Consider the following 72,089-nt stretch of genomic DNA (forward strand, 5'->3'; position numbering starts at 1 on the left):
TTGTCCGATTGGTTCAAGTTGTTGTGAAAATATATGCGGCTACGGTTGGATGACTGTATCCTGCATATGTGTTCGCGGACTATTCTCCTTGTTCGTGGACAGATACGTGAAATTTGTTGGTTGCCGTCGGAGATGTCCTGACTGCCCTGTGCATTTGTTTGTCCAACAGTACATGTGATTGGTGTTCGACCGAGAGGCGAGCGACAACTACAGTACATGTGAGTGTAAGTTTCTTAGAGAAATTCTAGCAGACCCCGCATCCCGCCGGTCCGCAAAACGCGTTTGGAGTTCGCGCAAAACCGCTTTTGCGGGCCGGTGCGGACGGCCACAGATACAGACCTTTCAAACGGACCCGCATAAAAGTATATTCGCGGAATATGCTTTTTTACGGGTCGACTTCTGTGGGTTCTGCTCGGGCACCACCGCGACGACCCGCAAACAGAAAAACTTCAATTCTCGCATTTGATATAGGGTTTCACAAACAACTTCAAATTCAAACGACATAACACAGTTTTACGCGCAAATAAAAGCCAAGTTCAGTACGGCAAACGCAAAAGAGGGCCCTACAAAAGTTTGCGCCCATGTCCGGCACCATCTTGATTGATCTTTACTCAGCACCATCGAGTCCATTTTGAAGTCCATCGCCACAACTGAATCCACCTCCGGCGCTTGTTCCAACTCCCGCATCGGAATCATGAACATTGCCACCATATGGAGTAGAGAAAACATCTCCGAAATTGTAACACGCACCGGCCGACGCAACCATTCTCCTCTTCAAAATTTCTCTCCTTGCCATATCATGACATATTTAGGTGAGATCACCCATGTCATTGCGGTTCATTGTCACGATCTTGTTCTCTTCGGTGAGCAGCTTGGACATGGCTTTGTTTTCTGCAGCGCGTGCTCTTCTCTCCTCAATGGCAGCTTTGCGCAACCCCTCTTCTTTGAGCAATTGCCAGTTTTCTTGCTTCTCCTTTGCCTTCTACTTGGCCAACTCTTTCTTGATCTCCAACGACTTCAACAACATCGACTTGTTTGATTGCACCATGGCATCAATCTTCTCCCTCAAGCTCGATGCTCCTTGCTCTTTCTTCATCTTCTTCTTAGTCTTCTTGTCGTCATCGGGCTTGTGCAAATTTCTTGGGCCATCATCATCCTCATCATCCTCATATTCATCCATGTTTGTAAGTGAGCCTCTCTTTGGTGGGGATTCTTTGCCGATCAGCTTCCACTTCTCACACTTTTGAAGCAACTCCCAACAATGCTCTAGTTTGAAGAATTTGCCTTCCGAAGCTTCCATGTCCTTGTATCTATGTTGAGCAATCTTGTCCTACAAAATATGAACAAAGTGATGCAATCATTTCCCATGATGCAAATTTGATGATGCACAACTTGAACAAAGGCAAAACAAACTCACGTAGTCGGACTCCACGGTGCCACTTGGAGGTGCATTGCGTACTTGCTCCAAGCAAGCTGCCCAACGGCTGCATATTGGCTTGATATTCTACCAACGCCCCTGAAGCGACCAAAATGTGCGTGGAGTCCTATTGGGATGGTTTGCCATAATGCGGAAGTATTGATCTTTGATCCTTTGCCAATATCTCTTGGAGGTTTGAGAAGTACTCGTGCATGCATCAAGAGACACCGCACTCCATGCTTTGATCAAAACTTGATCTTCCAAAAGCGTTTAGTTCTTCGATCTTATGTTTTCCCCCGTTTTTGTTTGCGATTGCTCATACGCTTCTGCTTCGATCTCCTTCAATTCGTCCTCACAACCATGATCATCCACGCCGCCCTCCGTTTCATTGTAGTCGAATGCGGCGAACGGGGCTTGATCAATGTCAACCGCGTTCTTGTCCAACAAGTTCACGAACTCGGTAGTTGCACTGTTTGAACCACCGCTATAGTGAACGATAACAAGTCACGAGCTATCGAGGATAATGGCGAAAATGAAAGGAAATCGCCATGACTGAAGACGCATACCTTTCGGCCATTTTGTCGAACACCTCGCTTGCGTGGGGAGCGGAACCGTTGAACGGCATCGCCGGAGCACCTCTTTCAGGGATGGAATGAGAGGATGAAGAAGGTGGCTTCATTGTAGCCGGAATCTTCCTCCGCTTTACGCCCGTGACCTTGCCGACCTTCTCCGCCGCCGGCTGGGATCGCGCTGCCGCGTTGGCGCCCGGAGCGTGGGCCATCGCGGCGGGGGCAGCCGGACTCCCGCCCTGCACGACCACGTTGCCCTACCGCTTGCGGGCAGGCGCGGTGTTTGCTTGGGCGACGGCGGCGGGGCCAACATGGCTGGCGACGAGATCCGCCCGAGGGGAAGGACCGTGCGCGACCTCGACGGTGACGAGGGACAGCAGGGAGTCGTCCATGGCAGCGAGGAACGGCCGGGGAGGAAGCACCGGAGCGTGCGGAGGCGGGGCAATGATGGCGGAGGGTGGGAGGAGTGGGAAAGGGTGCGCGAAAATGTCCCTCCCGTTAAATCTCGTTGCGGATAGGGGTTGAGCTCGGATCAGCCTCCCAACCCATGAAACTAGAGGTTGGAGGAGAAGATTTGCCGCGCCCCGCAAAAATATTTGCGGGCCGGGGCGAGATGCAGGGTCTGATCGAGCAGGTTTTCCCACCCCGACCCGCACTTTGGCGATTATTTCGATTATTTTGCGGGCCGGGACGGGATGCGGGGTCTGCTAGAGTTGCTCTTAACCAGAAATTGTCGCTGAAGTGCATGTTCAAAACTACTGTCATAGGTTGCACCATACTTTTTTTATTGTACCATCCTCGGTAGACGCAGCTTAAGATGACGAAACTGAAGTTCAGTCCCGTTTTACAGCACTGGCAATGTTAGAATTAGTTTTTTTTATAAGATTGGAAGTGTTAGAATTAAATGGATCGGCCGTGAGAGGAGAGGCAGAGTTAAATGCAATTGGCGGCCTGACCCCAGCGCCCAGCCTATCTTTGACCGAATCCCGTGCTGTCTGCACCATGGGCAACATGTTGGTAGTGTCTAAACGCCTCGCTAGGCCTTAGACTAGTCACAGTGCGGAGTAACTTAGAGTAGTATCATGCATATGTTATTAGTCTATTTTACTACCTCCATAGTGGGTAGTAACATATGTGTTGTGTCATGCATCACTTCATTTATTAGGTTGTAGACCCATCTTTTTTTGATATGTGTGATGTTACAGTAACTAGCTATGGGATGTTTGTTTCTAGAGACTTTTTTGTGTAGGGACTAAAAAAAGTCCCTTTTAAAGATTTTTTTACCAAAGGGGGGGGGGGCTTTTTAGGGACTAAACTAGGTATTTGGGACTAAATGAAGAAGACTCTCAACAAGAGTCTTTTTTGGGACTTTCCCAATAATACTCCTCCATGCACCCATTGGCCCGCCACCCAATGGTGTTTTTTCAACATTTTTGTTTAGTCTTAATGGTGCGAGAGTATTACGGAACGAAATAGGTATCCGGGACGTCCAATATCACGATCTGTATTCTGTTTTTTAAAGAGAGAGAAAATCCGCAGCGGGAGGGGGCTCACGCACAGCCGTGCGATGGCTGCGTCGCACCGATGGTCGCACGCCAAGGCCGCAGGCAAGCCGCGTCGTGCAAAGTATTGGTATCGGCTCCTCCGTCCAGCATACGCATTAAATAATGAGGGTACTTATTAATGAAACAGGAGGAGTTCCGCATCCCGCAAAGAGTGGACGCCTCACGATAACGTGAGCAGGCGAGGACGAGCACGCCGATGAATTTTCGGGTGTTCCCCTCTTTTCTTTTGGCAAGATAAAGTGTCCCTCCATTTTGAACAAGTATGAATTCTGAAAAATTGTCTTTTATGCTGCTCCAGGAACCAGGAGTTTCTAAACTCTGGAACAATTTTGTACTACACTGCTACTATAAAAAGATCAATAGCCTGCAGATTTGCTTCAGTGTCAGGATGTTACACGTTTTAGCTCATTCCAGAATGGTCTTGACAGATGATTGTTTGCATGGTTCTCGAAGAAGAAAAATCCTAGAAATTGATAAGTTGTGTCAAATAGGGCAGTGTTTCAGCGAAGGTCATGTCTATTTTTTGGGTTTAGTTAGGACTCAGTCGACTGAGACTTCAGTCGACTGACGTCAGCATCGTACCTATAGGCTTGCCCCCGGTCGATTGATTTTCCAGCTTCGTTCATGTGGGCTGTGTGTACAACTCTTTTCTTAAGTGGGCTGCTCTTCCTTTGTTTTGTCCTCCCAAAAGCTCGTGTCGTGCTGGGCTGTCTTCTTTTCCTGTGCCTATTTTTCTGAAGTGTGCTGGGCTGTCTAGTCTCCTACTTGGTTGGTTACTTCTTTTTTGTATTTGGCCTGACAAATATATCGGTGTCTGTGTCAACGCTGCCAGACGTGGAGTGTCTCCATGAAGCATAACATAATGCATAAAAAATAGTGTGTTTGTATTACTTGAGCACATAATTTTGACACAAGAAATAGAAAAATAAATTAGAGAACATCTTTTTTTAGGATCACTAGTAAATGCGCACGTGCAACGCACGTTAATATTTAGGCAATATATTAATTGCATGCGGATATTAGATATGCTATTATTTGTGTGTTAATTCTATGATTAGTGCAATATTTAGTATGATATTAATTGCACGTTAAACACGTTTAGCGCTCACCATTTGAGAAGTCTAGGTCGTTGGATTGACTTAGTTCGATGGTCGAGATCGGTTGGATCTGCCCCTTTGGGTTTGTTTATATTGGTATAGATATAGATATAGATATAGATTAGAGAACATTGGTTGAACTAAAAATGAGCTTCCTGGTGCATGTCGTAAAAACTGCTAAAAAAGGGGAAGCGGATAGTAGAAAACTAATGGTCACTCTCTGATCAATAAAAATGTAATTTGGAACAAGACTAATGTTGCATATGCCTAGTCTGGGGCCATCTACTTCTTTCTTAGTGTATATCACTAGTTTTAGGTGATCCGTGGGAAAATAAAATATATTTTAAATAAAATAATAAGTTACACGTGGATGATGGACATGCAATTGCGTGTGATCAACGTGTGAGCGATCAGATGACAAATATTTTGAGAAAAAGGGTTGCATAGAAATGACGAGCATGCAATTGCGCGTGGACGATTGACATGCGGGTGGCACATGCATAACTAGTGGCACTATCTTACAAAAATAAAAATATATAAGTTGTACATGGATGGGCAAGGCCAGAGTACAGGTGACTGCTCGGCCCATGGGTGTGCAAGTCGAGTGGCGTTATTTAAAATAAAAATCCTAGACATCACTAATAAGAAAAGGAAAAAACACAAAATCCAAAACACAAAAACAAAAAAGGTAGAAAATGAAAAAGTTAAAAATAAACCCATCATATCAGTCTACCCAAGCAACCAACCACCCGCCCCGCACACACCCTAGTTTTGCTCTGGTGGTGTCACTTGCAATTGCATGCAGACTAGAACACATGTGGTTGCGCATGGGAGGACGTGCAACTAGTGTCAGACATGCAACTGGCGCCCCCTCTCCCGCCGCCCCCTCCGGCAAACCAAAGGTCTAGTTGCAACTATGTTGGGGGACATGCAGTTGCGGTCAGGTGCGGCCCTTGCAGTTGCATGCCTAGTGTCGGGCATACAACTGGCCCGCCCCCTCTCCCGCTGCCCCCTCTCCCGCCGTCCCTTCTGACAAAACAAAGGTCCAGTTGCAACTATGTTGGGGGACATGCAGTTGCGGTCAAGTGCGGCGCTTGCAGTTGCGGGGCTATTGTCCTGCTTGCAGCTGGCCCGCCCCCTCTAGCGGTGCCCCTCCGACAGAACAAAAAAGTCTAGTTGCGGTCGGGTTACAAGACATGCAGTTGCGGTTGGGTGCGACACTTGCAGTTGCATTCCTAGTGTCGGACATGCAACTGGCCCGCCCCCTCTCCCACCTCCCCCACCGACAAAACAAAGGTCTACTTGCGACCATGTTGGGGGACATGCAAATTTGGTCGGGTGCGGAGCTTGCAGTTGCGGGGATGTTGTCGGGCTTGCAATTGGTCCGCCCCCCTCTGCCGGCGCCCCCCCCCCCCCGACAGAACAAAAAAGTCTAGTTGCGGTCGGACTAGAAGACATGCAATTGCGGTCGGGTGCGACACTTGCGGTTGCATGCCTAGTGTCGGACATGCAACTGCCCCCCCGGTCAAAACAAAGGTCCAGTTGCAACTATGTTGGGGAACATGCAGTTGCGGTCGGGTGCGGCACTTGTAGTTGCGGGGCTGTTGTCGGGCTTGCAACTGGGCCGTCCCCTCTATCAGAACAAAAAAGTCCACTTGCAGTCGGGTTGCAAGACATGTAGTTGTAGATGGGGCATGACAATCAGAGTTGCGTGCCTAGTTGCATACATGCAACTCCACACTCACCCCTCACACACAAAACAACACATAGTTGCATTACGAGGCAATACTTACAGTTGCATGGTTAGTATCAGACATGCAATTTTCCCTCCCTGACAAAACAATGCAGAGTTGCAATTGCATTGAAAGACTTGCAGTTGCAGTCGGGAGGAGACACTTGCAATTGCATGCCTAGTGGTACACATGCAATTGTCCTCTCGACAAAACACCATAGAGTTGCATTCGTGTTTGAATCACTAGTAGAAAAAGGGGCTTTGGTACCGGTTCGTGCCACGAACCAGTACTAATGGTGCAATTTTCAAATCCTACCCCCCTGTATCGCCTTTTCAGTTTTGTAAAAAGCAAAAGAAAATGATAGAAACTTCAAAATTTAAAATCCTTTGAGATGTAGTTATGTTACTACATCTACTAGTTAGGAAAATTTAAAAACTTAAATTTGGACATGTTTTGCAAAAAGTGTAGGGAAAATGTAAAACGGCTATAACTTTTGCATACGATGTCAGAAAAAACGTATAATATATCAAAATGTTCAGCACGAAAATCCACATCCGATTTTGACACCCTACGGCCTGTTTGCAAATTTGTAGAATCCTCAAATTCCAAAAGGAAAAAAGTTATAGAGTATTAGTGTTACTAAATTTTCGTTAAATCTGGTCAAACTATGGTCAAACTACCTATTCAAGAAGTATTAGTGTTACTAAATAATTATTCAAGAATATTAGTGTTACTAAATAATTATTTCGGTTTTTTTAAATTTTGGTCAAATCTGGTCAAACTGTGGTCAAACTACTTATTCAAGAAATATTAGTGTTATTAAATAATTATTGTTTTTTAGAACAATAGTTTCAAACTCAAACAGTGAAATGTGTGACTTCATGCTCAAGCTAAACTCCTGAGGGTTAATAGGATTGATATCTTACTATTGTCAGGAAAACAACAAGTGCAGACTTGGAAATGAGGGAGAATATAACCCGGAAGTTAAGCGTGCTCAGGCTGGGGGAGTGGGAGGATGGATGACCGTCCGGGAAGTTAGATGATTTGGAATGATGAGGGGTGATTAGAGATTAAATTGAGCAGTGATGAGGGGTGATTAGAGATTAAATTGAGCAGTGATGAGGGGTGATTAGAGATTAGAGATTAAAATAATTCAGGAATTTGAAAATCGGGAAAATATTTCAAAAAAAATCAAAAAAATTCAAAAAATCCTTTAGTACCGGTTGGTGTTACCAACTGGGACTAAAGGTGGACCTCCAGGCAGCAGCCACGCGGAGGGCCTTTAGTCCCGGTTTGTATAAGAACCGAGACTAAAGGGGGGACCTTTAGTAACGACCCTTTAGTCCCGGTTCCAAAACTGGGACTAAAGGCCCTTATGAACCGGGACTAAAGGCCCTTATTCCACCAGTGAATACACGTAGTTGCAGCTGGGGCACGACCCCCCCTCCCCCGACAAAACAACACATAGTTGCATTACAGGGCGATACTTGCAGCTGCATGGCTAGTATCAGACATGCAATTGTTTCTTACCGACAAAACAATACAGAGTTGCAATTATATTGAAGACTTTCAGTTGCAGTCAGGACAAGACACTTGCAACTGCATGGTAGTTCCAAGCATGCAACTGTCCTCCCGATGGAAAATCATAGAGTTGTAGTTGGCAGGCACTTGGAGTTGTGTGCCTAGTGATAGACATGCAACTACCACATATTCCGATAAAACACCAAAGAGTTGCAATCACGTTGAAGATGTGCAACTGTACTTTAGGGGTGACCCTTGCTAGCTACTCCCTCCCCAACAAAAACACCACCGAGTTACGATCATGTTGAAGACATGTAGTTGCAGTCAGGGCCGATTGTGCAACCAGATGGCAACATTTCCAATTTTCAAAAGTGAAATGGTTATTTAATAAAAAATGAAAAATAAAAAAGGTAGCAAGAAAAGGTTTGAAAAGAGCAATAAAAAGAAAGAAAGAAACACCTCATCAACGGAGCAAATTGCATGAAAAACAAAAGAAAATTGAATATCCCACTGGATCTCGACTTCCATGTGGATGGGAAAAAGAAAGTACAAAAACTATAAAATAAAATAAAGTTAAATAATAAAATTCCCCATATTATGCGTGTTTCGACCTCATCGCCACACAAGTCTCGTCACAGTTGTGGATGCATTTTATCCATTGAGTTGCACCTAGTTTTGGATGCATGCAATTGCATACGTGTTGCACCCTCATAGTTGCATGGATTCCGATATTTCTAGTTGTACGTAAGGGGAACAAGAGTTTTTGTGACAAAAAAAAAGAAAAGGCAACCGTTTTTCTGTCAACCTGATGTAGGAAAAATAGGGCATATCAACATTACAAAAAATATATTCCTAGGTAATACATGAATGAAACAATTTTTTTTACAAAAAAGAACAGGCAACATACAAATAAACAAAAAATCCATGTACAAAAAAATAACAGGCAACATACAAATAAACAAAAATCCATGTACAAAAGACATCAACAAGCGAGCGTAAAATCCTCCATGCATGTAAAAAAGTATGTTCTACAAAATTTAGATGTTCCGTATTGCCTAAAGATAAAAAGAAATTACAAGTAAACCATTTTAATAAAAATAAATTGATGATTATATACACTAAAATAGAAAAGGGGAATAAAAACAAAAAAGAAAAAAGAAATTACAGGTATATACAAGAGTGGGCTGCGCTAGCAAGTTTCCTGCTTGTTGTAGACAAAAGCAAAACAACGGAAAAGGCCATCCAGCCGCTGGCCAGCCGCGCGTAGCCTTTCGTGGCAAAATAAAAATAAAAAGGAAGTGGGCTGGTCGCGTCTTAACAGGCTGAATTGATACAAGACATTATATTACGTGAATCTTGAAGGGACAATCATCGAACGGCCAGACTGTCGACTGAGACTTCAGTCGACTGATTTTTAGCACCTTCGCTATTTTTTAAGACATTTTATAAGTATACATGACTAACACATAAACTGAATTTTGCTACATTGGTAACATACATGTTGCATACATTATCATGATAGAACACAAGAATTTGCACAACCTGATCAAACATTTGCTCACAGAACACTGGAATAACTGGAATCATCAAAAACACGACTTAGGCAATAAACATAAATGTCATATTCAAATCCACTTTGCTTCATTTCTGCGGGAATGCTACCTCTAGACTTTTGTTGGTCTCGTGGCAACGCACGAGTACCTGACTAGTAACCCTCCTAAACATGTTCCATGCCGCCGACAGCCACCGGCGCCGCGCGGCGCATGCCAGTGTGCCCCCCCCCCCCCAACGACGCCACGTACACCATGAGCTGCACCCACAGATCAGCCAGCACCTTCCACACCCCCTCCGCGTCGGCGCCGCACTTGGCTTCCTTCTCCAGCGCGCGCTCCAGGATGGCCCCCCTTTCCAGCGCCGACATCTCCGCCATTTCTAGCGCCTGGGCCAGGTTCGGCTTCTCCTCCAGGCGCATGATCTGCTTGTACCCGGAGCCCATCAGCGGCGCCACCGCCGCCGGGAGGTGGTAGCTCCAGAACCGACGGTACGCTTCAGATCTTCCTCCATGATCTCGAAGACGCGCTCTGTGCTCTCCTCGTTTTCCGGCAGTAGCTCCGGGTGGAAGGCCAGTACTTGGACAGCGTCGTGGCCACAGCCATGTCACGTGAGGGCAAGGCGCATGGTGATGGAAATTTCTCCTCGAAGAGGCAGGTGGCGATGTGCCACGCGAGGATCACCTCGGCGATGCTCTCGGTCTTGCACGCACGCCGGAGCTCCACGTGCTCGGCGACCGCGAGCTGGCCGTTGCTGAGAAGACCACGACGACTGGCGGTGGGGTCGCAGTCGTCCTCCTCCTGCAGCGATGTTGCTGATAGTAATAGGTACTCCGCGATGAATGCTTCACCTCCTTCGGCACGGGGATGGTCGGCAGCGTAAGTGAGACGGCCGACACCATCCTGAGTTGGCGGCTGAGACGGCAGGACCTGAGCGTGGAGAACTGCCTCATGGTGATGTCCGGGTGGATCATCTTGCTCCTCACCCAGAGCATGCGGCGGACGGCCCAGCTGAAGGCGGCGCTCGGGCGCTAGCGGGGCTTGGCGGCGTAGCCGTGGAGCATGGACACGAGGAACCAGTTGGAGAAGAGGAAGACCACAAACTCCCACACCTGCTCGTACACCAGCACGAGGAAGAGGAGCAAGGTGATGGACAGGTTGCTGGTGGAGAAGAAGACCGAGGGCGAGCTGCGGACTCTGGTCAGGAGGCACCTCGCCATCCTGACCATCCCGAAGGAGACGCTGTAGTTGTCGCTCTTGAGGCTGTGGAGGACGATGACGAGGCAAAGGAGTGATACGTCTGCAACGTATCTATAATTTTTGATTGTTCCATGCTATTATATTATCAACCTTGGATGTTTTATATGCATTTATATGCTATTTTATATGATTTTTAGGACTAACCTATTAACCTAGACCCAGTGCCAGTTTTTGTTTTTCCCTTATTTCAGTGTTTCGCAAAAAAGGAATATCAAACGGAGTCCAAACGGAATGAAACCTTCGGAAAAGTTATTTTTGGAAAGAAAGCAATACAAGAGACTTGGAGTGCACGTCAGGGGATCAACGAGGAAGCCACGAGGCAGGGGGCACGCCCACCCCCTGGGCGCGCCCTCCACCCTCGTGGGCCCCTCGTGGCTCCCCTGATGTATTTCTTCCGCCTATATTCAACCTCTTATAAAGAGACCAGGGCCTTACTCCTTTCTTTCAATATCAAACGAGTTCGCCCTTCGCCTCGAGTTCCAACACCCAAGGCTCTAGATTTCAGGCGCTTCGGACCTTCGACAATATCCGGTTCCGACCTTCGAGGCCGATGGATGCCCTCCTCCGTCACGGAGGGGGACGTGCTGTAGTTGAGAGAGGCCAGGTTCTTAACCGGCGAAATATGGGATAGGCTGCCTGCTCAAGGGCAGGTCATTCCCACTCCCAAGCCTGGTGAGAGTGTGGTGTTCATGTCTCACTTCCTTCGGGGGCTAGGCTTCCCGACGGATCCCTTCGTGAGGGGGCTCATGTTTTATTATGGGCTGGAATTTCATGACTTAGCTCCGGAGTCCATCCTCCATATTTCCTCATTCATCGTCGTGTGTGAAGCCTTCCTCCGTATTACTCCTCACTTCAGACTATGGCTCAAGACCTTCAAAGTAGAGCCGAAGATGATCGAGGGACGGCACGCGAGTGCGGAGGTGCTTTTATAAGCAAGAATGCTGGTGCTCCATGGCCCGAGGGCTCTTTTCAATGGGAGTCCAGCTTATGGCAACGAGAGTGGTTTTATATCACAGCTCCCAGGAGCACCAAGTGGGTGGCGTTGCCTGCTTTCCGCTCGGGTCCCCCGCCACGTCTGGCGTCATGGGTCAATAAGGGGCTGGACTGGGGGTCGGCAAAGGACGTGCCCCTGTTGCAGGGCCGCATCCGAGATCTCCTAGAAAGAGACATCAGTCTGATCGTGGTGACGCAGGTTATGTTAATTCGCCGAGTTCTGCCCTGCAAACGTCGCCCCCTCCGCCTGTGGGAGTTCAACCCGGAGGGACCACGACTTCTCCAACATTTTCTTGGCATGACGCCCGTGGAGATGTACAAATTGTTCTTCGGACCACAAGTAGTGTGTCCGGATTCTACGGAGGACGCAGGTCTGAGCTGCAATCGTCCGGATACTCAAGTAAGTAGCCTTGTGCCCTGACTCGCTATCCGTATATTTATTATAAAATTGCCCCTAAAAGAGCTGTCCTTTAAACAGGAGTGGATAGCGAAAGCAAAGCTAATCAGGTGTCCGGCCCCCCTCCCCGAGACCACGCCGGATCCCGTGCTAGTCAGGATGTTGGAGGTTGTGCCTTCGGAGGAAAGCGAGGGAGGGGACAAGGAAGCTACAGCCTGTTGGAAATATGCCCTAGAGGCAATAATAAAAGGATTATTATTATATTTCCTTGTTCATGATAATTGTCTTTTATTCATGCTATAATTGTGTTATCCGGAAATCGTAATACATGTGTGAATACATATACACCAACATGTCCCTAGTAAGCCTCTAGTTGACTAGCTCGTTGATCAACAGATAGTCATGGTTTCCTGACTATGGACATTGGATGTCATTGATAACGAGATCACATCATTAGGAGAATGATGTGATGGACAAGACCCAATCCTAAACATAGCACAAGATCGTATAGTTCATTTGCTAGAGTTTTTCCAATGTCAAGTATCTTTTCCTTAGACCATGAGATCGTGTAACTCCCGGATACCGTAGGAGTGCTTTGGGTGTACCAAACGTCACAACGTAACTGGGTGACTATAAAGGTATACTACGGGTATCTCCGAAAGTGTCTGTTGGGTTGATACGGATCAAGACTGGGATTTGTCACTCCGTATGACGGAGAGGTATCTCTGGGCCCACTCGGTAATGCATCATCATAATGAGCTCAAAGTGACCAAGTGTCTGGTCACGGGATCATGCATTACGGTACGAGTAAAGTGACTTGCCGGTAACGAGATTGAACGAGGTATTGGGATACCGACGATCGAATCTCGGGCAAGTAACGTACCGATTGACAAAGGGAATTGTATACGGGGTTGCTTGAATCCTCGACATCGTGGTTCATCCGATGAGATCATCGAGGAGCATGTGGGAGCCAACATGGGTATCCAGATCCCGCTGTTGGTTATTGACCGGAGAGCCATCTCGGTCATGTCTGCATGTCTCCCGAACCCGTAGGGTCTACACACTTAAGGTTCGGTGACGCTTGGGTTGTAGGGATATGAATATGCAGTAACCCGAAAGTTGTTCGGAGTCCCGGATGAGATCCCGGACGTCACGAGGAGTTCCGGAATGGTCCGAAGGTGAAGAATTATATATAGGAAGTGCAGTTTCGGCCATCGGGAGAGTTTCGGGGGTCATCGGTATTGTACCGGGACCACCGGATGGGTCCGGGGGTCCACCGGGTGGGACCACCCATCCCGGACGGCCCCATGGGCTGAAGTGGGGAGGGGAACCAGCCCATAGTGGGCTGGTGCACCCCCTTGGCCCACCCCCTGCGCCTAGGGTTGGAAACCCTAGGGTGGGGGGGGGGGCGCCCCACTTGCCTTGGGGGCCACTCCACCCTTGGCCGCCGCCCCCCATAGGAGATCCCATCTCCTAGGGCCGTCGCCCCCCCCTTGGGGAGCCTATATAAAGGGGGGGAGGGAGGGGCAGCCGCACCCTTGACTCTTGGCGCCTCCCTCTCCCCTGCTACACCTCTCCCTCTCGCAGAAGAACGGCCAAGCCCTGCTGCGGTGACTGCATCATCCACCACCACGCCGTCGTGCTGCTGGATCTTCATCAACCTCTCCTCCCCCGTTGCTGGATCAAGAAGGTGGAGACGTCACGCTGACCGTACGTATGTTGAACACGGAGGTGCCATCCGTTCGGCGCTAGGATCTCCGGTGATTTGGATCACGTCGAGTACGACTTCCTCATCCCCGTTCTTTGAACGCTTCCGCGCGTGATCTACAAAGGTATGTAGATGCAATCCGATCACTCGTTGCTAGATGAACTCATAGATGGATCTTGGTGAAATCGTAGGAAAATTTTTGTTTTCTACAACGTTCCCCAACAGTGGCATCATGAGCTAGGTCTATGTGTAGTTCCTTTTGCACGAGTAGAACACAATTTGTTGTGGGCGTGGATGTTGTCAACTTTCTTGCCGCTACTAGTCTTATTTTGCTTCAGCAGTATTGTGGGATGAAGCGGCCCGGACCAACCTTACACGTACGCTTACGTGAGACCGGTTCCACCGACTGACATGCACTAGTTGCATAAGGTGGCTGGCGGGTGTCTGTCTCTCCCACTTTAGTTGGAGCGGATTCGATGAAAAGGGTCCTTATGAAGGGTAAATAGAAGTTGACAAATCACGTTGTGGCTTTCACGTAGGTAAGAAAACGTTCTTGTTAGAACCCTATTGCAGCCACGTAAAACTTACAACAACAATTAGAGGACGTCTAACTTGTTTTTGCAGCAAGTGTTTTGTGATGTGATATGGCCAAAGTTGTGATGAATGATGAATGATATATATGTGATGTATGAGATGTTCATGCTATTGTAATAGGAATCACGACTTGCATGTCGATGAGTATGACAACCGGCAGGAGCCATAGGAGTTGTCTTTATTTTTTGTATGACCTGCTTGTCATTGAGAAACGCCATGTAAATTACTTTACTTTATTGCTAAACGTGTTAGCCATAGTAGTAGAAGTAATAGTTGGCGAGCAACTTCATGGAGACACGATGATGGAGACACGATGATGGAGATCATGATGATGGAGATCATGGTGTCATGCCGGTGACAAGATGATCATGGAGCCCCAAGATGGAGATCAAAGGAGCTATGTGATATTGGCCATATCATGTCACTATTATTATTCGATTGCATGTGATGTTTATCATGTTTTTGCATCTTGTTTACTTAGAACGACGGTAGTAAATAATATGATCCCTCATAATAATTTCAAGAAAGTGTTCCCCCTAACTGTGCGCCGTTGCGACAGTTCGTTGTTTCGAAGCACCACGTGATGATCGGGTGTGATAGATTCCAACGTTCACATACAACGGGTGTAAGACAGATTTACACATGCAAACACTTAGGTTGACTTGACGAGCCTAGCATGTACAGACATGGCCTTGGAACACAAAGACCGAAAGGTCGAGCATGAGTCGTATAGAAGATACGATCAACATGAAGATGTTCACCGATGTTGACTAGTCCGTCTCACGTGATGATCGGACACGGCCTAGTTAACTCGGATCATGTTATACTTAGATGACTGGAGGGATGTCTATCTGAGTGGGAGTTCATTAAATAGATGAACTTAATTATTTTGAACTTAGTCTAAAATCTTTACAATATGTCTTGTAGATCAAATGGCCCACGTTGTCCTTAACTTCAACGCATTCCTAGAGAAAATCAAGCTGAAAGACGATGGCAGCAACTATACGGACTGGGTCCGGAACCTGAGGATCATCCTCATAGCTGCCAAGAAAGATTATGTCCTAGAAGCACCGCTAGGTGACGCATCCGTCCCACAGAACCAAGACGTTATGAACGCTTGGTAGACACATGCTGATGATTACTCCCTCGTTCAGTGCGGCATGCTTTACAGCTTAGAACCGTGGGTCCAAAAGCGTTTTGAGAGACACGGAGCATATGAGATGTTCGAAGAGCTGAAAATGGTTTTTCAAGCTCATGCCCGGGTCGAGAGATATGAAGTCTCCGACAAGTTCTTCGGCTGTAAGATGGAGGAAAATAGTTCTGTCAGCGAGCACATACTCAAAATGTCTGGGTTGCATAACCGCTTAACTCAGCTGGGAGTTAATCTCCCGGATGATGCGGTCATTGACAGAATCCTTCAGTCGCTTCCACCGAGCTACAAGAGCTTTGTGATGAACTTCAATATGCATGGGATGGAAAAGACCATTCCTGAAGTATTTGCAATGCTGAAATCAGCAGAGGTAGAAGTCAAAAAGGAACATCAAGTGTTGATGGTGAATAAAACCACTAAGTTCAAGAAAGGCAAGGGTAAGAAGAACTTCGAGAAGGATGGCAAGGGAGTTGCCGCACCCGGCAAGCAAGCTGCCGGGAAGAAGCCAAAGAATGGACCCAAGCCCGAGACTGAGTGCTTTTATTGCAAGGAGAGTGGTCACTGGAAGCGGAACTGCCCCAAATACTTAGCGGACAAGAAGGCCGGCAAAACGACAGGTATATGTGATATACATGTAATTGATGTGTACCTTACCAGTACTCGTAGTAGCTCCTGGGTATTTGATACCGGTGCTGTTGCTCACATTTGTAACTCAAAGCAGGAGCTACGGAATAAGCGGAGACTGGCGAAGGACGAGGAGACGATGCGCGTCGGGAATGGTTCCAAGGTCGATGTGATCGCCGTCGGCACGCTACCTCTACATTTACCTACGGGATTAGTTTTGAACCTCAATAATTGTTATTTAGTGCCAAGTTTGAGCATGAACATTGTATCAGGATCTCGTTTAATACGAGATGGCTACTCATTTAAATCCGAGAATAATGGCTGTTCTATTTATATGAGAGATATGTTTTATGGTCATGCTCCGATGGTGAATGGTTTATTCTTAATGAATCTCGAGGGTAATGCTACACGTATTCATAGTGTGAGTACCAAAAGATGTAAGGTTGATAATGATAGTCCCACATACTTGTGGCACTGCCGCCTTGGTCACATAGGTGTCAAACGCATGAAGAAGCTCCATGCAAATGGACTTTTAGAGTCTCTTGATTACGAATCATTTGACACGTGCGAACCATGCCTCATGGGTAAAATGACCAAGACTCCGTTCTTAGGAACAATGGAGCGAGCAACCAACTTATTGGAAATCATACATACTGATGTGTGCGGTCCAATGAGTGTTGAGGCTCGCGGTGGTTATCGTTATGTTCTCACCCTCACTGATGACTTGAGTAGATATGGGTATGTCTACTTAATGAAACACAAGTCTGAGACCTTTGAAAGGTTCAAGGAATTTCAGAGTGAGGTTGAGAATCAACGTGACAGGAAAATCAAGTTTCTATGCTTTAGAGACTGCCGCATTCACTTTAAATAGGGCTCCGTCGAAATCCGTTGAGACGACACCGTATGAATTATGGTTTGGGAAGAAACCTAAGCTGTCGTTTCTAAAAGTTTGGGGATGCGATGCTTATGTCAAGAAACTTCAACCTGAAAAGCTCGAACCCAAGTTGGAAAAATGCATCTTCATAGGATACCCTAAAGAAACTATTGGGTATGCCTTCTACCTCAGATCCGAAGGCAAGATCTTTGTTGCCAAGAATGGATCCTTTCTAGAGAAGGAGTTTCTCTCGAAAGAAGTAAGTGGGAGGAAAGTAGAACTTGATGAAGTATTACCTCTTGAACCGGAAAATGGCGCAACTCAAGAAAATGTTCCTGAGGTGCCTGTACCGACTAGAGAGGAAGTTAATGATGATGATCATGAAACTTCAGATCAAGTTTCTACTGAACTTCGTAGGTCCACAAGGACACGTTCCGCACCAGAGTGGTACGGCAACCCTGTCTTGGAAATCATGTTGTTAGACAACGGTGAACCTTCGAACTATGAAGAAGCGATGGCGGGCCCAGATTCCAACAAATGGCTTGAAGCCATGCAATCCGAGATAGGATCCATGTATGAAAACAAAAGTATGGACTTTGACAGACTTGCCCGATGATCGGTGAGCGATAGAAAACAAATGGATGTAAGAAGAAGACGGACGCGGATGGTAATGTTACCATCTATAAAGCTCGACTTGTCGCTAAGGGTTATCGGCAAGTTCAAGGGGTTGACTACAATGATACTTTCTCTCCCGTAGCGAAGCTGAAGTCCGTCCGAATTATGTTAGCAATTGCCGCATACTATGATTATGAGATATGGCAAATGGACGTCAAAACGGCATTCCTTAATGGTTTCCTTAAGGAAGAATTGTATATGATGCAGCTGGAAGGTTTTGTCAATCCTAAGAATGCTGACAAGGTGTGCAAGCTCCAACGCTCGATTTATGGGCTGGTGCAAGCATCTCGGAGTTGGAACATTCGCTTTGATGAGATGATCAAAGCGTTTGGGTTTATGCAGACTTATGGAGAAGCCTGCGTTTACAAGAAAGTGAGTGGGAGCTCTGTAGCATTTCTCATATTATATGTAGATGACATAATTTTGATGGGAAATGATATAGAGCTTTTGGACAGCATTAAGGCCTACTTGAATAAGAGTTTTTCAATGAAGGACCTTGGAGAAGCTGCTTATATATTAGGCATCAAGATCTATAGAGATAGATCAAGACGCCTCATAGGTCTTTAACAAAGCACATACCTTGATAAGATATTGAAGAAGTTCAATATGGATCAGTCTAAGAAGGGGTTCATGCCTGTGTTGCAAGGTGTGAAATTGAGCTCAGCTCAATGTCCGACCACGGCAGAAGATATAGAAGAGATGAGTGTCATCCCCTATGCCTCAGACATAGGTTCTATTATGTATGCCATGCTGTGTACCAGACCTGATGTAAACCTTGCCGTAAGTTTGGTAGGTAGGTACCAAAGTAATCCCGGCAAGGAAGACTGGACAGCGGTCAAGAATATCCTGAAGTACCTGAAAAGGACTAAGGAAATGTTTCTCGTTTATGGAGGTGACGAAGAGCTCGTCGTAAAGGGTTACGTCGACGCTAGCTTCGACACAGATCCGGATGACTCTAAGTCACAGATCAACGAGGAAGCCACGAGGCAGGGGGCACGCCCACCCCCTGGGCGCGCCCTCCACCCTCGTGGGCCCCTCATGGCTCCCCTGATGTATTTCTTCCGCCTATATTCAACCTCTTATAAAGAGACCAGGGACTTACTCCTTTCTTTCAATCTCAAACGAGTTTGCCTTTCGCCTCGAGTTCCAACACCCAAGGCTCCAGATTTCTGGCGCTTCGGACCTTCGACAATGTCTGGTTCCGACCTTCGAGGCCGATGGATGCCCTCCTCCGTCACGGAGGAGGACGTGCTGTAGTTGAGAGAGGCCAGGTTCTTAACCGGCGAAATCTGGCATAGGCTGCCTGCTCAAGGGCAGGTCATTCCCACTCCCAAGCCTAGTGAGAGTGTGGTGTTCATGTCTCACTTCCTTCGGGGGCTAGGCTTCCCGACGGATCCCTTCGTGAGGGGGCTCATGTTTTATAATGGGCTGGAATTTCACGACTTAGCTCCGGAGTCCATCCTCCATATTTCCTCATTCATCGTCGTGTGTGAAGCCTTCCTCCGTATTACTCCTCACTTCAGACTATGGCTCAAGACCTTCAAAGTAGAGCCGAAGATGATCGAGGGACGGCACGCGAGTGCGGAGGTGCTTTTATAAGCAAGAATGCTGGTGCTCCATGGCCCGAGGGCTCTTTTCAATGGGAGTCCAGCTTATGGCAATGAGAGTGGTTTTATATCACAGCTCCCAGGAGCACCAAGTGGGTGGCGCTGCCTGCTTTCCGCTCGGGTCCCCCGCCATGTCTGGCGTCATGGGTCAATAAGGGGCTGGACTGGGGGTCGGCAAAGGACGTGCCCCTGTTGCAGGGCCGCATCCGAGATCTCCTAGAAAGAGACATCAGTCTGGTCGTGGTGACGCAGGTTATGTTAATTCACCGAGTTCTGCCCTGCAAACGTCGCCCCCTCCGCCTGTGGGAGTTCAACCCGGAGGGACCACGACTTCTCCAACATTTTCTTGGCATGACGCCCGTGGAGATGTACAAATTGTTCTTCGGACCACAAGTAGTGTGTCCGGATTCTACGGAGGACGCAGGTCTGAGCTGCAATCGTCCGGATACTCAAGTAAGTAGCCTTGTGCCCGGACTCGCTATCCGTATATTTATTATAAAATTGCCCCTAAAAGAGCTGTCCTTTAAATAGGAGTGGATAGCGAAAGCAAAGCTAATCAGGTGTCTGGCCCCCCTCCCCGAGACCACGCCGGATCCCGTGCTAGTCAGGATGTTGGAGGTTGTGCCTTCGGAGGAAAGCGAGGGAGGGGACAAGGAAGCTACAGCCTCCTCGAAGAAGGTTGTCCGGAAGGGAGGAATCGAAAATTGCTCTCCTCAGGGGAAGAAGAGGACCGCCTCTGACGACCCGGAGACCATGGCCTCAAAGCGGGGGAAGAAATCTTCGTCAGATGATCCTGCGCCGGGGGATACTTCGGCCGAATTATGCCCTCAAGGGGATCAGCCCTCCACCGAGCCGTAAGTAGAGAGGAGTTTTTCTTTTTAAGAAATGAGAGAAATCCTTGCGTTATATCTGAGAAGAGTAATCGAAAATTTACCTTATAGCTCGGACCTTAGCCCTTCTCAGCAGAGCTCGTCTTCGGGGGATCTTCTTCCGGAGATGATGGAGAGCGGAATGCCTCCCCCTGCCGTACCGCCTTGCGAGCCGGGTGACCCTGAGGTATCGTCGCGGAGGGTTTCTCCGAATCTGGGAGGGCCGGAAGGTAGTCATATGGCCCCCCAAAGCCCTCCGCATCCGGCCTTCGAAAAGGGCCATCGGACGAGTCCGGCACCGTCTGGTGCATGGTCAGAGGAGTTGAAGGATCTGCTAGGGCGAGCATCTATCTCAGAGGAGCACCGTGCATTGATGGGTATGGTGATTGAGAGGATTTCATCCGCGGAGAGCGGATTGCACGAGGCCGTCAGGAGTTTACTGACAGGTTTTAAGGTACGCAAAATAATGTACCCTTTTTGGATAGTTGCGCATAAATAAGATGCGCCCTGTGTAGATAGTAGCCCCTGAGACTCTGTGCGTTGTCAAAAGTGACGGCGCGCAGAGGATTATAATCCCAGGTCTAATATGCCGCCTTCATACGTAGGTGGCGAAGTGTCGGGTGGCCAGCCGGACTGATGAATTTGCGGAGCTAAAGTGGTAACTTGACATGGAAGATGCCGACATCGCGCTTGTCAACAAGCAGCTTGACGAGGCACAAGGTATATAATTACTCCGGCGGCACCTGGTAAGAGGAGCTTTATGCCAGTATCTTACAATGTGTGCGCTTGATGCAGATGGTGCTGCTGCCATGAAGAATCTTTGGGAGGGACTTGCTCAAGCCAAGGAGCAAGCCAGGAAAAGTGATGCGGCTGCCGAAAAGGCAATTGAAGAGCTGAAAGCCAAACAAGCTGCTCACTGCCGAAGCAAGAAGGAAATGGCCGAGATGGCTGTGAAGCTGAAGAGCGCTGCTGACCGTTGTAAGCTTCTTGAAAAAGAAGATCAGACGGAACAGACGGACCTGGAGAAGGCCGTTGCCGATGCCAAGGATGCTCGCTCTGCGATGAGAGCTATGAAGGAGGAGCTGCGTTAGGCCAGAGAGGCCAGAGCCGAAAAGTTATTTCAACTTGGTGCAGCAGTTCCTTGGTGCGGTGCCGCATATCAATGCGATGAAGAGGTCAACGTGCATAGAGGGTGCGCGGATGGCTCTTGCCCGTGTCAAGACATACTGGGCGGAAATGGAGGCCACCGCTATTGCATCCCCAGACTCGGATGGAAGCCGAGTACCTGCCGAGCACTATTTTTAGGAAGTTCTGCAAGGCGCTCATTTAATAGAGACGCAATGCTCGAAGGATACTATATTCGAATAGCATATTATTATTGTAAAACAATATTTTGATAAATTGTAGAAGCTTTTTATACTTGTGCCTGCAAGTATTATAATACCTCCTGTGCGGCAATTTAACATATATGTATATATAATCTGAAAGATGGCAGTCGTCGGCTTCAGCCCCCACGCACATAATGCGGGGGTGTTTGCAAAAGGCGCATTTTCACACTTGATCCAACGTCTTGGTCCTACAAAGGAGGTGATAGCGCAGCGAAATAGGCAATCGGACTATGATGCTTTATCATTTTCACTTAGCCATAGGAGTTTGATAGTGAGGCTACTTATATAGCCCCTGGTGGCGCCTGCGCTCGCCCGAACTCGGGGCGCGTATGTGCCTGGCCGGGAAGCGGCCCTTCGTTAATGTGAAGGAATCCTAAAGATTCTGGTAAATCATCGAGTGGTTGACCAGTCTCACGCTATATCATGACAGTCAGTTTTCGGCTTTCTCTACTGAGGTGCTCGCCTGGCCGAACCGGGGCACAATTGCAGTAGTTCTCCTGGTGCCGCCATAGTCGATAGAGCGGAACATAAGGTAGCAAAACACAGGAGCCGGGCAAACCCAACATTTGACCAAAGACATGATTCGGAGCTAATGCATATAAGGCCAAACTTGCGACGCCGAACACTCCCTAAGGTATTCGGTCTTTATGAGGGCGGGCGGGATAACGCCCTTAGTAATAAGCCCCTAGTGTCCAGGTACGCGCAAAACTCTGACGTGGCCACATGCCAAAACGCCAGCCTCCTCCTTGGTTATACCAAGAAACCAGGGGATGTGTATCAACAAGAGACAGTAAAAAAGGTCTACGCAGGGTCTTAATCTGAAAAGAATCCTTGTAACGGGACCCTGCTGCATGTCTGCGCCTATGTCTCCGTTGTGCCGTATCCTGGACGGGCGTAGCACGGTTTTTATCTGTAAAAGAGAGGAACTTAGTTTAGGAAAGATCGTGCCGAACATGAGTTATACTAAATAAACGAAGTATAAATCGAAATGGGTAAAAATGAGCTTTATTGTCTCTTGTTTTATATGCGCGGAGCCCCTAGTACAGGGGTATACGGCTATTAAGCCTTTATCAATTGTATGTTTATGCCGGACTCGTCTAGCCGTGTCCGTGGTCTTGATGACCTGTTTAGGTGCTTTGGCTGGTGAAGCCGCTTTATTGTGGGGCTGTCAAGGCAGCCGCACTGTCTTCCGCGCGGGAGGAACACTCAATGTTTTCCCTTTAATGAGATGATGCCTCGTGGACCGGGCATCTTAAGCGTAAGAGATGCATAATGCGGTATTGCGTTAAAGCGGGCGAAAGCTTCGCGTCCCTGCAGTGCTTGATAGCTACTTGAGAATGGGGCGATGTGGAAAGTTAGCTGTTCGCGTCAGAAGTTATCGGGGGAGCTGAACATAACTTCTAGCCGGAGAGAACCCATGCAATGGGCATCCGGGCCTGGCGTTACCCCTTGAAAGGAGGTTTTGCTATGGCGAATTTTTGTTGGGTCTATCCCCATGTTGCGGATTGTGTCCTGGTATAACAGGTTTAGACCACTACCGCCGTCCATCAGGACATTTGTAAAGTGGAGTCCGCCAATTATTGGATCTAGTACCAAGGTAGTCCAACCTGCGTTCCGGATACTTCTAGAGTAATCCTGATGGTCGAAGGTGATCGGTTTTAACAACCATTGGCGAGACTCCTTTGGGATAGGCCGTATGGCGCGTATCTCTGTTGGCGCCATTCTGTTCGTCACGTGAAGTAAGTTTACTGTTTTGACTTCTTGTGGGAAATCCTTTTGTTTCCTGGTGCTTTGCTTGTGGGGTTCGTCATCGTCCTCACTTGGTGTGTCGAGCCCCTTGTGTTCGGCGTTGAGTTTGCCGGATTGCTTGAAAACCCAACAATCTTTGTGGGTGTGGTTCGCAGGCTTCCCGGGAGTACTATGTATTTGACATATCTTGTCCAAGATTTTGTTTAAGTTGGATAGCTCATCCCTGTTATCCTTGAGGGGCGGCTTTCTCTGATTCTGCCATGAGCTTTTGAATCCGGCGTTGACCGCCGTGCTCTTTGGGCTGTTTCTCTTATTTCGGTGCTGGTCCTTGCTGCGTCGGGGTTTTCTGTTTCCATCCCTAACTTCGGATGTACTTGGGTCGCTGGTGCTACATCTTGCCAACCAGCTGTCCTCTCCTGCGCAAAAGCGGGTCATGAGGCTTGTTAATGCGGCCATTGTTCTTGGCTTTTCTTGGCCGAGGTGTCTGGCGAGCCATTCGTCTCGAACGTTATGCTTAAAAGCTGCTAGGGCTTCGGCTTCCGGACAGTCGACTATCTGATTCTTTTTAGTAAGAAATATGTTCCAGAATTTCCGGGCTAACTCTCCGGGCTGTTGAGTTATGTGACTGAGATCGTCTGCATCCGGAGGGCGGACATAGGTCCCTTGAAAATTTGCCCGGAAAGCATCCTCAAGCTCTTCCCAACTTCCAATGGTGTTTCCGGGAAGGCTTTTGAGCCAATGCCGGGCAGGCCCTTTAAGCTTGGGGGGTAAGTATTTTATGGCGTGGAGGTCATCTCCTCTGGCCATGTGTATGTGGAGGATATAATTCTCGATCCAGACCCCAGGGTCTATTGTTCCGTCGTATGCCTCTATGTTTACGGGCTTGAATCCCGCTGGGAATTCATGGTCCAGCACCTCATCGGTGAAACATAGGGGGTGTGCGGCACCCCTGTATTTGGGTGTGCCGTGATGTTCGGATATTTGTTGTGTTGCATTGCTTACTAGAGCTTGCTTTCTTGGCCCGTAGATAGATCTGGCTGGGCCATCTTTTTGATGCGGATCCTTTGGTGGATCGCGTGCCGGCTTGTGTGCGGTGCCCCTTGCCGCTCCATGCTGGCCATGCGGTCGTCTATCCGACCGGGTGGCTTTCCTATTTTTTGACTGTGGGGGCTCTAAGGCCTCCTTGTCAAATTCAGGCAGTAGCTTTCGCTTTGAATAGCTTTTTGTGCGGCGACTGCCGCCATATTTTTCTGCGGTGCTGCGTACTTTGCTCCATCTGATTCTGAGTGCATCTTCCACAGTTTTGAGCTTCCGTTTCTGCTTTTTCAGGCTACGCGCAGTGGCGACGAGCCTTTTATGGAGGTTCTTCTGCTCCATGAGCTTATCCGGACTGTTGTTTTCGCCGGGGACGGGGTGTTCGGTTTGTTTATCCAAGTTGCCCTGTTCGGACGGCTGCTCGAAGGCATGTTCGTCATCCGCCGGCTCGTCCTGCTCTATGGCTGGGTCTGTGTGGCTGCTGTCTCTGTCGAGGCAGGGCTTGGAGCGGCGATTACGTTGCCGCTTTGATTGCTTTTCGAGTGAACGACCCCTCGTTGCATCCCTGTGTTCCTCGTCGTCGCTTCCTTTGGGTGTGTCCACCATGTATACATCATGAGACGAGGTGGCTGTCCAGTGCCTTATAGGCGTTGGTTCATGTTCATCTCCTACATCGTCGTCCATACCGTCGATGTCTTCGGAGTCGAAGTCGAGCACGTCGTTTAAATTATCGACAGTGGCTACGAAGTGGGTGGTGGGTGGGCATCGAATTTCTTCACCGTCCACATCCCAATCCTGCCGGTCATAGTCCGGCCAGGACTCTCCTGACAAAGAGAGAGACCTGAGTGAATTCAGGATGTCGCCGAAGGGCGAGTGCTGAAAGATGTCTGTGCGGTGAACTCCATGATCGGCGCCCAATCGGATTCGATCGGCAGGGGCGCGGAGGGCTCGGAGTCCGGAGAGGAGTCCGGCACCTTGGAGTCACGGGCTTCACAGGGGACAAGGCTGGTGTTCGGCTTGATCGCCGCAGAGATTGCAGCCCCCGAGGCGGTGTCTAACCACCCATCCTCGATTGGTGTGATCGGCTCCGAGCTAGGGGTCGGAGCGGACACATGTGCGGCCTCCAGGGCACTGTTCGGCGGCAGAGCTAGATCATGCCCATCGTGACAGTGCGGCGCGCTCGGCTGTGGCTCGAATCCGTCGAAGATCAAGTCTCCACGGATGTCGGCCATGTAGTTCAAACTTCCAAATCTGACCTGATGGCCAGGGGCGTAGCTTTCGATCTGCTCCAGATGACCAAGCGAATTGGCCCGCAGTGCAAAGCCGCCGAATACGAAGATCTGTCCGGGGAGAAAAGTCTCACCCTGGATCGCATCATTGTTGATGATCGTAGAAGCCATCGGGCCTAAAAGTGACGACACAGAGGAACTCTCAATGAAAGCACCAATGTCGGTGTCAAAACCGGCGGATCTCGGGTAGGGGGTCCCGAACTGTGCGTCTAGGTGGATGGTAATAGGAGACCAGGGACACGATGTTTTTACCCAGGTTTGGGCCCTCTCGATGGAGGTAAAACCCTACGTCCTGCTTGATTAATATTGATGATATGGGTAGTACAAGAGTAGATCTACCACGAGATCAAGGAGGCTAAACCCTAGAAGCTAGCCTATGGTATGATTGTTGTTCGTGCTACGGACTAAAACCCTCCGGTTTATATAGACACCGGAGAGGGCTAGGGTTACACAGAGTCGGTTACAATGGTAGGAGATCTACATATCCGTATCGCCAAGCTTGCATTCCACGCCAAGGAAAGTCCCTTCCGAATACGGGACGAAGTCTTCAATCTTGTATCTTCATAGTCCAGGAGTCCGGCCGAAGGTATAGTCCGGCTATCCGGACACCCCCTAATCCAGGACTCCCTCACCAATCTAGACCCGTTCTGGCACCCTGCTGGAGGGGGAATCCCTCTCCGGTGGCCATCTTCATCATCCCGGCGCTCTCTATGACGAGGAGGGAGTAGTTCTCCCTCGGGGCTGAGGGTATGTACCAGTAGCTATGTGTTTGATCTCTCTCTCTCTCTCTCTCTCTCTCTCTCTCGTGTTCTTGATTTGGCACGATCTTGATGTATCGCGAGTTTTGCTATTATAGTTGGATCTTATATTTCTTCTCCCCCTCTACTCTCTTGTAATGGATTGAGTTTTCCTCTTGAAGTAATCTTATCGGATTGAGTCTTTAATGATTTGAGAACACTTGATGTATGTCTTGCCATGCATATCTGTGGTGACAATGGGATATCACGTGATTCACTGGATGTATGTTTTGGTGATCAACTTGTGGGTCCCGCCCATGAACCTATGCATAGGGGGTTGGCACACGTTTTCGTCGTGATTCTCCGGTAGAAACTTTGGGGCACTCTTTGAGGTTCTATGTGTTGGTTGAATAGATGAATCTGAAATTGTGTGATGCATACCGTATAATCATACCCATGGATACTTAAGGTGACATTGGAGTATCTAGGTGACATTAGGGTTTTGGTTGATTTGTGTCTTAAGGTGTTATTCTATTATGAACTCTAGGGCTGTTTGCGACACTTATAGGAATAGCCCAACAGATTGATTGGAAAGAATAACTTTGAGGTGGTTTCGTACCCTACCATAATCTCTTCGTTTGTTCTCCGCTATTAGTGACTTTGGAGTGACTCTTTATTGCATGTTGAGGGATAGTTATATGATCCAATTATGTTACTATTGTTGAGAGGACTTGCACTAGTGAAAGTATGAACCCTAGGCCTTGTTTCAGCACATTGCAATACCGTTTACGCTCACTTTTACCACTCACTACCTTGCTGTTTTTATATTTTCAGTTTACAAAAACTATTATCTACCATCCATATACCACTTGTATCACCATCTCTTCGCCGAACTAGTGCACCTATACAATTTACCATTGTATTGGGTGTGTTGGGGACACAAGAGACTCTTTGTTATTTGGTTGCAGGGTTGCTTGAGAGAGACCATCTTCATCCTACGCGTCCTACGGATTGATAAACCTTAGGTCATCCACTTGAGGGAAATTTGCTACTATCCTACAAACCTCTGCACTTGGAGGCCCAACAATGTCTACAAGAAGAAGGTTGTGTAGTAGACATCAAGCTCTTTTCTGGCGCCGTTGCCGGGGAGGTGAGTGCTTGAAGGTATATCTTTAGATCTTGCAATCGAGTCTTTTAGTTTCTTGTTTTATCACTAGTTTAGTTTATAAAAGAAAATTACAAAAAAAGGAATTAAGTTTGCCTCATACGCTTCATCTTTTTAATATCTTTCGTGAGTATGACGGAAAGGAAAATTGTGCCAAAGTGTTAGAAGAAGAATGCATTAAAATGTTTGGCACGAAATCTTTGAATGATGAGAATGATTGCAATGTTGTTAGTATGAACTCCTTGAATATCCATAGTACTAATGATGATTGCACTAGTTATGATGAAAATGTCTCATATAAACATGTCAATTTTTGTGGAGTGCATTGGGTTTGTAAGTACACACCAAATAGGGAAGATAGATATTGCAAGAGGCATAAGTACTTAGAAGCTAAATTGTTGCAAGAAAGGCTAGATGATTGTGCTGAAAATTTAAATTTTCTTGGCCGTACTTGTGGACTTTGCAATGAACAGGGTCATTTAGCTATCCAATGCAAATTGTTTCATGATCTAATCATGCCCAAAAATTGCGATGACTTGATTTCCCTTGCACATTATAATGAACTCAGTTTGCTTATGGGTTACGAAGAAATGAAACGTATAACTAAGCATCTTCCAGAATTTTCCCATTATAAACTTCTTGGTTTTGATCTAGAGGAAATTTATATGTACTGTGCGGTGAATTGCATTGAAAATCCTTATATTGCCAATTACATAAAGAAAACAAAACAAATAGAGGATGAAGAGAATACTAACGAAAGGGAAGAGACTTCCCAATACCCTTCTATTATTTCTTATGATGAATCAGGTAACGAGGAGGAGCCTCCTATTCAACCAATCTCATTAATAAGGAGCTCCAAAAAGAGGATTGAACCCACACATGATGTGGTGAAGAAGAAGAAAAGAAAAAGGAAGAGAGGTAAAAAGATATCTGTCCCAAATAATGCTCCTCATATTACTATTGTGCCTCATGAAAATATAATTGTGTAAGATAATTATACTTCTTATGATCTTGAAAATCTTTTTGGCACTTTCTTGGAAGAATATGATAATTGCTATACTATTGGTGCTATCCATACTATTAATGATGAGAGTGATTATGCTTATGATATGAAAAGGCCCAAGCTTGGGGATGCTATGTTTGATGAAGATGATGTTTTTGAGAATATATTTGCTGCAATTAATGTTTGTCCCAAGCTTGGGGATGCTACGTTTAATGAAGATGATATTTTTAGTCTCCCAAGTTTTGATATGCAAATTTATAATGATGATAGCATGCCTCCTACTTATGATGATTATTGTGATGATACTTATGCTATAAAAGGTAGTGATTATATTTATAAAACTTGTCATGATTATGGTTACCCCGTTTCTGAACATTACTCTTTTAATGTGGAAACAATTTATAGTATTCGAGTTTCTTATGATACTGCCACTATTCCGAATGAGAAGAATTTTGCTTATGTGGAGACTAATAAAAATTATATGCTTGTAGATCATGAAAAGAATGCTTTATGTGATGGTTATATTGTTGATTCATTCATGATGCTACTGAAAATTATTATGAGGGAGGAATATATGCTTCTAGAAATTGCAATAATATCAAGTTTCCTCTCTATGCGCTTAAAGTTTTGAAACTATGCTTGTTTTGCCTTCCTATGTTAGTTGATTATTGTTCCCATAAGTTGTTTTCTCACAATATCCCTATGCATAGGAAGTGGGTTAGACTTAAATGTCTTAGTCATATTCTTCATGATGCTCTCTTTATGTTTCAATTCTTATCCTTTATGTGAGCATCATTGAAATCATCATGCCTAGCTAGGGCGTTAAACGATAACGCTTGTTGGGAGGCAACCCAATTTTATTTTTATTCCTTGATTTTTGCTCCTGTTTAGTAATAAATAATTTACCTAGCCTCTGTTTTGGTTGTGTTTTTTGTGTTTCATTAGTGTTTGTGCCAAGTAGAACCGTTGGGAAGACTTGGGGAAAGTCTTGTTATCTTGCTGTAAAAAACAGAAACTTTAGCGCTCACGAGAATTGCTGCCAGTTTTTATTGGAGAGTACTATTGAGTTAATTATTTTTGCATATGATTAATAGATAACTTCCTCACGTCCAGAAATTTATTTTAGAATTTTGGAGGTTCCAGAATTTTGTGTTAGTTACAGATTACTATAGACTGTTCTGTTTTTGACAGATTCTTTTTTTCATGTGTTGTTTACTTATTTTGATGAATCTATGGCTAGTAAAAGAGTTTATAAACCATAGAGAAGTTGGAATACAGTAGATTTAACACCAATATAAATAAAGAATGAGTTCATTACAGTACCTCGAAGTGGTGTTTTGTTTTCTTTCGCTAACGGAGCTTATGAGTTTTCTGTTAAGTTTTGTGTTGTGAAGTTTTCAAGTTTTGGGTAAAGATTTGATGGACTATGGAATAAGGAGTGGCAAGAGCCTAAGCTTGGGGATGCCCAAGGCACCCCAAGGTAATATTCAAGGACAACCAAAATCCTAAGCTTGGGGATGCCCCGGAAGGCATTCCCTCTTTCGTCTTCGTTCATCGGTAACTTTACTTGGAGCTATATTTTTATTCACCACATGATATGTGTTTTGCTTGGAGCGTCATTTTATTTTGTTTAGATTTGCTTGCTGTTTGAATAAAATACCAAGATCTGAAATTCTTAAAATGGGAGAGTCTTCACATAGTTGCATAATTATTTAACTACTCAGTGATCTTCACTCATATCTTTTTGGAGTATTTTGTCGTTTGCTCCAGTGTTTTACTTATATCTTTTAGAGCACAATGGTGGTTTTATTTTGAAGAAATAGATGAACTCTCATGCTTCACTTATATTATTTTGAGAGTCTTAAACAACATGGTAATTTGCTTAATCCTAATATGCTAGGTATTCAAGATTAGTAAAAACTTTCTTATGAGTGTTTTGAATACTAAGAGAAGTTGATGCTTGATGATTGTTTTGAGATATGGAGATAGTGATATTAAAGTTGTGCTAGTTGGGTAGTTGTGAATTTGATAAATACTTGTGTTGAAGTTTGTGATTCCCGTAGCATGCACGTATGGTGAACCGTTATGTTAAGAAGTCGGAGCATGATGTATTTATTGATTGTCCTCCTTATGAGTGGCGGTCGGGGACGAGCGATGGTCTTTTCCTACCAATCTATCCCCCTAGGAGCATGCGTGTAGTACTTTGTTTCGATAACTAATAGATTTTTGCAATAAGTACGTGAGTTCTTTATGACTAATGTTGAGTCCATGGATTATACGCACTCTCACCCTTCCACCATTGCTAGCCTCTCTAGAACTGCGCAACTTTCGCCGGTACCATAAACCCACCATATATCTTCCTTAAAACAGCCACCATACCTACCTATCGTGGCATTTCCATAGCCATTCCGAGATATATTGCCATGCAACTCTCCACTATTCCATTTATTAGGAGACGCTTCATCATTGTCATATTGCTTTGCATGATCATGTAGTTGACATTGTATTTGTGGCAAAGCCACCGTTCATAATTCTTTCATACATGTCACTCATGAGTCATTGCACATCCCGGTACACCGCCGGAGGCATTCATATAGAGTCATATTTTGTTCTAAGTATCGAGTTGTAATTCTTGAGTTGTAAGTAAATAAAAGTGTGATGATCATCATTATTAGAGCATTGTCCCAGTGAGGAAAGGATGATGGAGACTATGATTCCCTCACAAGTCGGGATGAGACTCTGGACGAAAATAAATAAATAAAAGAGGCCAAAGAAGCCAAATGAAAAAAAGAAGAGAAAAGAGGCCATAAAAAAGAGAAGTCCCAAATAAAAAAATGAGAGAAAAAGAGAGTAGGGGCAATGATACTATCCTTTACCACACTTGTGCTTCAAAGTAGCACCATGATCTTCATGATAGAGAGTCTCCTATGTTGTCACTTTCATATACTAGTGGGAATCTTTCATTATAGAACTTGGCTTGTATATTCCAATGATGGGCTTCCTCAAAATGCCCTAGGTCTTCGTGAGCAAGCGAGTTGGATGCACACCCACTTAGTTTCTTTTTGAGCTTTCATACACTTATAGCTCCAGTGCATCCGTTGCATGGCAATCCCTACTCAGTCACATTGATATCTATTGATGGGCATCTTCATAGCCCATTGATACGCCTAGCTGATGTGAGACTATCTTCTCCTTTTTGTCTTCTCCACAACCACCATTCTATTCCACCTATAGTGCTATATCCATGGCTCATGCTCATGTATTGCGTGAAGATTGAAAAAGTACGATAACATCAAAAGTATGAAACAATTGCTTGGCTTGTCATCGGGGTTGTGCGTGATTTAAATATTTTGTGTGGTGAAGATGGAGCATAGCCAGACTATATGATTTTGTAGGGATAGCTTTCTTTGGCCATGTTATTTTGAGAAGACATGATTGCTTAGTTAGTATGCTTGAAGTATTATTGTTTTTATGTCAATATTAAAATTTTGTCTTGAATCTTATGGATCTGAATATTCTTGCCACAATAAAAAGAACTACATGGATAAACATGTTAGGTAGCATTCCACATCAAAAATTCTGTTTTTATCATTTACCTACTCGAGGACGAGCAGGAATTAAGCTTGGGGATGCTGATACGTCTCCAACGTATCTATAATTTTTGATTGTTACATGCTATTATATTATCAACCTTGGATGTTTTATATGCATTTATATGCTATTTTATATGATTTTTGGGACTAACCTATTAACCTAGAGCCCACTGCCAGTTTATGTTTTTCCCTTGTTTCAGTGTTTCGCAGAAAAAGGAATATCAAACGGAGTCCAAACGGAATGAAACCTTCGGAAAAGTTATTTTTGGAAAGAAAGCAATACAGGAGACTTGGAGTGCACGTCAGGGGATCAACGAGGAAGCCACGAGGCAGGGGGGCGCGCCCACCCCCTGGGCACGCCCTCCACACTCGTGGGCCCCTCGTGGCTCCCCTGATGTATTTCTTCCGCCTATATATTTCCATATACCCTAAAACGACCGGGGAGCACAATAGATCGGGAGTTCCACCGCCAGAAGCCTCCGTAGCCACCGAAAACCAATCTAGACCCGTTCCGACACCCTGCCGGAGGGGGAAGCCCTCTCCGGTGGCCATCTTCATCATCCCGATGCTCTCCATGACGAGGAGGGAGTAGTTCTCCCTCGGGGCTGAGGGTATGTACCAGTAGCTATGTGTTTGATCTCTCTCTCTCTCTCTCTCTCGTGTTCTTGATTTGGCACGATCTTGATGTATCGCGAGCTTTGCTATTATAGTTGGATCTTATGTTTCTTCTCCCCCTCTACTCTCTTGTAATGGATTGAGTTTTCCCCTTGAAGTAATCTTATCGGATTGAGTCTTTAATGATTTGAGAACACTTGATGTATGTCTTGCCGTGCGTATCTGTGGTGACAATGGGATACCACGTGATTCACTTGATGTATGTTTTGGTGATCAACTTGCGGGTTCCGCCCATGAACCTATGCATAGGGTTTGGCACACGTTTTCGTCGTGATTCTCCGGTAGAAACTTTGGGGAGCTCTTTGAGGTTCTATGTGTTGGTTGAATAGATGAATCCGAGACTGTGTGATGCATATCGTATAATCATACCCACGGATACTTGAGGTGACATTGGAGTATATAGGTGACATTAGGGTTTTGGTTGATTTGTGTCTTAAGGTGTTATTCTAGTACGAACTCTAGGGTTGTTTGTGACACTTATAGGAATAGCCCAACGGATTGATTGGAAAGAATAACTTTGATGTGGTTTCGTACCCTACCATAATCTCTTCGTTTGTTCTCCACTATTAGTGACTTTGGAGTGACTCTTTGTTGCATGTTGAGGGATAGTTATATGATCCAATTATGATATTATTGTTGAGAGGACTTGCACTAGTGAAAGTATGAACCCTAGGCCTTGTTTCAACACATTGCAATACCGTTTACGCTCACTTTTATCATTCGTTACCTTGCTGTTTTTATATTTTCAGATTACAAAAACTATTATCTACCATCCATATACCACTTGTATCACCATCTCTTCGCCGAACTAGTGCACCTATACAATTTACCATTGTATTGGGTGTGTTGGGGACACAAGAGACTCTTTGTTATTTGGTTGCAGGGTCGCTTGAGAGAGACCATCTTCATCCTACGCCTCCTACGGATTGATAAACCTTAGGTCATCCACTTGAGGGAAATTTGCTATTGTCCTACAAACCTCTGCACTTGGAGGCCCAACAACGTCTACAAGAAGAAGGTTGTGTAGTAGACATCAAGGAGCAGCACCATGGCCGGGAGGAGCAGGTAGTTGGCGAGCAGGAAGAAGGGGCTAGCCAAGGCCACGGGGACGACGGAGTGGTAGTACTCGCTCAGGAAGACGGTCTCGTCCTTCATCACCAAGGCCACGGGCATCGCGGTGAGTACGCACTAGACCACCACTCGCCGCCCGGCCGCGGATAGCAGGCACCCCCGCCAGCCCGCAAGACGTGCTCGTATCCTATCTAAGATGAACTGCAGGTGGACAACCCGAAGCCTGGCTAGGGTGATTGGCACTCCTAGGTATTTTATAGGGAAAGCAACCCGCTGACGCCCAAAACTTTGGAGCACCTCATCTAGGTCGATGCCCTCGCACCGGATCGGCACCACAGACGATTTGGCTAGGTTGATCTGGAGGGCTGTGGCCGCCCAGAAGCGGTGCAGGATGTCCAACAAGGTGTCAACTTCCTCCTTAACGGGATTTGCAAACAGAATGGCATCGTCGGCGTAGAGGCTAGCCCTCACTTTTAGGCAGGACGTCGGTAGTGGTGCGAGGGCACCGTTCAGCACGTCAGCCTCCAGAATGCGGTGCGACGGGTCGATGGCTAAGATGAACAAAAGCGGTGACAGAGGATCACCCTGTCGTAGACCTCGTCGATGGACAATTCTCCGGCCCGAGACCTCGTTAAGAGAGCATCTGAGGATGCCGACGACAGGAGCACGTCGATCCAATTTCTCCAGCGCTAAACCCTAGGCATTGAATGAGGAGAATATCACCAACATTCAAAGAAAACAATGTGCCATCTGAGGAAAAACTAGTTCACTTTGTGCGCTGCAAGGTGACTTGAGTAGTGGATGAGCAGGGGCCCTATATAGCGCGGGCTTGGGCGACCTCTTGCACCGCTCTGTCCGGTACACACTTTCTTTCTCTCTTGTTTCCTCTCACTCCGATCGACCGGATAGGCGGGTAACCCCGTCTCTCTCTCTCTCGCTCTGTACGCAAATCATCGGTATTTGAGGGGGCCAAATGTTAAAAAGAATTATAATCTACGTCTTCAGAAAAAAATTCTTCAGAAATTGAGCCAAGGCTTTGGGGTGGGGGGGGGGCAGCGCCCCGTGGCCCCAACATAGCTCCGCCTCTCTCTCTCGCGCGCGCGCACACACACAATGTAGACGTTTTCATGCAACAGGGGCATCATGCGTGCTCGCCAAAGGAGCCAGCCCAGGCTGCCGGTCTTCGACGCCATCTGCCCCTCGGAGTAGTAAATTAAATGGGTCTTCCTAAAAAAAGTAAATTAAATGGGTGATTCATTTTGTTTTTATCTTCTTCTTCTTCTTTCTTTTTCAACTTCTTGAAATCATTCATTTTATCCAAGGACATTTTGTTGCATTTGAGAACGACAGGCAAAATTTTCATTAAAATTTGGTGTATGTATCCATTCCATCAACAATAATACTCTGAAACTATGTGCTAGTGCTACAGATGTCTCTCAGTCATGTACGTGGTCATACCAATCGCCAATGCATGCATGCATGCATCTCTTCTCTATTATTACTAATAAACAATCCAACATTATCTTCTCTAAACGCACCTCATAAAACGTATATGAATTTATTACCACCGCATGATTAGACCCATCAAACTCGATCTAACAGCTAGGCTTAATATAATCTGTTTTTCTCTACTTCTCTATTGCTAATAAACAATCCAACATTATTTTCTCTAAACGCATCCCATAAAATGTACATGGATTTATTATCATCGCAAGATTAGATCCATCAAACTCGATCTAACAGCTAGGCTTAATATAATCTATTTTCTGGCGTGCGTTTAGTAATTTAGGTTAACTGACCGTGCTCCACCGAGGAAAATACGAAGCACTCATGTCCGCAACCCCTACAATCACGCACGAGGCATGCGAAAAGGAAGCTGATCGCAATCCCCTCAATTTGTGTGATGCCTTGCTCAAAACAACACCCCCCACTACCCACGCCGTCTGCCTTACGCGGCCTAGAGCGCCGCCCCCGGATCCTCCTCTTCCTCCGCCACCGACGCCGCTGAAGGATCGACCCGTGCGCCGCCCTCTTCCACAGCGATCCTCGATGCCAACAACACCTTCCACCCGTCCTATCATGCATCTTCCCCACGTAGCGGACGGCCAAAGGAGGTAGAGTCGACGTCTCCCTCATTCACCTACACCGACGACGAGCTGCGATGGCGCCGTCTCGCCGTGCACGCCCCTGATCTGGACGGCACCGCCGACCACGTGGCCCTCCTCCCTTGGTTATTGGATCCAGCCGAGATTCGTCCCGTCTGTTCTACCACCGGGGCACATCACCTTCTCACGCCTCCCACATTGGCCTCCATGGTTGTCCTCCTCTGCACTCAAACTCTATCTATAAGCTTCATGTGAATCAGCAGGTTTGAGCCGACGATCTGGATTGAGTAGGTCGCAGGAGCTTGTCGGCAACACCAGATCTTTGTTCTGGTTTGAAGTTCGTCTGAGGTGATTTCTTCTCTGGAATTTTTTTGAAACATTAAAAAGTACATTTGGAAATCGTTCATGCTAACTGAATTTTATTGATCCTACATTCATGAAAATTTATGGATAAGACAATCGTGGGTGTTTGCTTTCAAACGTTCTGGTGTATCAAATCCCTCTGAAGATCCATACCTTGAGGTTGAAGCGATGCCAAGATAGTTGGCATTCACGCTGGGGAGGACTGAGATAAGCTCAATCATCTCCAGTTAGTCTTCTTTCTTGCTATCCATATGTCTTAAATGAGCAGACAGTCTTTGAACAAGGGGTGGATGGGAGTACATGGTTTGGACCCCTTTGCAGAATGAAACAATTTTGTGATACATAGCTTACAATTTTCGGAACTTAAACACAGGAAGGTTCCGGTTGCGATTCCAATGTACAATTCTGATTAGTGTTTTCTCATGTTACTTCATCATCCCCTTTTGTTTGCGCTTAGACTTGCAACGCTTATTCCCACCGGCTGTATATACTGCTATTGTGAAGGTACCTATTTTGTGAAATTTTGGTTAAATTTGTAATGCATGGCCTGTCAGCTTATATTGTCTATCTTGTCCAGTTGTAAACCCAGCTACACTAATTATGCCAGATGTATTTGATTGAAAAATAGCATGAGCTTACAATTCGCAAGCGTGTGATTTGATTTCGCATGTTTATTTGGCAAGTCCGACTGTATTTGGTAACCTATTTTTAATTTTCAGTTTCTTTTAGCGGAGCAACCTATTGTTCATTATGTCCGATAGCTTACGGACACGGGCGGTCACGACCATCTTTGACTACCCGATATCGCCTTGGCCAGCTGCAGAAACCTAGCACCGCCGCTGATTTGACTTGGTTCGTCTCTCTTCGTTGCACTTTGGTTTCAGTCATAGGCTTATTGTGAGGATATATCTTGCTTGCAAGGATGATTGTTCTAGCCACCACGAACCAGAACTGGAGTGCAACCCTATGCGTCATCCCCTTCTAATTAAGTGAGATTGGTTTCCTTTTGCCATTTGGAAAGCTTGTGATTCTGAACCTGTGACTCTGCTCTTCTCCCCTGCCCTGAAACTCTGAACCTGCTGCCCTCTTTCTTCTCTGAATTCTACTCTCTGTCAGCTGAATTCTCTATACCGTGAAGATAGAAATACCAATTGGGTGGGTGTGGATGCTGATTCTGAACATAACTGTATCAAATTACTCCGCTGCACTGGTGCCTCAAGGTACTACGATTTCGGCTTCAAAGAATAACAATGACTCTGCGGGACATGTATATACATCTCTGCCTGCCATAAGTAAGCATGCAAATAAATTTCGGTAAGTAGCAGCAGACATATTCTTCTTTGAATTTTATACCTAATTGAATGAACAAAATTTGAGCCACTGTATTGTGCTTATCTGGTAGATGCTTATTAGGTATTACTATAAATATGATGAACTCAGCTACAAGGTTCTCGAAAGAGCAGTAACTAATTATAATGGCTTTGCTAAAGAGTTAAACAACACTGTGTTGGTTGATGAGTTGAATAACATTATATTATTTCATGCAGCTCCATTACTGCTGTCAAAGTTTTATCGTATTTATCTCATGGAATAGTCTACATCTCTAGAGCCTTAGTCTATTTTCTCATTTGTAAAGTTACATGATTCCATTGTAAGGAGCACCCATTTTAGAGACTTAAATCACAATTTTTCTTTCATTTGGTTAAGTTAAACTAATGATTATCATTTAGTATGCCCTGTTACACACCATGATTGAAGCATGGAGCTCACTGGAATTGCATGAAAGCTGTAATGCTATTTTATTTATTAAATTTACTTATTTTGGTAATGGCACTCTCTCATGTTTATTTTAGATCAAACATGTACAACTCAATGCGCACACACAAAGGTAAGGCTCTTCAGATCCTGTGGTAGCAGTCTTGTTAATAACTCCATGATATCTCCAAGTAGGAGGGATTTTTTAGTTCATGTGAGGATTTCTTGGCTCCAAGACTGGTTGTGAGGATCTCTGAGATTGAAGATATGCAGCCACACACTATGTGACAATCGGTTTAGAATGCCCTGCATCCCTTGCTAAATTATTTGACAAACTATAAACATCTGAGATACTTGTTGTTCATGTGTACATTTGAATTTACATAGTTGTTGTAAGTATGGAGAGTGGAGTATTGCACTGTGGTGTCTCGACAATAACTCAGTATGGAAGGACCATAGGAGAGCATCCTGGCTCCTAACTTGTAAGGAACCAAACTGTTACTTGCTTCTATGTGATCGAACCGTGTGCTTACACCATTTTTCTTGTACTCTCACCTAACCAACAATTTGACTTTGGCCTGAGAGTTAGCCACCAATACGAATTCATAAAAGTTTGAGGTATTTGTATTTTTGGCCGGGAATAATTGTTCGATTGAGCAGCTTGAAGATGGGATCGATGTTCTTTTTGACGGAAAGATATTCTAAGCAGGAAGACATGCATCCTATACACTCCTTGGAACACAGAACATATTGAGCTGATATGTATTTAATTAGGGTGGGCCTTTATTATGTTGGTTTTTACTCATATTAGTAAACAACCTTTATAGTTAGACTAATATTTCTAAAAGCATGCACAATTAGGTGCATATATGGATAAAGTAATGTTAAAAGAATTTTAAATTTATTGATCTGTAAGATCGTGCGTTGCACGTGCACGCTTACTAGTAACCAACTAATAAAAAAAACCGCCTAACAAAAGCATGGCAGATAGAAGCGGCAGATTATAACTCAAAAATCGCAAGGCCCACACAAATAACAGTAGGTTGGTTGCAAAAACCATTTAATTTATTCATATCAGTGGTGTAATGTATATTATCAAGTTGCATACCAATTGGTGTATTTAGTAGCACTTACTTCCAACCTGAACCTGTGATATAAACATGTCTTATTTATTGTTGATTTACCCCAATTGGGGTAGGATCTCAGTAACTGATGCTATTGGTCCCACGACACCTACAAATACAACCATCAATTGCATATCGGGTTTTCTTTTTTCCTTTTTTCTATATAGAACACCTGATGGTAGAAGTCGCTGCCAACATCTTTCACAGATGTGTCATTTCTGTCTAGAATTTCGCCCCCTATGTCTGCTTAGTGACCAAGAGAAATATGAGAGCTTTGTACATACCTTTTTTTAGAACGGCAATATGACACTCCAATTAAACCTGCTGCCCAGCAACCTCGCTGGACACCAGCTCTTACAAAGTCAGGAGCAAATCAGCCAAGATAGAGAGGGGCTCGGACGACCTTGAACCAAACCGCGCAAGAGCATGTGCAATTTTATTACATTCCGGGCCACAGCAGAGGAAATTCACTGCGTCAAAAGCATAGTTTTAAATAGCCGATTATAGCTCCGCTACAGCTCGCTATAGCCTTTTCAGCAGGGTGCCGTTAAATAGTCGTCTTCATAAATAGCCCGTTATAGCTCCGCTATAGCCCGCTATAGCTGATTTAAAGGCTCGTCGCTATTTTCCATAGCCCGCTATTTAAAGCATTGGTCAAAAGACATGATGCTTAAGCTTTGCCTTGACACACTGTGTTGCTTCTGTATGAATAGCGCTCTGGACATGCTGGGGCTGTCATGTACGCAAAGCTCTTTTTACCGGAGCCCGTAGCTACCGGTTTAGTATCCACCACACGTAGGCTTTGAGATGTGTGCGTATTTTTTATGTATTCACGCTGCTTCCATTTTGTATCTTCCATTACATCAATTTGGCTTGTCTTATTGCCAGCACTTTGTGCCAGAATGCAAAGATGGTACCAGAGAATAGTACGCATGCATGTGATCTATCCCTACACAAAGTCCATATAGTTTAATTTCCTTTCTATATTTATGAACATTTATATCTCTCAAACCGAAATTTCGTTTTGACTTCTTTATGTATATTTGAACTCCTGGTGCCAAGACCTTTAGCGCAAGATCAATCTTGAATACAATCAAACACATTCAAATTTTATCGTTTCAAATGAGTGAAATCGTCTTTCTGAAATAAGTTGAATTTGTGTTTCATGCATATGAAACATTTTTCGAATTAGTGAAACCAATTTTTTGAAATGAGTGAAATTTGTGTTTTATGCATATGAAACATTTTTCAGTGTGAAATATGTGAAACTTATTATTCCAAAAATGTGAAACGGGTTATTTACACAATGTGAAGCTGATTATTTCAAATTATTTTTAAAATTAGTGATTTTTTTAAATGAGTGAAATCAGTTTTCAAAAATGAATGAAATAATTCAAGCATGTCTTTTCAAATGAAGTGAGCGAAATTAGTATTTTCAAACGAGTGAAATCAATTTTCTAAAATGAGAAATAATTTTATTTGAATGGTATTTTTTAATGAGTGATTTTTTTAAATTAAAATATTATTTTTGGTAAACACCTTATTCAGTGTGTGTATTGTGAGTGTTATGTGTTTTCTGAAACTAGTGAGATGACTGAAATCTATCTTTTGTAATGAGTGATTTTTGGAACAAGTGAATATAATATTTCAATTGAGTGACTGCAATATGTATTTTGAAATTAGTTTCTTGAAATGAGTGAAATATTGTTTTTAAATCTATATATTTTTATGAGTGAAATCAGTTCTCTATGGGTGAATCTAATGTGTTTTGTAAATGAGTGAAATATGTATTTTCAAATTAGTGAAATAATTTGTTTGGAGTGAGTAAAATCTGTTTATTGAAATGAGTGAAATAGTTTTTCAATTGAAATCCATTTTGGAAAATAATTGAAACATGCTTTCCAATTGAAATGAATGAAATTAGTCGTTTGAGATGAGTGAAATAATCAAAATAAACTAGAACTGAAATATGATACATAAAAGTCAAAGTAGTCAAAATGTATCCAAGATTGGTCTCGTTTGAAAGGTCTTATTGTCCCTTCAAAGTGACGTATCAATATTATCACCATATATGGAAGATACTACTAGGCACCATGACTTTCTGATGAATATTATTATATCTTAGAAGTTTCTCACTTCTAAACTAAATTTAACTCACCAAACAATTAGAACTAAAGTAGATCTTTTCCCCAAACAATTATGTTTACACTTCTTCTCCTGCTGTTTAGAGGTTGGTTTTGTTTTACCTTATCAAGAAAAAATCATATATAATTCTCCAAAATTGGTCTGGCTTATCATTCACACTGTGGTAGTTCCCTTTGTAAACATGTACTTTCAGCCGTGATGATATTTTTCATCATAGATGTACCACATCATGCAAGTTAGATAAGGAATAGAAATAAGAAATCACTAGGCCGTAGCAAGGGCGATTTCACTTATTTGGTACTGAAGTTGAGACACTTATTTTGATACCAAGAAGTTATGAAGTTTCAAATTACTTTCTAAAAATCCGATGCATCTCAAATAGTGGTTGTGCCCTGAATCTAAGGCCCCGTTCGGCAACCCTCCGCTCCTTCAGCGCGGAGCGGAGCGCGCGGAGTGGCCCTCCAGCAGCTCTGAAAATTTGAACTGGAAGCTGCTCCGCTCCAGAGCGGAGTTGGAGCCGGGAGAGAGCCCGAACAGGCTCTAAGTAGTAGTACACAATTGTTGAAGGGTTGTGACAGAATCAGAATTTCCCGCATTCATTTTCCAAAGTAGCATGGATTCCCAAACTTATTCATCAGACAAATTAGAGAACTGAGACAATATATGTGCCCCTGTAACAACGCATGGGCGTTGTCCTAGTCAGGATTGAGAATCAAGAAACAGAGCAAATTAACCATAGCGTGGATGCCCTAGCTGGTGATTCCATCACATACGTAGGTAAAATCATTCTGATTACACAACTGACTGATACGTACAGCGCTTAAGCGTAGCACCTACATCATCTACAACGAACTCGCAGATAACCCCTCCTAAACATGTTCCATGCTGCCGACAGCCACCGGCGCGGCGCGGCGCATGCCGGTGTGCGTGGCCAGCGCCCAGAGCACGGTGACGAACTCGCCGCCCTCCGGCAGCACCTTGGCGTGCCCCATGACGTGCTCCTCGCCCCCCGACGGCGCCACGTACACCATGAGCTGCACCCACAGATCAGCCAGCACCTTCCACATCCCCTCCACGCCTGCGGCGCACTTGGCTTCTTTCTCCAGCGCGCGCTCTAGGATGGCCCCCCTCTGCAGCGCCGACATCTCCGCCATTTCTAGCGCCTGGGCCAGGTTCGGCCTCTCCTCCAGGCGCATGATCTGCTCGTACCCGGAGCCCAGCAGCGGCGCCACCGCCGCCGGGAGGTGGTAGCGCCAGAAACCGACCGTACGCCTCAGATCTTCCTCCATGATCTCGAAGACGCGCTCTGTGCTCTCCTCGTTTTCCGGCAGTAGCTCCGGGTGGAAGGCTACCAGGTAGGCGCAGTACCTGGACAGCGTCGTCGCCACAACCATGTCACGCGAGGGCGAGGCGTGCGGTGACGGAAACTTCTCCTCGAAGAGGCAGGTGGCGATGTGCCACGCGAGGATCACCTCGGCGATGCTCTCGCTCTTGCACGCACGCCGGAGCTCCGCGTACTCGGCGACCGCGAGCTGACCGTTGCTGAGAAGACCACGACGAGTGGCGGTGGGGTTGCAGTCGTCCTCCTCCTGCAGCGACGTTGCTGATAGTAATAGGTACTCCGCGATGGAATGCTTCACCTCCTTCGGCACGGGGATGGTCGGCAGCGTCAGCGAGACGGCCGGCACCATCCTCAGCTGGCGGCTGAGACGGCAGGACCTGAGCGCGGAGAACTGCCTCATGGTGATGTCCGGGTGGCTCATCTTGCTCCTCACCCAGAGCATGCGGCGGATGGCCCAGTTGAAGGTGGCGCTCCGGCGCCAGCGGGGCTTGGCGGCGTAGCCGTGGAGCATGGACACGAGGAACCAGTTGGAGAAGAGGAAGACCACAAACTCCCACACCTGCTCGTACACCAGCACGAGGAAGAGGAGCAAGGTGATGGAGAGGTCGATGGTGGAGAAGAAGACCGAGGGCGAACTGAGGACTCTCGTCAGGAGGCACCTGGCCATCCTGAGCACCCCGAACGAGACGCTGTAGTTGTCGCTCCTCAGGCTGTGGAAGGCGAAGGGCACGTCGCCGTTGCCGCAGAGGACGACGATGACGAGGCAGAGGAGCAGCACCATGGCCGGGAGGAGCAGGTAGTTGGCGAGCAGGAAGAAGGGGCTCGCCAGGGCCACGGGGACGACGGAGTGGTAGTACTCGCTCAGGAAGATGGTCTCGTCCTTCATCACCTGGAATAATTCCTCTGCTGCTGCTACTGCCTTCTCGTCTTCGCCTTGGCCATTGCTCCGGTTGCTCCTCTTGCTGCTGCAGTACAAGCCCCCTTCGAAGAAGATGAGGCTCCGGCAGTCGCGGGTCTCGGCCTCGCTCATCGGCGGCAGGTGCTCGAAACTCCGGCGAAGGAGTTTGAAGAGCGCGAAGGAGAGGCAGAGCCTCCTCAGCCGCCCGTCTTGGTCGACGGAGGCAAGGAAGGGGTCATCCTCTGCAAGCCGCCAGATTTTCCCGACGGTCGTCGTCGTCGGGGCGGTGGTGACGTCACTTGTGACGCTGTAGCCGGCTGGGGTTGGCTTTTTCACCAGCTTGTCTTCTCCCATCACCGCGTACCGACACCTCTGCAAGAGCTCGTCGCCGTGGTCGGCGTCGTCTCCATGCTGCTGCTGCAGCGGCTGATGATGAGGCACATGATGCATGTAGGAGATGATGAGGCGCGCGTTCTTCCCGTAGGCGAGAGAGTTCTTCCCCACCAAGGTGAAGGTGACCCTCTGCACCAGCTTGGCGACGCAGAGGAGCCAGAGGATGCCCAGCACGGACTTGCGCCCGGCGCCGCGCAGGTTGAAGAAGACGAGGCTCCCGAGCCAGACGACGCGGCCGGCGCGCTCCACGGTGCCCCTGTGCCAGCCGTCGTCCCCGCGCTGCATGCGGATCTCCTCCACCTTGTTGCGGAGGAGCTCGACGAGGAGCATCCACGTGAGGATCAGCCGGGCCCGCAGCGGGAGCTCGGGCGCGGCGGCGCCGCCGCACGCGAGGCCGCCGGCGTTCTTGGCCTCGGAGAAGAGGTAGGACATGACGGGGAGGAAGAGGGAGAGCGCCTTGGAGAGCACGACGCGGACCTTGGGGTCGAGGATGGCGCTGGTGTCGGAGAGGCCGCTGAAGAGGTTGAGGTTGAAGAAGAGTGCGGCGAGGAGGAACATGATGACGGTGGCGGACAGCATGGAGGCCTCGTTGCTCTGGTCCGCGTAGGAGGACGTCAGGTTCCACACCAGGCCGCTGGTCTTCCCGCAGCTCGTGTTGTAGCCAAGGCCGCCGCCACCGCCATCTCCGGCCAGCAAGCCCATGGTCATCGACGCCGACGGGGTGCGTGTGGAATTATGCTCAGCTATCTAGCGGAAAGGTTCTCTCTAGTAGAATGCATGAGTCGTAGACTTTCTACTGGCTTTTCTCACAACTGAAAGGGCCCATCTGTACTCTGTGTTACAGGCAATGTGAAATTTAGGTCACTGTTCCCGCGCGTTAGATTTTTCGATCCCACTGTTGGTGCTTCAGCTTTGTTTGTTTTGTCGGTGTTAGTGTGGGTGTATCATTTGAGTCTCTCTTCGCAGAGTACTTAAACTTCTTGCAAAATTTCAGCTGTCTTCTATAAAAAATATGATATGTCGTTGACGTACTCTTGGAAAAAAAAGTTAGCTACAGAGCAAATAAATGGTTGGGGTTTCCTGTGGCGGAACCATTTCACTAGGGTTCGTCATAGACTTGGCGCGGTGGTCATGTTTTTCTGAATTTTTTCAGCCTTCTAACGATGTGTGTTCAATGAGAGGAGATGTTCTTGTCGACTACGAAGGTGTCTGATTTTGTCAAGCTCAAGACGTTGTGCTGACTTTGTCAACTTCAAGATGTTGTCTCTTAAAAAAAAACTTCAAGATGTTGTGCTGACTTTTTTGTCAATCTCAAGACGTTGTGTTGTCTCGGTATTTTAGAGGCGCCCATAGAGGTAGGGTGTGCATGCACGTGTTCATGGGAATAAATGTATGTGCGTGTATATGGGAGTATTATGTAGGAAAAAAATTCTTTGAATCCCTTAGGTTTGTAGAAATGGATTCCAATTTCTATGTTGAATAGGAACCAATCCTTCACATTTTAAAGAAAAAAATTCTTATCATATGCATCAAATGACATCTTTTTTTCTATAAGAATTGAGATACACACTAGTGCAGAAAAAGACTAGTGGTGACGTGGCAAAAAAGGCCTTGGTGACGTTGGCACCCAATGCCAACAATTGGCGTCGCTGTTAATATTAATAGTGGCATTGGAAGGCAACACCACTCCTAACATTGGTGTTGATGGCATGCTACTTGTCCAACGTCACTAGTAATATTCATCACTTGTGACATGCCATGTTGACGCCACACCACCAATATGATTATTAGCTATAAAATAAAAGTTGTACATCAACACTTTTCCAGAGAAATGACAGCATAATTCAGTTTACTAACAAACATAAAATAAGTTTGACAAGATAAAATAGTGGCAAATAACAACATTTAAGTTCAACAAAGTAATAATTAACATAGTTTAACAAAGTATTAAATAGAGGCAAGTAACACACATGTTCAACGAAGTTCAACTAGATCGGTGGTAATAACATAATACGTGTAGGTGCCATGCATGCCTACTATCTAGACTCTTCAGAGAGCGAAGTCCCAGTCGTAGTCCGGAGTAAGTGAATCAGAGCTGCCAACATGCCTGTAGTACACCATGATCTCATCACAATCATACTCGAGGAAGAGTGTGGCCCTTTCCCCAACTTCCACTCCATAAGCATGTGCACGACTCTCCAATTAGGGCACCCGAGAGAGGTGCGGTGGGGCTCGTTGGTGACAAAACAAATGAAGTCCTGGACCGTCAGCATCTTCATGATGGTGCACTGGAATGTGATGGTCGCATCAAACGAAATGTGAAACCTTTCTAAAAGTCACGTCTTGCTCCGCAAGGGACGACCTAAGCAAAATTAAAGAAAGTAGTGGTTAGACAATTTTGGGCACAACCATATGAAACTCAATCAGAACATATTGAACTAAATGACCAACAAAGAACACATAGATATAATTCAACATAAAACACATATAACTAGCTAGATTCATTAGATATTTTACACATTCTAGTAATTAAGTAGTTCTACAAATCATGCACATAGTTCAAAACTTCAAATATAAAACATGCATAAATTAAACAGTTCATACACTAGCGCTACCCATATAACTAGCTAGGCCGAGAGTCACCCTCTCAAGTCGTGGAGCCTAGTAGTCCTCAGCCTCCACACCGGAGGGGTCGGCCTCGTGGTCGTCCCTAGTGGACCTATGCGTCCTTGCTCATCTCCCCTCATAAAGTCATCCCAACCTATGGGATCTTCCTTTGCCTTCGTCCTGACTTCAAACTGAAACAACATCATCTTCTTGATCTCCACGAGTTGAGAATCTATCCCGAGATACCTCATCATGGGGTCGAAGAACTGCATCTCGGCTTGGAGGTTCTCCTTCTCCTCAGGCTTGGTTGCACATACTTACGTTCCTCAAGGAAATTCACACGTGCCCCATCCTTGAAGAGCTCAATGGCCTTGGCAACGTAGGCGCGCGCCACTAGCTCCGGGGTATCCCACTGGACCACATTGTCCTTTGTAATGGTCACATACCACGTATTCCCCTTCTATCGCACACCATGAAATTTCGTTGATGTCTGTGATGGTGCCAATACCTAGCAATTTAGTAAAAGATTGAACCATATAATTACCAAAAAAATCACCATGACCTTGCCTACAAATTGGACATATTGACGACACAAGTATTTGCAAAACCTACAATCCACAATGTACAACTAAAAATCCGACAACAAAATCTACAACTACACTACAATAAAGTTCTACAACTATACTAAAATCAATAACTACGCTACACGAAAATTCTACACTACACTAACACTCCATAATCTACAAATAAAAAATGACAACAAAAATTGTACAACTACACTAAAAATATAATCTACAACTATAAAATTCTAAATTAAAATAGCAACTACACAACCCTAAAATCTACAACTACGCTACACTAAATTCTAAACTAAAATCTACAACAATACTACACTAAATTCTAAACTAAAAGTACAACTGCACTACACTATACTAAAACTTACATCTACATTAGACTAGATTCTAAACTAAAATTACAACAATACTACACTAAAATCTGCAACTAAAAGAAATAGGGCCGGACCGTTGGCGATGGCTCACCGGAGTGTGTATTGGGGTTGGAGCGGCAACACTACTAGGGAAAACCTTATACACAGAATCTTACCAGTAGCGCGTGTCAAAAAGAAGCGCTACTACTACTTACCACTAGTGCATGGCGAACAAACGCGATGCAGCTAAGTTTATAGCAGTAGCGCGTCTGAGGGAAGAAGCGCCACAATTACAATTCCCCTACTGTTTTCGCCAGGCTACCAATAGTAGTAGCAAGCTTAGGAAAAGCGTGTTGCTGCTAAAGTTGTTGTAGCAGCGTGTTTTACGCAGAAAGCGCTACTGCTAATAAAAGAAAAATAAAATAAAAAACATATAGAAAAGTAAATGAAAATGAAAGAAATAGAAAAAGGGGAAGGAAAAAACAAAATGTGAAGAAAAATAAATGAAAAAGAAAAATAAAGAAGAAAGATGTAGCAACAACGTGCTTTCAGGACAAGCGCTATAGCTAACTTAGCAGTAGCGCGTTTAGGCGGCCAGCGCTATAGCTAAGTTAGCTATAGCTAATGTAGCAGTAGCGTTTTTTCTGGAACGCGCTACTGCTATTTTTGACTTAACCACGTGGTTCTTCGCCAAGGCCACTTCCCCCAAATCCAACTTGTCTGCTGTCGCCGCCGTCGTCGCCCTGCATCGCTGTCGGCCGCCGCGCGCTCTCCCGTCGCCCTCTGCACGCCCTCGACGCCGCCCTCCGCCACGCGCCTGAGCCCCGACCCGACCTTGACGCCGCCTGCCCCTTCCTCAGCCGCTCCCTAACTCCGCCGGTGCCCCAGGTGAGCACGCCTACACCTCCTCCTCCTCCTCCCCTACCTCTGCCTAGCTAGGGTTCCTAGAGTTCATCAAATTTTAGAGTTCATCAAATTAGATGCTAATTAGGGCAGTAGATGTAGATGCTTAATTGTAAATTAAATGTTAATTCAGGCAGTAGTTGTAGATGCTTAATTAGTTTTTAGGACAGATTCCTAGGGTTCATCGATGGGTGCTTAAGTAGTTGTAGATGCTTAAGTACCTAGGTAGGGTTCATCTAATAGGGCATTAGTTGTAGATGCTTAATTAGTTTTTTACTGTTGTTTAGTAAGTGTTTAATAGAATTAGTAAGAAAATTAATAGAACTAGTTGAACTAGTTTATTTTTAGTAAGAACTAGTTTATTTTTATTTATAGTAAGTGTTTAGTTGAATTAATAGAACTAGTTTGTTTTTAGTAAGAAAATTTAGGTATATGGGATTTGATGATCTAATTAAAATTTTACTACAGAACTATTTTATTTTTAGTAAGAATTAATAGAACTAGTTTATTTTTAGGTGTATTTAACAGTATTCTAGGTTGATTCGTTTTGAAGTGGACATGTCATATTTTGAACATGTCACATTTGTTGTTATTTTTTTAGTTAAAGCAATTATTGCCGCATCAACGTCGACGATGCCTATCCCGCATCCTCGTTGTCGACTCGGTGAAGGACACCTGCTTGATCAGAGGGGACATGTCAGGGACTGGGCTCCTCCGGGCTGGTACTGGGAGGTGCTACCTTCCGGAGGGCGTAGCTTGGTGAGGAGCCAGCCCGTCATTGACCCGAACCTTCTTTGGTGGCGGTCGCGTGGGCTAGTGACAGTGCGAAGGCTTGAGGACCCCGCGGAGGTGGTACGTCACCATGTCAGCGAGGAGGACGAGCACGTCCGTCGCTAAATGGTTGCGTTGGAGGGCAGGTTCTCCAATACCTGACAGGTTCTTCAGGGATCTCACTGGAGCTATGATCCTGTGATGGTTCCTTCTCTTTGGGTGTCCACCGCCCGCGCCGATACCCGTCGTTCGCTAGGGTTTTAGATGTATTAGTGATGTTATATGTATGATACTATTCGGGATGTATTAGTGATAATATTCGCCGATGTACGGACGCAAGAGATGATTTAGTTTTGCTTATTGAATGCATGCAAATTTGAATACTTATTTATTTTACGATTTGGTTTTGCTTATTGAATGCTCAAATTGGAGAAGCACCTCTATTTTGAATGCTCAAATTGGACCCCACTATGCAAGGCGTTTGCATTTGATTAGCTGATAACTTATAGGGTTTTCGTTTTTGCAGAAATCAAGGATCCCCTCCATCACCCCCGCCGTCGTCCCCATCACCGACCACCTCCGACCTCGAGGTGAGACCAGCCAAATCCATGTCAATATGAGTCCTATAAGATATTTTGAAATGTTTTTGTTCATATTTTCAACCATGGAAATGCAATAACCATCAAGTTTGAATGCTCATATTATGTAGATAAAAACATGTATATCTTGTGTTGCTCAAATAGGATATGTGCTTGCCCAAGTGGTCGGTCATGTTTGCAGGTTACACCTCCGAGTGGCCTATATTTTGCCGGAGTGTTGATTAATTTCCGTTTCGGCAAATTTCAAGCGCTCGATATATCCTTTTTTAGCAAAGGTCTTTTTTTCGTGAATTTTGGCATGACTTGTGCTAGAATATGTAGGAAATATCGTGGGGGTCGAATATATACACCACGTGAGCTGAGAGTTTTCAAGAGAAGACTCGGCAGACTGACAGTCAACCCGTGATGAATAATAATGATCTAATTTAGTTTTTGTAGTACATATATTTAATTGTACAAGTTTAATCTTTGAATTATGAACATAGAAAATGTCATCATCGGACGACAAAAGTCTCCCGGGGGAGTGCGACTGGTGCAATGACGACCGAGGTCTGTGCGACATGCCTCACCTGGACGAAGATCGGCACTTCGGCATTAAGCTCCATGAGACCTTCGATGTTGAAATGGTACTGATATGTCTCCGTCATATCTATAATTTTTTATTGTTCCATGCCAATATTCTACAACTTTTACATACTTTTGCCAACTTTTTATACTATTTTTGGGACTAACATATTGATCCAGTGCCCAGTGCCAGTTCATGTTTGTTGCATGTTTTTTGTTTCACAGAAGATCCATATCAAACGGAGTCCAAACGGGATAAAAACGTACAGAGATTTTTTTGGAATATATGTGAATTTTGGGAAGTGGAATCAACGCGAGACGATGCCCGAGGGGCCCACAAGGGTGAGGGGCGCGCCCTGGGCCCTCGTGGCCACTCCGTAAGGCGGTTGGTGCCCTTCTTTCGTCGCAAGAAAGCCAATATCCGGATAAAAATCGTGTCAAAATTTCATCCTAATCGGAGTTATGGATCTCCGGGAATTTAAGAAACGGTGAAAGGGCAGAATCAGGGAACGCAGAAACAGAAGGAAACAGAGAGAGAGGGATCCAATCTCGAAGGGGCTCTTGCCCCTCCGCTGCCATGGAGGCCATGGACCAGAGGGGGACCCTTCTCCCATCTATGGGGAAGGTCAAGGAAGAAGAAGAAGAAGGGGGGCTCTCTCCCCCTCTCTCCCGGTGGAGCCGGAACACCGCCGGGGCCATCATGGCGACAACGATCTACACCAACAACTTCACCGCCGTCATCACCAACTCTTTCCCCCTCTATGTAGCGGTGTAACCCCTATTTTACCCGCTGTAGTCTCTACTTAAACATGGTGCTCAACGCCATATATTATTTCCCAATGATGTATGGCTATCTTATGATGTTTGAGTAGATCCGTTTTGTCCTATGGGTTAATTGATGATCGTGATTGGTTTAAGTTGCATGTTTTATTATTGGTGCTGTCCTATGGTGCTCTCTGTGTCACGCAAGCATGAGGGATCACCGCTGTAGGGTTTGCAATATGCTCATGATTTGCTTATGGTGGGTGGCGTGAGTGACAGAAGCACAGACCCGTTGTTTGCGTATGGGAGTAAAGAGGACTTGATGCCTTATAATGCTATGGTTGGGTTTTACCTTAATGATCTTTAGTAGACGCGGATGCTTACTAGAGTTCCAATCATAAGTGCATATGATCCAAGAAGATAAAGTATGTTAGCTTATGCCTCTCCCTCAATAAAATTGCAATAATGATTACCGGTCTAGTTGTCGATTGTCTAGGGACAAATAACTTTCTCGTGACAAAAAGCTCTCTACTGAAACTAACTTAGTTGTGTCTTTATCTAAACAGCCCCTAGCTTTCATTTACATGCTCTTTATTATCTTGCAAACCTATCCAAAAACACCTACAAAGTACTTCTAGTTTCATGCTTGTTCTAGGTAGAGCGAACCTTAAGCGTGCGTAGAGTTGTATCGGTGGCCGATAGAACTTGAGGGAATATTTGTTCTACCTTTAGCTCCTCGTTGGGTTCGACACTCTTACTTATCGAAAGAGGCTACAATTTATCCCCTATACTCGTGGGTTGTCAAGACCTTTTTCTGGCGCCGTTGCCGGGGAGCAATAGCATGGGGTGAATATTCTCGTGTGTGCTTGTTTGCTTTATCACTAAGTAATTTTTATTTTCTGTTCTAAGTTGTTCTCTATCTTTAGTTATGGATATGGAACACGAAATACCAAAAAAAATTAGGTTTACTTGCTACTCATGGAGATGGGGAACCTCCTAAAACCTTCGATGCTCATTATGTGAAAGACATTATGCACTACTTTAATAATCGTGAGAAAACCCCATTCAATTATGTAATGGGAGACACGTTGGATCAACGTGAATACTTTAGGGATTATCGCTTGACTCAAAACGGGAAACTATTATGGGATCAAATTCATATGTTGCATTGGTATGCTCGGCAACTATGCTTGAGATATGATTATACTTGTTGCTCTAGGATGAAGGCTCCACACCTTCCCTTTTCATGCAAATTTAATGATAGTGAAACCTTAGCTTCTTATGCTAATTGTATATATGATTACTATGATGTGGAACGAATAGAAGAATTTTTTGCTTTTAAGGGTGCTTGTGAAATTGAATCTTTGTTTAAAGAGTTTGAAGATTTTGATGATTCAGTTTATAGACCTAAAAATTCAGCTATCCTTAAATATTGCTATGAGAATTATAAATACAATTATGATATTGATGAATTTATTGAGAAAGTCTCCGTTGTCCGAGAAGAGACTAATATTTTGTAGGAGTCTATGGAAGAAGAAATTGATGAAACTGTGAGCTCATTGGATGAAAAAGATGATGAGGAGAGCGAAGAACAAAAGGAGGAAGATCGGATTAGCTACCCGTTCCCACCTTCTAATGAGAGTAACTCTCCAACTCATACATTATTTAATGTCCCTTAGTTCTTTCCGAAGTATGAATGCCATGATAATTGCTATGAACCCGTTGATTCGTTTGAAATATCCCTTTTTGACGAACTTGATGCTTGCTATTCTTGTGGACAAGATGCTGCTACCTCTTGAGCATTGCGTTGGTTTTCCCTTGAAGAGGAAAGGGTGATGTAGCAAAGTAGCGTAAGTATTTCCCTCAGTTTTTTAGAACCAAGGTATCAATCCAGTACGAGACTACACACAAGTCCCTCGTACCTACACAAACAAATAAGAACCTCGCAACCAACGTGATAAAGGGGTTGTCAATCCCTTCACGGTCACTTACGAGAGTGAGATCTAATAGAGATAATAATAATAAGATAAATATTTTTGGTATTTTTATGATATAGATTGAAAGTAAAGATTGCAAAATAAAATAGATTGGAAACTTATATGATAAAAGGTAGACCCGGGGGCCATAGGTTTCACTAGTGGCTTCTCTCAAGATAGCATAAGTATTACGGTGGGTGAACAAATTACTGTCGAGCAATTGATTGAAAAGCGAATAATTATGAGAATATCTAGGCATGATCATGTATATAGGCATCACGTCCGCGACAAGTAGACTGAAATGATTCTGCATCTACTACTATTATTCCACACATCGACCGCTATCCAGCATGCATCTAGAGTATTAAGTTCATAAGAATAGAGTAACACATTAGGCAAGATGACATGATGTAGAGGGATAAACTCAAGAAATATGATATAAACCCCATCTTTTTATCCTCGATGGCACCAATACAATACGTGTCTTGCTGCCCCTGCTGTCACTGAGAAAGGACACCGCAAGATTGAACCCAAAGCTAAGCACTTCTCCCATTGCAAGAAAGATCAATCTAGTAGGCCAAACCAAACTGATAATTCGAAGAGACTTGCAAAGATAACCAATCATACATAAAAGATTTCAGAGAAGAATCAAATATTTTCCATAGATAAACTTGATCATAAACCCACAATTCATCGGTTCTCGACAAACACACCGCAAAAAGAGTTACATCAAATAGATTTCCAAGAAGATCGAGGGTAACATTGTATTGAGATCCAAAGAGAGAGAAGAAGCCATCTAGCTAATAACTATGGACCCAAAGGTCTATGGTAAACTACTCACGGATCATCGGAGAGGCTATGGTGTTGATGTAGAAGCCCTCCATGATCGATTCCCCCTTCGGCGGAGCTCCGAAAAAGGCCCCAAGATGGGATCTCTTGGGTACAGAAGTTTGCGACGGTGGAAATAGGGTTTCGTGGTGCTCCTGTATATGGATATATATAGGAGGAAGAAGTAGGTCGATGGAGCTACGAGGGGCCCACGAGGGCGGGGGGCGCGCCCAGGGGGTAGGCGTGCCTCCCTGCCTCGTGGCCTCCTCGTTGATTTCCTGACATCTACTCCAAGTCCCATGGATCACGTTTGTTCCAAAAATAACTCTCCTGAAGGTTTCATTCCGTTTGGATTCCGTTTGATATTCCTTTTCCGTGAAACACTGAAATAGCAAAAAAACAGCAATTTGCACTGGGCCTTGGGTTAGTAGGTTAGTCCCAAAAATAATATAAAACTGTATAAATAAGCCCATTAACATCCAAAACAAATAATATAATAGCATGGAACAATAAAAAATTATATATACGTTGGAGACATATCAAGCATCCCCAAGCTTAATTCATGTTCGTCCTCGAGTAGGTAAATGATAAAAACAGAATTTTTGATGTGGAATGCTACCTAGCATAATTCTCAATGTATTTTTATTTATTGTGGCATGAATGTTCAGATCCGAAAGATTCAAGACAAAAGTTTAATATTGACATAAAAATAATAATACTTCAAGCATACTAACTAAGCAATTATGTCTTCTCAAAATAACATGGCCAAAGAAAGTTATGCCTACAAAATCATATAGTCTGGCTATGCTCTATCTTCACCACACAAAATATTTAAATCATGCACAACCCCGATGACAAGCCAAGCAATTGTTTCATACTTTTGATGTTCTCAAACTTTTTCAATCTTCACGCAATACATGAGCGTGAGCCATGGACATAGCACTATAGGTGGAATAGAATGGTGGTTGTGGAGAAGACAAAAAGGAGAAGATAGTCTCACATCAACTAGGCGTATCAACGGGCTATGGAGATGCCCATCAATAGATATCAATGTGAGTGAGTAGGGATTGCCATGCAACGGATGCACTAGAGCTATAAGTGTATGAAAGCTCAACCAAAGAAAGTAAGTGAGTGTGCATCCAACTTGCTTGCTCACGAAGACCTAGGGCATTTTGAGGAAGCCCATCATTGGAATATACAAGCCAAGTTCTATAGTGTAAAATTCCCACTAGTATATGAAAGTGACAATATAGGAGACTCTCTATCATGAAGGTCATGGTGCTACTTTGAAGCACAAGTGTGGTAAAAGGATAGTAACATTGTCCCTTCTCTCTTTTTCTCTCATATTTATTTATTTATTTGGGCCTTTCCTCCTTTTTTATTGCCTCCTTTTTTCTCTTTTTTTTTCGTCCGGAGTCTCATCCCGACTTGTGGGGGAATCATAGTCTCCATCATCCTTTCCTCACATGGGACAATGCTCTAATAATGATGATCATCACACTTTATTTACTTACAACTCAAAAATTACAACTCAATTCTTAGAACAAAATATGACTCTATGTGAATGCCTCCGGCGGTGTACCGGGATGTGCAATGAATCATGAGTGACATGTATGAAAGAATTATAAAGGTGGCTTTGCCACAAATACGATGTCAACTACATGATCATGCAAAGCAATATGACAATGATGAAGCGTGTCATAATAAATGTAACAGTGGAAAGTTGCATGGCAATATATCTCGGAATGGCTATGGAAATGCCATAATAGGTAGGTATGGTGGCTGTTTTGAGGAAGGTATATGGTGGGTTTAAGGTACCGGCGAAAGTTGCGCGGAAGTTGCACCAACTCTCAAGGTGAGAAAGGGCAATGCACGGTACCGAAGAGGCTAGCAATGATGGAAGGGTGAGAGTGCGTATAATCCATGGACTCAACATTAGTCATAAAGAACTCACATACTTATTGGAAAATTTTATTATTTATCGAAAGAAAGTACTACCCGCATGCTCCTAGGGGTATTGATTGGTAGGAAAAGACCATCGCTCTTCCCCAACCGCCACTCATAAGGAAGACAACCAATAAATAAATCATGCTCCGACTTCATCACATATCGGTTCACCGTACGTGCATGCTACGGGAATCACAAACTTTAACACAAGTATTTCTCAAATTCACAACTACTCAACTAGCATGACTCTAATATCACCATCTTCATATCTCAAAACAATCATCAAGTATCAAACTTCTCATAGTATCCAATGCACTTTTTATGATAGTTTTTATTATACCCATCTTGGATGCCTATCATATTAGGACTAATTTTATAAGCAAAGAAAATTACCATGCTGTTCTAAAAGACTCTCAAAATAATATAAGTGAAGCATGAGAGATCAATAATTTCTATAAAATAAAACCACCACCGTGCTCTAAAAATATATAAGTGAAGCACTAGAGCAAAATTATCTAGTTCAAAAGATATAAGTGAAGCACATAGAGTATTCTAATAAATTCCAATTCATGTGTGTGTCTCCCAAAAGGTGTGTACAGAAAGGATGATTGTGCTAAACTAAAAAGCAAAGACTCAAATCATACAAGACACTCCAAGCAAAACACATATCATGTGGTGAATAAAATATAGCTCCAAGTAAAGTTACCGATAGAAGTAGACGAAAAGAGTGGATGCCTTCCGGGGCATCCCCAAGATTTGGCTTTTAGGTGTCCTTAGATTATCTTGGGGGTGCCATGGGCATCCCCAAGCTTAGGCTCTAGCCACTCCTTGTTCCATAATCCATCAAATCTTTACCCAAAACTTGAAAACTTCACAACACAAAATTTAAAGTAGAAAATCTCATGAGCTCCGTTAGCGAAAGAAAACAAAAGACCACTTCAAGGTCATGTAATGAACTCATTCTTTATTTATATTGGTGTTAAACCTACTGTATTCCAACTTCTCTATGGTTTATAAACTATTTCACTAGCCATAGATTCATCAAAATAAGCAAACAACACACGAAAAATAGAATCTGTCAAAAAACAGAACAGTCTATAGTAATCTGTAGGTTTCAAATACTTATGTAACCCCAAAAATTATGAAATAAATTGCTGGACATGAGGAATTTATCTATTAATCATCTGCAAAAAAGAATCAACCTAATCGCACTCTCCAGTAAAAAATGGTAGCAAATCTCGTGAGTGCTAAAGTTTCTGTTTTTTACAGCAAGATCACTAAAACTTCCCCCCAAGTCTTCCCAAAGGTTCTACTTGGCACAAACACTAATTAAAAGCATAAACCACATCTAAACAGAGGCTAGATGAATTATTTATTACTAAACAGAACCAAAAATCAAGGAACAAAAATAAAATTGGGTTGCCTCCCAACAAGCACTATCGTTTAACGCCCCTACCTAGGCATAAAAGCAAGAATAGATCTAGGTATTATCATCTTTGGTATGCAATCCATAAGTGGCTCTCATAATAGATTCATAAGGTAATTTAATTTTCCTTCTAGGAAAGTGTTCCATTCCCTTCCTTAAAGGAAATCGGAATCTAATATTCCCTTCTTTCATATCAATAATTGCACCAATCGTTCTAAGGAAAGGTGTACCAAGAATAATAGGATATGAAGGATTGCAATCAATATCAAGAACAATGAAATCTATGGTCACATAATTCCTATTTGCAACAATAAGGACATCATTAATCCTTCCCATAGGTTTCTTAATAGTGGAATCCGCAAGATGCAAATGGACAGAACAACCATCAAATTCACGGAAACATAACACATCACACAAAGTTTTTGGAATCGTGGAAATACTAGCACCCAAATCACATAAAGCATAACATTCATGATCTTTAATTTTAATTTTAATAGTAGGTTCCCACTCATCATGAAGTTTTCTAGGAATAGAAACTTCTAATTCAAGCTTTTCTTCATAAGATTGCATTAAATCATCAATGATATGTTTGGTAAAAGCTTTATTTTGATTATAAGCATGCGGAGAATTTAGCACAGATTGTGTTGGGAATATAGCTACCAGGTAAGACCCGCCCAGGAGAGGTCGGGTCAACCCCAACGACGGGTTACAAAATAAGCCCAATAGTATTTAAGGCTATAGTTTATTAAGACTTGTAGAAGGCTTAAGCCAGAGGCGGCTTAAGGCCCAATATTGTAAACCGCCGTAGAAAGACTTGTAAAGAAAGGCATACAAAGAAGTCACCGAGCCGGACACGTTTTATGAACCGTCCGGGACTCTGTAGGCCGCCAGGCGTCAACCCGTGTATATAAGGGGACGACCCTGTGGCGTCTTAGGGCAAGAAACAAGAGATCAATAACCAAGCCGGCGGATTAGCCTCTTGGTGATCGAAACCCCAGCAATTCCAACACAACTAGACGTAGGCTTTTACCTTCATCATAAGGGGCCGAACTAGTATAAAACCTCTCGTGTCCTTTGTCCCGATTAACCCCTTTAAGCTTCCTAGTTGTGATGGCCCTACGACTAAGTCCTTTTGCTAGGACATCTGCCGTGACAATTCCACGACAGTTGGCGCCCACCGTGGGGCCAGCGCACGGTGGATTTGAGTTCTTGAAGGGCAACTTCAAAGGGCTCAAGGGATATGTTGTGGGCCGGATGACCAAGAGTCGTCGTGGCAAGCTCTACATCGATGATGAAGGCTGGGGCCCCAAGGCCAGCTCAATTGAGTACGGGTACCGGGTCCCCTTCGGCGGAATTCATGTCTTCATCGGTTGGATCGGCGAATCGGGCCCTGAGCTGGATGTCTGCACCAACATCATCGAGACAGCTCTGCGCGCGAGACCCACCCGGGCCCGACCCGCCGTAACGCGTGCCTTTATTGGGTTGCACCCATTGAGGTGAATACTCGGAAGGATCAGTGGATGGCGGTGAGACGGCCATCTGTTCTGACGCCACGTCATCAACAGGCGTGACAGATTCTTTGTATCAGCTGCAGGATGGCATGCTTGGGGGCTGTTCTGATGGCAGCAGTATTCCGGACCCCTTTGAGCCACCGAATCGAGTCGGAGTCTTCGTGGCCGGCACTCAGCCCGGGCAGAACTCCACGGCTGCAGCCGCAATAACCACCGGGTCGGCAGCGGCCGGGTCAGGAGACCCCGCGCGCCCTCCGGCTCAGATGCTAATGGACCTCATGGATAAACTGACGGCTCTATTGACTACCGTGGTGGAGCCGGCGGATAAAACTCAGCATGACGCGAAGGTGGCACGGGTACGCGAAGAGATGGCACATGCCAAGGAAAATTTAGCAGCAGAAGAGGTCAGGATGGCCGCAGAATGGGCTGCTTTGGACGCTCGTGCTCAGCAACTTCAAGCGAAGACTTTCCGGCTCTCGGTGGATCTGAACGCGTCAAACGAGGTCATGAGGAGAAGGCATCAGAAAACTCAGCCGCGTCTACCTCTGACGCTTGATCCTAGGAACCTTTTCCACACACCCGGGGCCGGTCCAAGTAACCCACCGGAGGCAAATCGGATCACGACACCCGGAGCGCCGGTTCAGCCGCGGGCCATGGAGCCGCCTCTTATGAATACCGCTCCGCCTCATTATACACCAATACCACCGGGTCACTTTTCCAATCCTTTGGAGAATCTCATTGCTGCGTCGGCTCGTTTGGCGGCTCTCCCGATGGAAGGCGACTCTCCGACAGCAATCGAAACACGAAGGGTGTGAGAACTTCTTCAGACGGCTCTGGCATAGCAGGATGCGTATTCTTACAGTCGAGACAGAATCCACTCAACCCCTCGCCCAAGCCGGAGCCCAAGCTACAGCAGGCATATGAACTCAGCCGAAATGTCGAGCAATGCTCAACGTCGTAACCAACCGCGTAGGCACGAGCTGACACAGGGTGGAGCCCTTAACTTGGCGGATCAGGAGAGGATCCGTCAAGAGGCTGAACGGGCGGTTCAACTGGCAGCTGAGCAGGCGGCTCATCAGGCTTTTTCGGCTTATCCGACAACCTCTGTTGAGGCAGGAGTAGCCGCAAGAACAGGAGGTGTCCCTTGCCCGGTGCCGGCTATACGTAATGAGCGCTTGCCAAAAGACTTCAAGGGGCCTCGTAAGGTGCCTAATTACACGGCCGACTTGCAGCATGGGGCCTGGATTGAGAGTTATGAGATGGCGATGGAGCTGTTGGAAGTCAGCGATGCAGCAATGTCTAAGTATTTCACTATGATGTTGGATGGAACGGCTCGCACTTGGTTGAAAGGATTGCCCCCCAATTCCATCAGCTCATGGGCGGAATTAAAAGCCCGGTTCATTCAGAACTTCAAGGACACATGCAAACAACCTATGTCAATCGTGGACCTGACTAATTGTAAGCAAGAGGAAGGTGAGTCCACAACCCATTGGGTGCGCCGGGTCAAGGAGATAATACATTCATCTGATAAGATGGATGCCGGCTCGGCAGTCTTAATGTTGGAGAAAAATTGCCGTTTTGAACCTCTGAAGCAGATGCTGGGGCGGCTCAAGCGTGACTACAATGACATGGGCCAGTTGATGGCGACTCTAGTCAAGTATGCTGATTCTGATAGTACCAAGGATCCCATGTCTGATGAAGAAAAAACAGGGAAGGGAAAGAAGAACGGCAACAGCAAGGGTCACCAGCATAACCCGACAAATCAAGGAGGTAATAAACGTAAGGCTGCCGAATTTGTGGCTAACACCAATGCACATGGCAACAATCAACGGTGCAAGGATAGGCAACCCCCTCGGTCAGGCGGGTCAGGTCCCACCCTCGAGCAACTATTGAATGAACCTTGTCCAAGAAACGGCACCCAGGAGAAGCCAGCCACCCATCTGTGGAAGGACTGTACAATCGTGAAGGCATTTAAAAATTCAAACACATTTGATGGAAGTCTGGGCCTGGCGGCGGTTCAAGCGGAGCCGGCTTTCATGGCCCGGGCGCCGGTTTAGGTGGAGGCGGCTTTCACGGTCATGGCCATACGGGTAACCAGGGAGGTTATAATCCACAACCCGGCCAAGGTAATCAGCAGCAACAGTCCAAATATCAGAGCAACCCAAAACAGTTGAATAGTGGGCAATATCATGTATTTACCACTAGTTTATGCAAGAGGGACCAGAAGCTTCATAACAAGGCTGTCAATGTCGCTGAGCCGGCGATTCCACGTTATTTGAGATGGTCGGAACATCCTATTGTGTGGAGCAGAGAACATCATCCTCCCCGGGTTGATAATCCGGGTCACTTAGCCTTGGTAGTAGCACCTCAGGTTGGTGGATATAAATTCACTAAAGTGCTCATGGATGGAGGCAGTAGCATCTACATCCTCTACTATGAGACATTCCGTCGGATGGGGTTGACTGATAAGAGTCTTAAGCAATCTAACACTATTTTTCACGGGGTTGTTCCTGGCAAGTCGGCGTACCCATTTGGTAAGATTGAACTGGAAGTAGCCTTTGGGGATGCATATGATTCCAAGGCTGAGAAGTTAACTTTTGAGGTGGTTAAGATCAAAAGCCCATATCATGCTCTGTTTGGACGGCCGGCTTAAGCCAAGTTCATGACTCGGTCGTGTTATGTATATCTCCAGCTCAAGATGTCGGGTTATAAAGGCACCGTTACAGTACATGGAAGCCGGAAAATAGCCTTGGAGTGTGAAGAAGGAGATGCCGCTTATGCTGAGTCTGTTTGTGCAACAGAGGAGTTAAAGTTTTATAAAGATAATGTTGACCCGGCAGACATGACGTCTTTAAAGAAGCCAACTACGGATGATGAACCGGTGTTAAAATTCAAGTCAGCTGATGACACCAAAATGGTCGATTTTGTGCCTGGCGACTCATCCAAGCAGTTCATCATCAGTGCCAACTTGGATCCAAAATAGAAAAGCACGCTCATCAAGTTCATCCGTGAGAACCGGGACATCTTTGCATGGAAACCTTCTGACAGGCCGGGTGTCCCAAGAGAACTCGCTGAGCACACTCTTAATACTGATCCGAAGTTTAAGCCGGTCAGGCAATTTCTTCAACGGTTTAACGAGGAAAGGCGCAAGGCCATTGGAGAAGAGGTGGCCCGGCTCTTGGCGGCCGGGTTCATCATTGAAGTTTTTCACCCGGAGTGGTTGGCTAACCCGGTGCTTGTACTCAAGAAGAACGGCACCTGGCGTATGTGTGTGGATTACATCGATTTGAACAAAGCTTGTCCGGCTGAACCTTTTGCTCTCCCTCGTATTGATCAGATCATTGATGCTACGGCGGGTTGCGAGCGTTTGAGTTTCTTGGATGCATACTCAGGTTATCATCAGATCAAGATGGCAGTTAAGGACCAGGAGAAAACAACTTTCATCACTTCGTTTGGAGCCTTCTGTTATATGTCTATGCAAAAGCTCAGGGCGACTTATCAACGGTGTGTACATAATTGCCTTCACAATCAGATTGGGCGTAATGTTCATGCTTATGTGGATGATATAGTGGTGAAATCCAGAGAAGAGGAAACCTTGGTAACAGATCTGAAGGAGACCTTTGATAACCTCCGGGTCTACAAGATGATGCTTAACCCGGCCAAGTGTGTTTTTGGAGTCCCAGCTAGCAAGCTCTTGGGTTTTTTGGTGTCTAACAGAGGTATTGAAGCTAACCCGGAGAAAATTAAGGCAATCACCTTCCTGGCCAAACCGGTGTGCATCAATGACATTCAACGGCTGGCGGGTCGCGTCGCTGCTTTAAGCCGATTCATAAGCCGGTTAGGGGAGAAGGCGATGCCTTTGTATCAGATGATGAAAAAGAAGGATGACTTTGTTTGGAGTGATCCTGCAAACTCGGCTTTTGAGGATCTGAAGAAACAGCTTGCTGAGCCGCCGGTCCTTGCTGCTCCAGTTGAGAAAGAGCCGCTATTATTATATGTAGCTGCTAACTCACAAGCTGTTAGTGTGGCCATTGTGGTGGAGCGCAAGGAGGCTGGCAAGGAACATCCGGTTCAACGGCCTGTTTATTACGTCAGTGAGGTGCTGATTGCATCTAAACAAAGATATGCACATTGGCAGAAGCTCGTGTATGGGGTGTTCATGGCAAGCCGGAATATCAAACATTACTTTCAGGGTCACCCAATCACTATGGTTAGCTCTGCTCCTTTGGGAGACATCATTCGAAATAGAGAAGCTACTAGACGAGTCGCCAAGTGGGCCATTGAACTTGGGTCTCATGGGTTGAAGTATGTGCCACGTGCTGCGATCAGGTCTCAAGCGCTGGTTGACTTTATTAATGACTGGACAGAGATGCAGATGCCAGAGGAGAAACCAGACAACACATATTGGACGATTCACTTTGATGGGTCTAGACAGTTGGAAGGCTCGGGGGCTGGAGTTGTTTTAACTTCCCCTCGAGGTGACAAGTTTTGTTATGTGTTGCGATTGATGTTTCCTTGTACTAACAACGCAGCAGAATATGAAGCCTTGCTCCATGGTCTTCGAATGGCTAAAGAAATGAGTCTGAGCCGGGTCCGGTGCCTTGGCGATTCAGATTTGGTGGCTCAACAGGTGTCAGGCAAGTGGGATTCCAAGGATCCTCTCATGACAGCTTATGGCCATGAAGTCGACGCTGTTGCAGGACATTTTAAGGGTTATCAAGTGGAACACATTGACCGTAGAAAGAATGAAGCGGTCGATGCCTTAACCCAGTTGGGATCTCAGCGTAAGCCGGTGCCACCTAACACCTTTTTGGATGTTTTGCATAACCCGTATGTTAAGTTACCTATAGAGGTAGATTTGGCCGTTCCTGACCCGGAGGCACAGTTGGTGGTGGCTCTTCACGTCATCCCATATTGGATAGTACTGTTCTTGGCTTACATGACCCAGGGCGAGTTGCCCGAGGATGAGACCCTGGCCCGACAGATAACCCGGCGGTCCAAGTCAATGACGATTTCTGACGGAGAGTTATACCATCGTAGCGTCAATGGAGCGTTTCAGCGGTGTGTGTCTCCCGAAGAAGGCCAAGAAATACTTCGTGAGATCCATGAAGAGGATTGTGGTCATCACGCCGGGTCAAAATCTCTTGTGGCAAAAGCTTTTCATCATGGTTTTACTGGTTGACAGCTCACACTATTGCAGAGGATCTGGTCAGTAGGTGTGATGGATGTCAAAAATTTGCACGATGAGCGCACGTGCCAGCTCAGGAGTTGCGGATGATTCCAACCACTTGGCCGTCTGCAGTCTGGGGGCTTGACATGGTTGGACTTTTCAAAAGGTCTAAGGATAAAAAGACACATCTTTTAGTGGCAGTTGACAAATTCACAAAATGGGTTGAGGCAGCGCCATTGAGTAAGTGTGATGCAGCCACGGTGGTTCAGTTCATGAAAAAGGTGATCTTTCGCTTTGGTTTTCCACACAACATTATCACTGACAATGGCACTAACTTATCCCAAGGGGCTATGGAAGAGTTCTGTCAGCGTGAGCATATCCGGCTTGATGTTTCTTCTGTAGCTCACCCTCAATCCAATGGTCAGGCTGAGAGAGGAAATCAAGAAATCTTAAAAGGTCTCAAGCCCCGGCTTATGGTTCCCTTACAACGGACGCTGGGTTGTTGGGTGGAGGAGTTACCCCCGGTGCTGTGGAGTATCAACACCACTCCTAACAGGCCTACAGGTTATACACCTTTCTTCATGGTTTATGGAGCGGAAGCAGTGCTGCCTAGCGACATCCGTCATGACTCGCCTCGTGTGGCGGCTTACGTTGAAGCTAATAACGAACAAGCCCGACAGGATGCACTTGACTTGTTAGATGAGGAGAGAGACCTAGCAGTGGCTGATACTTCTCCAACGTATCTACAATTTTTGATTGCTCCATGCTATATTATCTACTGTTTTGGACATTGTTGGGCTTTATTATCCACTTTTATATTATTTTTGGGACTAACCTATTAACCGGAGGCCCAACCCAGAATTGATGTTTTTTTTTGCCAATTTTAGGGTTTTGAAGAAAAGGAATATCAAACGGAGTCCAAACGGAATGAAACCTTCGGGAACGTGATTTTCTCACCGAACATGATCCAGGAGACTTGGACCCTATGTCAAGAAACAAGAAAGGAGGCCACGAGGTAGGGGGCGCGCCTACCCCCCAGGCGCGCCCTCCACCCTCGTGGGCCCCCTGTTGCTCCACCGACGTACTCCTTCCTCCTATATATACCTGCGTACCCCCAAAGGATCAGACACGGAGCCAAAACCCTAATTCCACCGCCGCAACTTTCTGTATCCACGAGATCCCATCTTGGGGCCTGTTCCAGAGCTCCGCCGGAGGGGGTATCCATCACGGAGGGCTTCTACACCATCACCATAGCCCCTCCGATGAAGTGTGAGCAGTTCACCTCAAACCTACGGGTCCATAGTTATTAGCTACATGGCTTCTTCTCTCTTTTTGGATCTCAATACAATGTTCTCCCCCTCTCTTATGGAGAACTATTCGATGTAACCTTCTTTTTGCGGTGTGTTTGTTGAGATCGATGAATTGTGGGTTTATGATCAAGTCTATCTATGAACAATATTTGAATCTTCTCTGAATTCTTTTATGTATGATTGGTTATCTTTGCAAGTCTCTTCGAATTATCAGTTTGGTTTGGCCTACTAGATTGATCTTTCTTGCAATGGGAGAAGTGCTTAGCTTTGGGTTCAATCTTATGGTGTCCTTTCCTAGTGACAGTAGGGGCAGCAAGGCACGTATTGTATTGTTGCCATCGAGGATAACACGATGGGGTTTTCATCATATTGCATGAGTTTATCCCTCTACATCATGTCATCTTGCTTAAGGCGTTACTCTGTTTTTATGAACTTAATACTCTAGATGCATGCTGGATAGCGGTCGATGAGTGGAGTAATAGTAGTAGATGCAGGCAGGAGCCGGTCTACTTGTCTCGGACGTGATGCCTATATACATGATCATACCTAGATATTCTCATAACTATGCTCAATTCTGTCAATTGCTCAACAATAATTAGTTCACCCACCATAGGATACGTATGCTCTCGAGAGAAGCCACTAGTGAAACCTATGGCCCCCGGGTCTATCTTCATCATATTATTCTTCCAATACTTAGTTATTTCCTTTGCTTTTTACTTTGCTTTTATTTTACTTTGCATCTTTATCATAAAAATACCAAAAATATTATCTTATCATATCTATCAGATCTCACTCTCGTAAGTGGCTACGTAGGGATTGAGAACCCCTTATCGCGTTGGTTGTGAGGATTTATTTGTTTTGTGCAGGTACGAGGGACTCATGCGTAGCCTCCTACTGGATTGATACCTTGGTTCTCAAAAACTGAGGGAAATACTTACGCTACTTTGCTGCATCATCCCTTCTTCTTCGGGGAAAAACCAACGCAGTGCTCAAGAGGTAGCAAGAAGGATTTCTGGCGCCGTTCCCGGGGAGTCTACGCAAAAGTCAATATACCAAGTACCCATCACAATCCTTATCTCCCGTATTACATTATTTGCTATTTGCCTCTCGTTTTCTTCTCCCCCACTTCACCCTTGCCATTTTATTCGCCCTCTCTCTCTCTATCCTCCCTCTCTTTCCGCTCGCCTCTTTTCCGTTTGCTTGTCGTTATGGCTAATCCCTTATCTGCTCCTTTGTCTCCCGAGTTTGAGGTTCTTCACTTCAAACAGAGGCAAGGAGAAAATTTAAAAGATGCTTGGTTTAGAATGATGGAATCTTATTGTAATTGTACCCTAGAGGTGAATTTTAGAATTTTTCTTCGCAACTTCTATGTTGGACTAAATATGTCTCGTAGACAACTTTTGGATTGCGTTGCCAAAGGCAATTTTATTGAAATTGATCTCAGCATTGCGCATGAAATTATAGAAGGTATAGTAGGAACTCTACCTCAACAAAAGGGTCCTCATCATACCCAAGAGGAAACGCAAGTTTTTGAGAAAATTTTCGAAGTAACCAAGATTTTACAAAAGTCTCTTGAACCTCTTAAAAGCGTTAGCGGGAATCTCCACCGCATGAATATGTTGATTACCTTTTGCAATAAGCAGTTGGATTCGTTAGATCTAAAAATTTCAGAATATTAAGGGAAACATAAAGAACCTCCCGGATTCGAGCTTGATTCCGCTAAAAAGTTGAAAACCAAAGATGGCAATACCTAGATATATCCTTGCTTTTTATGCCTAGCTAGGGGCGTTAAACGATAGCGCTTGTTGGGAGGCAACCCAATTTTATTTTTATTCCTTGCTTTTTGCTCCTGTTTAGTAATAAATAATTTATCTAGCCTCTGTTTAGGTTGTGTTTTTTTGTTTAATTAATGTTTGTGCCAAGTAGAACCGTTGGGAAGACATGGGGAAAGTCTTGATATCTTGCTGTAAAAAACAGAAACTTTAGCGCTTACGAGAACTGCTGCCATTTTTATTTGGAAAGTGTTATTTAGTTAATTATTTTTGCAGATGATTAATAGATAACTTCCTCACGTCCAGAAATTTATTTTAGAATTTTTGGGGTTCCAGATCTTGCGCTAGCTACAGATTACTACAGACTGTTCTGTTTTTGACAGATTCTGTTTTTCGTGTGTTGTTTGCTTATTTTGATGAATCTATGGCTAGTGAAATAGTTTATAAACCATAGAGAAGTTGGAATACAGTAGGTTTAACACCAATATAAATAAATAATGAGTTCATTACAGTACCTTGAAGTGGTCTTTTGTTTTCTTTCGCTAACGGAGATCACGAGATTTTCTACTTTAAGTTTTGTGTTGTGAAGTTTTCAAGTCTACTTGTCTCGGACGTGATGCCTATATACATGATCATACCTAGATATTCTCATAACTATGCTCAATTCTGTCAATTTCTCAACAGTAATTCATTCACCAACCGTAGAATACTTATGCTATCGAGAGAAGCCACTAGTGAAACCTATGGCCCCCGGGTCTATCTTCATCATAATAATTTTCCAATACTTAGTTATTTCCTTTGCTTTTATTTTACTTTGCATCTTTATCATAAAAATACCAAAAATATTATCTTATCATATCTATCAGATCTCACTCTCGTAAGTGGTCGTGTAGGGATTGACAACCCCTTATCGCGTTGGTTGCGTGGATTTATTTGTTTTGTGCAGGTACGAGGGACTCACGCGTAGCCTCCTACTAGATTGATACCTTGGTTCTCAAAAACTGAGGGAAATACTTACGCTACTTTGTTGCGTGATCCCTTCCTCTTCGTGGAAAAACCAACACAGTGCTCAAGAGGTAGCAGCGGCTCGATTAGCAATTTATCAACAGGACCCGCGCCGTTATCACAGCCTCCGGGTTAAGTCCAGGACTTTTCAAGAAGGTGACCTGGTGCTCCAGCTCATCCAGGATCTGTCAGATGCACACAAGCTATCCCCACCTTGGGAACGACCCTTTGTTGTCAGCAAGAACTTAAACAACGGGTCATATTACCTCATTCACGTTCAAGAGCACAAAGACTCACGTAATTCGGAGGAGGAGACCCGCCAGCCGTGGAACATTGCTCAACTTCGGCCATACTACACCTGAGCTACCGGCTCTCATCATGTACATACTTTGACATTGTATATACTATGATAAGTAATAAAGCAGGACTCTGTCCTTTTTCTCTTCAAAGGTTATATATCTTTACTATTTTTCAAGATTATCAAGGAGCTGATCATATATGAATTTAGCTTAACCTTTCTGGTCCGGCTTATGATCGTATTCGAATCTAGCTGAAAACCTCATGATCACTTGGGGGCTTCCTGTTCAAACATAGGTCGTATTCGAACCAAAGAGAACATAATTGTCGTAACCCTCTTGATCGGCTCAAAGCCATACTCACTAGGGGGCTTCTTGATCGTATCTGAATCATAGCTTAACCCCTTTGGGGTCCGACTTGGATCGTATTTGAATCAGGGTCGTTAAAAACCTCTCAAGGTCATTTGGGGGCTTCCTGTTCAAACATAGGTCATATTCGAACCAAAGAGAACATAGCTGTCGGTACCCTCTTGATCGGCGCAACGCCAAAGCCACTGGGGGCGATATGATCGTATTCGAATCTTAGCTTAACCCCTTTGGTCCAGTTTACTGATCGTATTCGAATCAGAAATCCCCAACTTTTAGTTACAAGGTTAATTTATATTGTTTGCAAACTGCTATTTGCCTTACTGGTTTTTTATTGTCTCAATTTTAAACAATCAGCATGGTCTTTTTTACCGGCTTGACTATTTGACAATAAGCCGCCAAGGCATGATGGTCATCAGGCATGAAGAAGCATTGACTTCTGAAAATGGATTGGGTCATGTGAACCGGTGATCCAGATGCAAAAAAATACAGGTATGACTGTTATTGAGAAATGGTCATTTCTGTGTTAGTCAAAGGTTGTTTCAGCCTTGTTTCTTCTCACGTCTGGTGTCGTGGGTTTGTCACGGAAGATGTCATTGTTAAAGGACTTAGTCGTGGAGCCATCGCAATGGGTTAGATTAAAGGGGTTAAACCGGACAAGGGGACACGGGGAGTTTTATACTAGTTCGGCCCCTTCGATGAAGGTAAAAGCCTACGTCTAGTTGTGATTGGTATTGCTAGGGTTTCGATGACCAGGGAGCGAATCCGCTTTGACTGGCCCTCGAGTTGTTGTCTGTTGTTCCTAAACCGCTATTGGGTCGTCCCTTTATATACATAGGTTGACGCCCGCCGGTTTACAGAGTCTCGAAGCCAGATCATAAACGTGTCCGGTTCGGTCTCTATCCTTCCTATCTTATAATGCAAGTTACATAATAAGGTCGGTTTACATCTATAGGCCTTAACTCGCCTCTGGGCCTTGGGCCTTCATAAAGCACCATCATTCTTACGTCTTCATGGGCTTCTAATCTTCATAAAGTTAATCCAGTTACCCCTGGTCGGTTTACGTCCAGTAGTAATATCCCCAACATTAGGCCCCAGATTGGTTTAAACTTGTTCATATCAATCTTCAATACTTAGAAAAAAAAACTCCTCCTTTGCATCTTCACCTTGATCTTGTAAACCGTTGTGACGTCATACTCCAGGATCATCATAAACCGCCCTGACGTCATCTATCCGTTGAAGCTGAAGATTACCTTCATTAATGCATATCCAGTCATCGAGGCGACACCATTATTAACTATCCATTTTTGAGCTCCTCGATTCCCGCACTTGTCGCTTTATCGCTTCGCCTTAGAAATAGGGCCACGGGTCCTTATCATTTTTCCCCTTCGTCTCCTTCGCTTCTTCCTCCTCGCGACACCTCTGCCCCTGAGCGCCGCCGCCGTCACCGAGGTTCTCCTCTGCTTCGACAAAGGCCGCTGCATCAACCTGACCATTACCAGAGAGCTGTGGCGTTCCTGCGTTGCTTCAACAGTCACTGTAAGTCCTTTTCTTTCCTCCCTTGTAGATCTGTCTAGGGTTTCCTTGTTCTTCGCAGTTCATTGAAGTTCATCGGAGTTCCGGTGCTGCTCTTTCCTGTTCCTCCTTAGTCTATGGATAAAAAATCTCAATGTTGATATGTTCCGCGTAATGGTTTATCTTCCGCTATCACCACAAACCTTTATGTGCATAAGAACTGATCTGAACCTTTACGAACTGCTTCGGGACCAACCCTTTTAGGTCAAAATATTTTTGCTTTCGTGTTTTTTGGTAGATCCAAAATTCCCATGTGATCCTGTGAAACTTGTTTTTCCTTACTTAGCCCTTTTTGCCTTAGATCTGTATCCTCTGTACCATGTAGGCGGTTTTACTCTTGTAAAAAACAATCTATCGCATACCATTAGTCCCCTAGTAAACCAGAAACCCTCCTTTACCTTGATTGTAATAGTACGGCTTAACAACACATGTATGCCCTTGATATGATCTTGTCATTCATTATTGTATTAGTTTCCGGTTTACGCAATTTCATATACCTGTATATCTTTATTCCTATTGCATCTTGCATGTCATCATGAATGATTTTGTAAACCGGCATTTCTTTTCCAGCTTTTCGTTTCACAATGGCCAAACAATTTGCCGCTTGCAACTGGGCTCGTTCCCGGGTCACCGAGGAACAGTTGAACGGAATGGTCAGCATCGGCACCTTGCCTAAGAAAACTGAAATTCGATGGCGAGTTCTAGGAGCAAAAAATCCTCCAACCCCGAGGCAGGGTGAGGTTGTGGTCTTTGTCGACCACATAGGCCGTGGTTTCAAACCGCCAGGGTCAAAGTTTTACCGAGATGTGCTTGCCAGTTTCCAACTCCATCCTCAAGATATTGGACCCAACTCGGTATCCAATCTATGCAACTTCCAGGTCTTCTGTGAAGTGTACTTACAAGAAGAACCGACTGCTGAGCTATTCCGGGACTTCTTTCATCTGAACCAGTGTACAGAATTTGTAAATGTTCCCAACACTGAACTTGGTGGTGTTTCTATTCAAAAGAGGAAGTAAGTTGAATTCCCTCATGTCAAACTGCACAGTCACCCTAAGGAATGGAACCAGACTTGGTTCTAGTGCATAGATACCTCCTCTGAAGATGAAAACCCTCTTCCAGGCTATCACGATCACCGGCTTTCCAACACTCATCCACTCCCACAACGTTTAAGCTCTACGGAACGGGCCAAATATGCCCCTCAACTCGCCAAACTCCAGGCCTTTATGGCCAACGGTTTAACAGCCGTTGATTTTATGCGTTGCTGGATATCGTGGAGCGTCTTGCCACTAAGCTGCCGCCCCAGTTTAATGTGCTTGTATACCGGTGAGGTTGAAGACCCCCAACGCCACATCAACATTCAGGTAACCGATGAAGAGGTCACTGAAAGCGTTAAGAAAATTTTGAATGAACCGGAATCAGTCCGTCGCCAAACTGGCTTGAGCCCCTTCTACACTCAGAATAAACCGCCTGCTGTAAGCACAATGCTTCTTTTTATCTTTGATATCTTTTAATTTGTTCAACTTGTGAACCTTCCTCTGTTTATGTATGAACAGGGTGATGATCCCTTTTGGAAACGGAAACCCGCAGATAAAGCGGCAAAGCCATCCCGTCCTAAAACCAAAGATGTCAAGCGTACCTCAAAGCGGAAAATGGCTGACCGGATCAGCATGGAGCTTGATGAAGATGCAGATGATCCGGAAGTTGAGGTAGAACTTGACTCACTTGGCTCCCTTTTCATGC

The 72,089-nt window shown here is 45.1% G+C and overlaps 1 protein-coding gene and 1 pseudogene across 1 annotated transcript; both read right to left on the bottom strand.

Annotated features, from left to right (window-relative positions):
- Positions 1-9,619: 9,619 nt before the first annotated feature.
- Positions 9,620-34,010, bottom strand: LOC147958671 (uncharacterized; annotated as a pseudogene).
- Positions 34,011-42,004: 7,994 nt separating this feature from the next.
- Positions 42,005-44,910, bottom strand: LOC125524487 (uncharacterized). Its single transcript, XM_048689536.2, has one exon. It carries the CDS (start codon positions 44,739-44,741, stop codon positions 42,270-42,272), a length of 2,472 nt encoding a protein of 823 aa, XP_048545493.2. The 5' UTR covers positions 44,742-44,910; the 3' UTR covers positions 42,005-42,269.
- Between the last annotated feature and the right edge of the window lie 27,179 nt (positions 44,911-72,089).

This window comes from Triticum urartu, chromosome 7A (genome assembly GCF_056163025.1).
Source record: "Triticum urartu cultivar PI428250 chromosome 7A, HENAU_Tu73, whole genome shotgun sequence".
NCBI lineage: Eukaryota > Viridiplantae > Streptophyta > Magnoliopsida > Poales > Poaceae > Triticum > Triticum urartu.

Excerpts from the sequence above, each read along its gene's own strand:
- LOC125524487 (XM_048689536.2), bottom strand. The coding sequence starts at position 44,741 with ATGACCATGGGCTTGCTGGCCGGAGATGGCGGTGGCGGCGGCCTTGGC.